We start from the raw sequence: 69123 nt of genomic DNA on the forward strand, positions 1-69123 counted from the left end.
CCGGCCGGGGGCTATATACGAGTCAGAAATAGGATGGGACTGCTGTGGTATGTGTCTCGAGCTGTTTATTTTTTAGCATCAGTCTCATTACATGGTTTTGACAATGGGAAGATGCCAGCAGCTCACATCCAGGCAACAGACCAAGAACTTAATGTTACAACTTAATTTATAAACTCTTTGACCAGTCACACAAAGCAAAAGCATATTGACAGTAGTTCTATCCAATCACTACAAGCACACGTACCTTTAGTTAAAACAATGCTTGCTTATTTTGAATACAATACTTGCTTGTAAACCTCAAGATACAAAGCACAGAGCTCCGTTATTAAGCTTAGACCTTCCTAACATCTCAACAGATATACTTTTCTGCAACTTAGGAAGTTATTCTATCCAAGCGTTAATACACAGACTATTATTCTCTTTGTCCTATCTTTCTACTTCTTGTATAATTTTTCTGCTGACAAATCTTATAGCTACTGCGTAGCTCTAATCAGCATCCTGGTGTCTCTGAGGCCTGCCTTTTGCAACGTGCCCAAAACCCTCTGATTCTAAGGAATCCCACAGACTTATCATTGTTATTTGCAAGCAAAAGATTGGTTCACAAGTCTTTTTCCATGCTTTTCTCAGTCGTTTATTAGAACTCATCTTTATAACTGTCCCATGGCTGTGTTCCACACATTTCTCAATTACAATTACACAGGTTACATTTATTTACCTGACACAAAACACAACTTTGCATTTCACACTGTCTTTCTTTGAGAGAAAGATTCAGATAAAGTCAAGAAAACAGGGCAGGCGAGATGGAAAGCTTCCCTTGAGATGCTTTTGGAAGGGCCTGCAAGGACCCTGCCTTCCTTCGGAACAGAGGTGGCCACGACACATGGTGTTGGCTGTCTTACCCTAGGTGCCCCCTCTGCTCCAGAAGGACTTTTGCCCACTTCATCACTTGTCTGTCCCTCCAGCTCCAGGGCCTCAAACCCGCTCTGTAAGGTACTAAACCTCTAAGTCAGCTGCAAGTTTTGAGAATAAGGCAGTGAGCATGGCTCGAACTAGGGTTTTTTAGTCAGGCTTACAATATATGTTGAGAAGAAGAAGAGAGAAGGGGTAGATACCAGACAAGAATCCAGCACAGCCTCACCAGATTTTTCATCTGGGTTCTTGAAGCACAATGCCCAGCACTTGCGCTGAGCCATCTTTTTGTGTGTTCTGGCGACCGGAACCATCCCACGGCCAGGCCCAGGGTAATTTGGGTGCCAAAGTCCTGTTGCCTGCAAACAGCACATTTTTTTACCCAGCTGGAGCTGATTTCAGCATGTTTGCTGAGTTGACTTTAGGAGTGTTTTCCTTATCTTGGCAGTTCTAAAAGATGTCCTTATGGCCCCTAAATTGTGCATCCTTTGCGTCCTCAATCAGTGGGCGTCCTTCTTCCCAAGCTTTGTCAGCTTCCCTCTGGGTCTGAGATCAGTGAAAGGTGCCCAGGCCTGAGTCTTCAAAGACCATTCTAGCAACAAGTACTTTGCTTTTCTAACACCTGACCATCACTCCGAGCTTGCAGGCTGCCATGTGCGGCACACGTTAAATGTCTCTTCTTGTTGATCGGGTTTGAAAGTGTGCAAAGCTCAAGCGTTACAAGACATCCTTTCTTCATCAGGAATGGGACCTGCGGGGTCCCGGCCCGCAGATCTTGCTGCTGGCCGAGGCTGCAGTGCCAGAGCTGCCGTGCGCCGTGGCACTGCCGGAGCGCCCCGGCAGAGCCGGGCTGGCAGTGCCGACACCTGAGGGAAGCCCTGCCATGGCACTGCCGGAGCGCCCCGGCAGAGCCGGGCTGGCAGTGCCGACACCTGAGGGAAGCCCTGCCATGGCACTGCCGGGGCCGCTCCTGCCCCGGGGCCGCCGGCAGGAGCGACGCCTGGGACCTGCCGACAGACCGGCATTGCTCGGCCCTCTTCAGTAGATCGAGGGAGTGGCACCACGAAATAGCAAAATATTACACCTGATTTAAAACACCAGAGGGAAGCCATAGAGTTGAAAGGAAAATGGTGTGCCAAAAGATAAAGGGCATAAAAGGGAAGACTAAAGAAAACATACTGAATCTTAATCTGCACATTAATCTCAACTATATCAGAGGAAACATGACAGTGACCTACTCAGTGTTTTGACATTAGAAGGGTTTGCCATCATTATTTTGCAAGTATGTTCAACTCTTAAAAAGCAGTCAGGTATTCCTTTGTCTAGTGCCATGAATTTAATAATGGGATTGGATTTGGTACAGCTATCCCTCAAATTCTCCACATAAAGGAAGCTGAGTACTTAGCCATAAGTCAGTAAAAGAAATCTTCCATTCTATCACTGTTCTGTAGTAAGCACTTAATAAAAGAAGTAATTCTGCAAATTCATGCTGATCCTTTAGCCATCTGTTAGACAAACATATTATAATATTGGCTTATTGGCTTTCCACAAATATTAAAGTGGAAGCTCTATGTATAGTGTAAAAGTAACCATGAAATAACGATATATATTTAATTTCTGCTATAAATTAAACTTAGAGAAGTGAAGTACCTGATATTACTCTTCCGGAAATTGAACTTACTCTTTGGTTCGGATCACATCCAATGAATGTATGATGAAGACCTCTGCTACTGACCGGAGGAGAAGGTGGACAGGAGCAGGGCTCAGCAGGGAGTAGTGCCCTTGTGGCTCTGGGCCTGTTCTGCAAACTCCCCACACTCTTCTGTCTCCCAGACAGAGAGAGAACCAGCACCTGGAGGAGACTGTGACCTTTCTGGACAGGGACCCACCGCTGACGGCTGCCATGTGCGACAGCAAGCAGGAGGGCCCTGGTGCCAGGGAGCCAGGTGAGGGCAAAGCCGCCCTCCCAGAGCCGGGCCCAGGGGCTCCTGTGGCAGGCGTTGTGTGGGGCCCAGAGCAGAGGCAGGGGGAGGCAGGAGCTGCTCAGCCATGCCGCGGCTGGGAGCCTCCTTCCTCCCCAAGTGGGGCCCAGCTGGGCCAGGGGGCAGCTCTTGGGACACCCGTGCCCGCAATGGCCCCTGCTCTCCAAGGCCTCCAGCCCTGCCCATCAGCCAGGCAGGCAGGCAGGGACAGAGCAGCCCTTGGGGCCGATGCTGCTGCAGCCAAAGAGCCCCGCAGAGGTGCTCATGCCCGCTGCCATTGGCTCTGTGCCCTGCAGTGTGCATGCTCTGTCGCCGTGCAGAGGCTGACCCCTGTGCTTCCCCAAGCGCTGCCACCAGCTCCTGTGCTGCTGCTGATTCTCTGCCCAGCCCACCCACGGACACTGCTGGAGCCCCACACCCACCACAGCCAGCTGGGGTGTGACAGCTCTGCTGCTATGGGCACGGCTCTGGGCAAAGCACCCGCGTGTCCCTGGGCTGGGGGCAGTGCCCAGGTTGGGCTTGGCAGAGCCCGTCTGCTCCTGGAGAGCCGGGGCCAGTGCCCAGGTGTGCCCTGGCCCGGCTCTGGGGCGCCTTTGACATTCCTGCTTGCCTTTAGAGCCGCCAGGGATGAGCCGGAGCTCAATGGCCCCGGCCTGGCTGGACAGTCAGGACTGGAGCCTTCCCGTGGCTCCCCAGCACCCAAGACCATCAGCCCCAGCTTTGAAACACTGCCGAACAGGATTTGCCAATTTTTTTTTCTTCTTAGATCTTTGAAAGGATTTTGGTAGTAACATTGTTTGACCACTTCTTCAAGGAACAAACGTGGCACGTTTCTATTCAGTAAAGAGTTTATTGGATTCCTTGCATTTCTATTTGCTATCCCTATGCTTCCTTCAGCATTCCGGGAAATAATGAAAATCTACCGAATTCTTCAGAGAATTTTCTGAATCCACTATTAGGCGAAGTCTCTAAATTCACTCCTTCTCTTAAATACATCCTTTACGTACAGTTAATTAGCTGCTCCTGTAACCTGCAAAGATGTAGTGGTTTACCTGCCTGGACAACACAACATGATGTTATACACACCGGTACAGTAAATCACTTTTGTTCCTGGGGAGTTGCAAAGTTGCAGGCTCTTCTCCAGGTCCTGAATTAATTCTGCACGCCCATTCATACCTACATTCCCTCCCCTTGCTCAGCTTTCACCTACAGTTCCCAGGGAACAGATGTTACATACTCACCTCAAGCAATAATCTACATTGGTCTTCCCAACCCTTTTTCTTCACTGAACTCTACTGATCTACAAAATAACTTTGGGCCCTCTGTGCAAAAAAAAGAACCAATTAATAGGCTTAAACATTTTCGATTGTGCTGCTGCTTCTAACAATCATGGGCAACTCAGCAATAAAGTCAGGAGTCAATTCTTCTCATCCTTCCTGTTCTCTTGTCCCCCACCAGACGTTGTCTCCCAACAGAAATGTTCCCTCCTGCAGCCTGGTGTCTGCGGGACAATGAAAGGCAGCAGCAGTTTTCCTCAGCATGCTGCAGTCTAAATTGCAGTGAAATAGCCACTGTTACATTAGAAGCTCAGCACCAGGATCACACATCTTCCCCCAGAACTGGGGCCTGCTTAGGACTGAGCTCTCCACTTTAACACCCCCTGCAAATCAGACAGGCTGGAAGAGTGCTGGGCACGAACTGTATGAACACAGCAATACATTTCTGCAGCGTTATCGAATCAGTCTTGAGAAATGCACACCATTTAAGCGTGTCTTAAGTCTATTTTACAAAACATATAACAAGCAATTTTTTGCTGGCCTCTGCAATTTTTGGGGACGGGACTCCATATGTTTCCTTTGGTTGTTGTTTTCTTTGTTTCTAAATAGAAAATCCCCAGGATTCAGAAGAGAAACCCCCAGATTCATTAGGACAAAGCACCACAGGGACCTATGTGGGTGACAAGAACACAGAATTCCTAATGGTAACTCCAGAAAGACAGGAAAAAGTTAAAGGTGATAAAAATACCTGAAAGGATCCAAAATGTCTAGGTAAACTGTCAAGGGGCTAATGTTTTGGTAAGCTCTGAAAGTCCAGATTCCTATTAGGCAATTACCTGAAAGAGAAGAAAGCCAGAAATCTGCTTGGCCTTTATTTTACCAGGACTTTCTCACGGGATTCTGCCATAATTTTGAGCACAAGTAAGGATGCCAAAATTTGACTAGGAAACATTCCTAGGCAGGCAGCATTTTTTCCTCCTCACAGAATTCCATGAAGAGTTTAAAAAAATACAAAAGGGGGTGAAGAAATTCTGTCGTACCTCTTAGGCATTCATCATCTTCAAAGAAGAAGACAACTCTAGCACTTTCTGTGCGTGGTAAAGAAACAAACCTAAACAAGTACAAAGGGATTTTAGCATCCAAAATTGTACTATCAAATTCCATGAACACAAGTTAAAACTGCAGTGCTTCAGAGAAATGGTATACATTGAAAAGCTTTATTCCCTAGTAACCAAATAGAGCCTTCTAGAAAAAAAAATAAACTTCTTAACAGCAAACTGACTGTGTCTTTGGTTTCTGACCAAACTCAGTTTGGAGTTGGTCAAACCAAAATGAGCCCGTTAATTTCTTGTGCTCAATGTCTCTCTTTTCATATTCAACTTCACATCACATGGGCTGCTGGGAGTTTTGACTCTGGGCAGCACAAATGGTTTTCCAAGATGACTTTCACTGCTCAGAGGTGTGCAATCTCAGTTTCCCATTCCCTGAGTGCTGCTATTAATATTCCCACAGCATCCAACTACTACAGCCAAGTAGACAGCAAATAGAAACGGAACTTGCATTTCTTGGTCCGTTTCAGTGTCTCACGTCTCAGGCTCATCATCACCCTCAGAGCTGCCGTCTTGGAAACGTGAATCCTCTTGCCATGCGACTTTTACCGGCTTTATTGTTCTGAGTCTGCAAGACTCTGCTATAACAGCACCGAAAAAGAAACAAAGCCACATCCAGATTATTCCTCCACTTGTCAGGAAGAATTCCTCCTTTCAAGACAAATACTTACAGTGGAGAAGACAGATGTAGGAAGGACAGAATCTGCTTCTGCCAGATTTTCTGAGCTACATCTCTGCTCCAGGATTTTCCACTCTGTTCTCGGGATCTCTGCTGTATTCTTAAACATTTTATCGTTGCAATCAGAAGACACCGGATACCTTCTGAATTCAGCACAATTGTGTGGGGCTTGTTGCTTTGTGTTGTTGCTTTGTTTTTTTTTTAATATTTTGGATAACTTCACACGGTTTATTTTCTCTCCTACAGGACTGTGACTTGATTTAATGTTGTTTCATCCTCTTTTATAAGGCCTCATTTTATCTACGGTTGGAACATACCAACCATCATGTGTAGTTCATTTTCCTTCTTCTATAGGTCCAAGAAGAGAATTCAGTAGCAAAGAGAATGTTCGTGGATCTTGCGGTCAACTCCAGGATCTTGCTCCTCCCTCTCCATTAACACACATTTCCTTTAAAATCTTGTTGGGTTCTCTGAAACTTGATATGACTGGTGTGCCATCTTTCTCCCTGTTTGCGAGATTCAGGGCATGACAACAAGGTTTTTCACCACTCAGCAAAATCCCCAATGCCTTCTCAAAGCATGCCTTTCAGAATTCCTCAGATGCAAGCATGAGTTACCTCTCATTCATGTACCACAGCCTTGGCAAGCAGAAATGAAGATCAAAATGCTTCTGCCTACTTACTGTCTTCTGCTGTGGAAAATCTCCTGCGTCCTGACCTTCTTTACACCACAATGCTCTACAGTGCCTGCCAGAAGCTCTTCCTTAGAAATGGCACTGTGAGAAGGGTCCTGCTGTTACCTTCTTTGATGCCCAGCTCCTCTGTGTCTCCAAAGAAGGAAAACTTGAACGCGCTTGACTCCTGAGATGTGTTGTTCTCGGACAAAGGTCCCAAATGGTCATCTGAGGGCAGGGTCCTGTACATCCTCTTTGTCCCAGGGTATTTCCACAATCTTTTCTGTTTTGTTCTTTGAAGCTCCAAACAAGTCTTTTAAATTGAAATGAGATTGTTCAAGGATAGCAAAACAGCGCACATCTTTTCCAAAGACAGCTTCCCAAGGAGCCACCTTGCTCTGAATATCTCGCTAACTCTATGCAAGGCCCATAAAGGAGAGGTTCACTTTACAAGAGTGAGCAGTGGGGAAACATCTCAGCTTGGAGTCAAAAGGCCGGAACAAAAGTCCTTTTTCATTAGCTACATCATTTAAGTGACTTTTCACTTAATACATGGTAAGACAGAAATCAAGGGATTTAGCACAAGACTACTTTCCTGCCAGTAGAAATGTCAAGAGCTAATACGGTTTTCTCACAGACCTGCAAGTCTCAAGGTCTCTGTATTGACTGTTCTCACCTTCACTTTTGGCAGCAAACAGATGGACTAGAAAGAAAAGATGAGGCTACGTGCTGCTGTTGGAGGTCCCAGTTGAGGCCCGACGCCTCTGGTGGGAGCGGTTGCTCCTATGGGAACTCTCTGACAGTGTTCCCGTGCGCCTGGGCCTCTCAGCGCTTGCTGCTCTCCTCCTGCTCCTGTCCTGGCGACTCCTGGACCGGAGAGGTTGATCCGAGGCCCGGCGCTGCAGGCGGGAGCGGCTGCGTCTGGGGGATGTCCCTGATGGAGTATCCCTTTGCCTTGGCCACTCAGTCCTTGGTGCTGTCCTGTGGCTGCTGTCACGGCGACTCCTGGACCGGACAGATGGACTTAGGGCCTGACCTTGCTGGTGGGAGGGGCTGTGTCTGCGGGACGTCCCTGGCGATGTCTCCCTTTGCCTGGGCGTCTCAGTCCTTGATGCTGTCCTGTGGCTGCTGTCACGGCGACTCCTGGACCGGACAGATGGACTTAGGGCCTGACCTTGCTGGTGGGAGCGGCTGTGTCTGCGGGACGTCCCTGGCGATGTCTCCCTTTGCCTGGGCGTCTCAGTCCTTGCTCTTGTCCTCTGGCTGCTGTCACGGCGACTCCTGGACCGGACAGGTGGACTTAGGGCCCAATCTTGCTGGTGGGAGCGGGTGCCTCTGAGGGATGCCTGTGAAGGTGTCTCTCTTTGCCTGGGACTCTCAGTCCTTGGTGTTGTCCTTCTGCTGCCATCACAGCGACTCCTCGATCGGACTGGTCCATCTGGGGCCCGATTTTGCTGGCGGGAGCGGGTGCGCCCGCGGCTGGGCCCAGCATGTCTGGAATGGCCCCTGTCTTCAAGCTCAGGGGTGCTGCTGTACATTGACATTGGTCTGCTGGGGCTGCTGGTGTCCAGCGAGGGAGATGGCAGAGACTGCTGCCGTGCTGTGCGTTGGTGGCTGCTGCGGCTGCTGGTCTCGTCAGATGAAGCCTGGGGATCCTGCCCCGATGGCACCGGGCCATGGGAGCTGGGGCTGATGGCCTCAGATTCTGTGGAGTCGTGAGCAGGCTCCAGTCCTGACTGACTGGTCGGGCTGGGGCCACTGAGCTCTGGCTCATCCTTGGAGGCTGTAAGGACAAGCAGGAATGTCAAAGACCACCCAGGCCCAAGGCAAGCCTGGCCAGAGCAGAACCCCAGCCCTTCAGGAGCAGACGGGCTCTGCCAGGTCCAGCCTAGGCACTGCCCCCAGCCCAGGGACACCGGGTGCTTTGCCTCATACTCGTTTCAAGACCAGCACAGCTGTCACACTCCCAGCTCTGTATGCTGTTTCTCAGGCCCGAGCAGCGCCTGTGGGTGCCCTCAGCAGCGCAGGAGGAGCACAGGAGCAGTTCCCAGGGCCTGGGGAAGCAAATGGGTTTATGGCACTGAGGACAAATTAATTGTCTGGCCAAGCTCTTCTAGTTCTTTTCTCTTTGAGCCCTTGAAGTGACACGGGTACACTGCAGAGCCTCAGGTGCAGCTCCCCAACTTACCCCTCTTCCTCTGCCTCCTCCCTGCCTCCCGGGTAAAGGCAATCCCTGGCATTGCACCTGCTGTGCCTCTCTCTTAGATCCGCGTAGGCATCGTTATCCTCCCATGTTGGCAGTCTGATGGAGAAAGGAAAAGCTGATGAGTTTCTGCTGCCCTCCCCTCACAGAGGTACAGGCTGTCCCTGCTCTTCGTCCCGTACTTTTCCAAGGCGTGCGTGAAGTTGAAGCCCAGACTCACAGGACAGGGCAGGGACAGGACTGCTGGGGCAGGTCCTGGCAGTCCACAGTCCTTGCAGCTCCTGTCCTGTGAGGCAGGCAGAAGGACACCAACCTGAAGGGGATTCGGATCCCTAGGATGATCATTTCAACAGGGAATGCCTCCTGGTCTCTGCACAGGGGGCACCGAAAATATAAAGCACCAGCACGCAAGGCTTGTCCCTGCAGGGCAAACAGAAGCAGGGTGAGCAAGGCCCTGGTGCTGCTGAGCACCTGCTGTGCCCTGGGGCTGAGGGGAGGGCTCCTACCTGGATGCAGTCCCTGTGGAACCAGGCCCTTTTGCATGCTGGGCACACCAGGGTTCTGAAAGTCTTTCTATCCTCCACTAGCTCCATGCAGATGAGACAATTGGTGCCCGGCTCTGGAGTCGCCTCCACGTTCTGCTTGGGACAGTGCTCAGGGCAGAAGGAGCTGGAGGAAAATGGATGGGCAAAGTGAGAAATGTTGGATCTTCCGCCAGGGGTGACCAGGAGTGGGGAGGAGGTACCTGTAATCTGGAATATACTGTGTGACGCAGCCGCCCTCCTTGGCACAGGGCAGGTGGAACCATCTGTCACAGCCCTCCATGCAGCACATGATGGTTGCCCCGCTCTGGCCACAGACGCAGCAGCGCTGGGAAGAGCCAAGCAGCCCCATCAGCAGCAGCCTCGGGGCCTCCCCAGGCAGCCCCAGCGCTCCGGGCAGGGCGCAGGATGTGGCCGCTGCTGGGTCTCAGCCCACAGAGCCGTCTGGTGGAGGAGGGGGGCTCCTGTGCCAGAGCCTCTGTGCAGCTGCTGGCAGCCAGACTTTGTCCCACAACCGGCCGGAAGGGCAGGCCTTTCCTTCCAAGTGTCTGGGCTAAGCTCTGGCAAACCTCACCAGGCACAAATCTCCCTGCTTGCGTCGGACTCTCACCTTTTGTGCTGCCCGCCGCACTGCAATTTGGATATCTCTAGGAAGAAATCCCATGAGTCCAACATGTTTGTTCTCTTGACGAAAAAGTAGAGTGGCAAAAAACTGCAGCAGAGGGGAGGAACAGATGAGAAGAGAGGGGCAGGAACTGCCCATTGCAATGGTGGATGGAGCTCCCGGAGCCACTCACCAGGCAGAACACGTGGGCACAGAGTCCGCCCTTCTCCAGTTTGTCACCGCAGATGTCCGGATCAGCCTCTGCACGGCGACACAGCATGCACACTGCAGGGCACAGAGCCAATGGCAGTGGGCATGAGCACCTCTGCGGGGCTCTTTGGCTGCAGCAGCATCGGCCCCAAGGGCTGCTCTGTCCCTGCCTGCCTGCCTGGCTGATGGGCAGGGCTGGAGGCCTTGGAGAGCAGGGGCCATTGTGGGCACGGGTGTCCCAAGAGCTGCCCCCTGACCCAGCTGGGCCCCACTTGGGGAGGAAGGAGGCTCCCAGCCGCGGCATGGCTGAGCAGCTCCTGCCTCCCCCTGCCTCTGCTCTGGGCCCCACACAACGCCTGCCACAGGAGCCCCTGGCCCCGGCTCTGGGAGGGCGGCTTTGCCCTCACCTGGCTCCCTGGCACCAGGGCCCTCCTGCTTGCTGTCGCACATGGCAGCCATCAGCGGTGAGTCCCTTTCCAGAAAGGTCACAGTCTCCTCCAGGTGCTGGTTCTCTCTCTGTCTGGGAGACAGAAGAGTGTGGGGAGTTTGCAGAACAGGCCCAGAGCCACGAGGGCACTACTCCCTGCTGAGCCCTGCGTGAGCCGGGCTCCTGTCCGCCTTCTCCTCCCGTCGTCGCCTCGAGGAACACCGCAGTCCACTCTGGCTGTTCCTCCGCTGATTCTGGGCAGGGAGAGGCAGGGGAGCCTGCAGCACAGGCCAGAGCCCCGAGCTGTGGGGCTCCGCTGGTCCCTGAGCAGCAGCGTCCCTGCCCTGCCTTCTCCTCCTGTTGTCAGGTCGCACTGACACGCGGCCTGAGCCCAGCCTTCCCTTTTGTGACCTTGCTTGCACGGGTCACAATGGCCACTCTGACATCAGCATTGTGCAGCCAAAATTGGGGCAGCCATGGCCTCAGGTCCCTGGCAACCACTTGAGGCGGCCCCCTTGGTAACTGCCCAGGTTCTGAGATGGGTGTGAAGGTTTGGCCAGGAGGGAACCCAGGCAGGGACTCCTGCAGCAAGTGCAGGGCCAAATGCCACGCCCTGGGGCAGCCATCGAGGCTGGTACTTTTGGCAGTAAGGTGCTGTTCAGGCACTGCCACTCCAGGGCTCCAGCCCCGGCCAAGGGAAATCTCTGCTCCTGCCCCTGGCAGGGGTCAGTCACACAGAGATTGTGCATTGAGTCAGGAGTGGAACTGAGGCCACACATGGACTCTAGGTCTCTTCAGAAGGTTAATCCGAGTTTATTAGAAACCCATTATTTTATACACCGTTCTATTACAGGTGGACCTGATTAGTCATTTAATCAGCAACCCTTCGCACCATTGGCTAATTCACAAGACACTCTTTGCTAAACATCTGATGAGAAAACAGCCGTTCAAAACACCAGCTGCAAGGTTGTTTTTAGTCTTTGTCTCAGGCATCTCAAAACTGTAGTACTTCGCTTGCCCAGTCACGGGGATCTTTTGTGCCGGCTAGCTTGTCCCCTTCAAGTGACTGGAGGGAACTACAAGTGTGGCTGCCCCCGGCTCGTCACTTAGAGCACCGGGTGGCAGTGATTGCCTCAGCGTGGGTGACGAAGGCACAGCAAAGCTACGAAGATCCAAAGCAAAGGAATAGGGAGCGGACACCTGTATGAGGTCTGCAGAGCTTTTATTCTCCCAAACTGGGACAGTGACAGATGCCTCTCTACCTTGGGTCTGACAGGGGATTATAAAGGGTGTGGGCGTGAGGGGGGTGAACACAGTGCAACCAATAGGAAGGGATTACATCAGTGCAGGGGCCAATGAGGAGAACCTAGGGAGGGGAAAGGTTTCCAGGGACCAATACTAACAAGAACAGGGATGACTGACATCAAACATTCTAGAAGAAAATGGGGACGGTTTCAGGGATTGACAGGGAGAGGGGGCTGTACAACTTGGACTGACAGGGGTATTTTTAGGTACAGAGGGAGATTGACAACCCTGTGGCAGGAAAACTTTGTGGCAAGGAGGTGGGGAAAAACCTTCCTAGGGAGGAATAGGGGACACATGGAACATACCAACAAGACCTGTCTAACAACTAATTTCTAACTTAATTACCAAAACCTTATAAATCCTTGTAAAACTGTCACACCACCACACAGCAACCCTTCACACCATTGGCTAATTCACAAGACACCCTTTGCTAAACATCTGATGAGAAAACAGCCGTTGAAAACACCAGCTGCAAGGTTGCTTTTATTCTTTCTCTCAGGCATCTCAAAACTCCCCAGAACAACACCTGGGGAAGTTTATCTGGCTTCTCTTTCTCTGACTAAAGTGTTGCATCCACATGGATTCTCTTGCACTGGAGAAATTCAAAACCTGCTTCAGGTGAACTGACATTTTCCTCAAGACCTCTCTGGAGAAAACCAGGATGAAAGTGAAGGCACTGCTTTGTTACAGGGGCATTGCCATGCCCGAATCCTCAGTGAAGGAAGAAAATTAGCAATGGTGACACCGCTGTATAAACACAAAGCACATTTCAATGGTCAGCTGAAGTGCCTGGAGGAGACAGACATTAACCACCCTCACACTCATCCTCAGGACAGTTTTGTCTCCACATTTGACAGTTCTTCCTTTGAATGTTGTTTGTTTAATTACAACTCAGAGGCTTAAAATAACAGTGCCCAGTGTAGTTATTAGACCCCAAAACAGCCCTCTAACAATTGCCTTATGTATTTCTCACTGTCATGTCCCAAGACTTTTTATCTGAGGTCAGAACAAAAGAATTCCAGCCTCCTGCCCATGATAGAGAGGCGGAGATTTTGAAAGGATATAAGGACAACCATTATCTGTTGGGAGGTTACTGATGAAGAACAGGAAGTTCAGGGGAGATGGAAAGAAGTCCAATTGCTTTCCAAGAATAGGAAGAAAAGCTTTTTAAAGCCAGTATACTCAGTATACTTTGCCACTTTATCTTTGCTGCTCTCCCAAGACAAAAGATTTTTCAGTGTGAATTTATCACAATTGGTTTTGTATCTAGAAAATTAAATGTCATTGTTCTGTAAAATGATAAAGCTGCAAAATCTAAAATTAAAAAAATAAACAACCAAAACCAAACACCAAACCAAAGAAAACTGAAGTATTTGTCAATTGAAGTGCAAGGTAGATCAAGTGCTACCTGCCAGCATCAGTTGGCAGGTTCTGCCAAGGTGCAAAGGCTGCCACACCAGCATGGCAAGCTTGAAAGAGTCCTGTGTAGATTCATCACAGTGGAGAAGATCAGCAGGACCTGAGCAAATACAGAGACTTGTACAGTTTCAGAAATCAGATACAGGAAGCAATTCCTTCAGAGCTCTCTGCTACAGTTTAAATTCATTATCTACCAGAAGGAAAAAAGTAAAACAGACCTTTAAAACAGACTATCAAAGCAATAGTGGAGTTTTCAAGAATGAATCATTTTCTCTACTCTATGGGACTGGACTTAAGCAGATCCCACCTTTGAAGGGAGCCTGGGAGTGCAAATACAGAAGGGGCAATCCCACCCTGAATTTGTCAGGAAGAGGAGCTGCTCTTTCCACTCTCTGTGGTCATACAGTTTGTCTTTTCCTGACTGGGAGGTTGGAAATTTATTGTTAAATTACATTTCGAACAAATTTAGGAGCTTTAGATATTGCTTCAATACAAGCTGTTTTTACTGTATTTCCTTTACTATATAAAAACTATTGTTTTTAAAATTAAGTTTAAAGCACTACTGCAATATAAAAGAAATGTTAAGTAAAAAGTACTTTATACCCCAGAACTCAAATAAGGTTTTATAAACAGACATGCACTTGTTACCATAGAGAATCCTAGAAGCCTTTTGTTTCAGTTATTGTCTATCTTTTTTCTTTGTGTAAAATGCTGACACCTTTGGTAGGTGCCAACAGATTGAGTAATCCAACAGGCAGTTCTTTTCACTACCCACCATTACCTTCACACCATGAAGACTGAAAGACTGTTTTTTGTCAAAATAAATGAAGCTATTCCATATGACAACACATTTCCCCCCACTAACTCCAACAGCTGTAGCCTGAAATCAGGAAAATTAGAAGTTAACTGCCAAGTTAACCCCAAGACTTACTATTCTTTTAGAATTTAAAACAGTGACCGCACCACTTGTTTTTATGCTTTTCTCTCCCTCATCTTCTTGTTAGTACAAAACACATACCATGCATACTCAGAACCTGGTATGTTCCCAGTTAATTAAAAGAACATGGCAGCATCCAAGCATCCACAATAACCTCCACTGAGACATAAATGGATCATCATTTATCAGTCACTCTGCCTATGCAAAGTAAGTATTGCAAATCACATGGATGATAAGAGGAGTGTAAGCAGAAGGAGATAAAATAAAAATCTATGTGGCTCTAAGGCAGAAAATATGCTTTTAACCTAAAAAAAAAAAAAAAATCAAACCTCACAGCTGCCTTCGAGAAACTACAGCATGTCAAATTCAGCTTTGCTTTCGCTTAGATCATCTCTCTTGGAAAGGCTGTAGATGTGGGGTTTTTTTCCTTCCAGTTGAAGCTTTTTCTAGGAAAAACATGAGACTGCACATGTACATCTTTGACTAGAATTTCCTAGAGGAAACAACTTCATGTGAGAAGCTTGTAAAGAAGATGTTGAAATCAATGGCTTCCCTGCTTCCTATGCCCTTTCCCCCCACCGTGACTGCACTTCATTTACCTGCATTAACAGCACGGATGAGAGCCAAACTAAGAGAAGGAATTTAAAAAGCTGTGATGTTTTCTCTGCCATTACTTAAAGTGCCACATGCAAACCCAAGCGAACAGTCTCTACTAGACACAGAGGAACTAAAAGAGGATCTTGCAGCCTGGATGTCAGGTAGAAGTGAACATTATTTGTCAAAATTACTGTAGAACAGGTACTGCATCAGGAGTGGCAAAAATTAAAAATGCCTTCCTGGGGAGATTCCAGCAGGGAGAAGGTTGCAGACACTTGAATTAGGTTTTCAGGTACTGTGCAGTTTGTTGGCATCTGACCCAAGGGCACAGCTCCCACACACATAAACCTTGGAACATCTAAGCATGGGTATGAGTGCTCTGGCTTGCTAAAGAACTCCGTGTTCAGCAGCTTGGCGTGGGGAGTGTCCTTAGGGTGCACTCAGAAATAAACCAAAATTAGGCCCCTTATGGCTTTGGGGGTTAGAGTTTCTTGGGGTTTGTTTTGTTCTTTTGGGGGTGGATTTTTAAAGATGTGTAGAGAACTTCTAGTTGCGAGCACTTTACATTATTAGACCACGCTAGCTGTCTTACCACTGAGCACAATGAAATATTAATTATTTTTATCTAGAATTATTGGTGATTCAAGACATGACAACACAGGTATTGTAGCCTTCCAAAAATGATGTGTGTTTTATTCTCTTGATACAAATATTCTATTCCTAGGAATGAATGGTAAATACAAGATTTGCACAACCCATTTTTACAAAATCAAAGGAGCAAAGGACTGACTTTCAACTGATACTCCCCATTCTTAAAGAGAAAAAGGTTACCAAAGGACAAATGGAATGCTGACCACTAAACAAAGTGATGGTTCTACCTTTCTTCAGTTACACATTGGAAACGCCACAACTAATCAATCTCTCAGTGAGCTTATTCTTTGGAAAGGAGACTCCTCATTCCCCTAGGGGGCCATGGTCTGTGGTGTGCCCACAGGTCAATGTCCTCACCTGCCTCCTAGCCTGGCGGCTGAGCAACAGGGCTTCCTGTTGCAGGATTTCTGAGAGAGAGAGGACACGATTTATATTTCGAGTGAAGGTTGAGCTACCCCCAGTCTAGGCCTCAAATAATGGGCCTTGGTAAGGCCTTTGAAGCCTTTGACACAGTAAGAAATTAGTCAATGCGCAGTTCGAAATTATGTTAAGGTAACCACAGTATTAACGAGTTTTCTGGGTGTGAATTGGTGAAGGGCTGCAGTGTGGAACTCTAGCCACCTTAAGACAAAGACAAACAATGTTTGCTGACCAATGATAGTGTGCTCACAATTTGTAAACGATATTGAAGCGTATATAAACTGCCATCTTATAAAGAATAAACAGAGAATGTAGCATTAGCTATATTGGCTTGATCTGCGTTTGTCCTGTCCAGCATTCCCTATTGTATAAGAAGTCCCTTGCTTCTGCTTCTGGCTTTGGGTAAGGCAGTGTTTGAAATACAGACGCAAAGAAGACTGTTGGGTAGGAAATACCATAAAGCTAAATTCAGGCATTTGTCAGACACAGCAGCTCAAGGTACTGAGCAGCACAAAGGGTTCTGAATTTAAGAACCTCTCTTGAAAGACACACTACGTGTGTCTTACCTGGAACTCAGCTGCTGGTACTGGATATTGGGCTCTGTCATCACAGCAGACACTGCCTGCACACTGTCAAATGAACTTGAGAGTTCGGCCGGAGATGGAAGGAGGGGTGAACAATTAACAGTTTCCTTAGAAAATGAGAATTGAATTTAAACAATTTTTTTTTTGCCTTTTCGTCTGTTCCAAAACATACAGTAATAGAGAGGAAATTTAGAGATCCCTTTGTTCCATCATGGCATTATCCAGTGCCTCCAGCTCTTTTAGATACCTGGAAGGTGGGACCAGTGTTCTGGTCCTCAGTTTTTGTGATTTGCATTCACTCCTCAACCTCTTCCCAATTCTTTAGGGTGCCAGGCTGCCTTGCAGGATCCTCACTCCAAGCCCAGCATCCTCACTGACACCAGCATTAGCCGCTTCTGATTGTGCAGCCGCAGCTCGGTGCCATTTGATGCAGCTCTCCAGCTCTCCGCTCCCCCTCTACTCCAGCCTCATTAATCAAAATGGATGTTGGCAAACTGCAGTAAATGCCAATGAGATTTCTTCAGTGTCTCCTAAGTCCTCTTGAAAATAGTGTGCATGGAAATTCAGACGTTTTGCTCAGCTGCGCTGCACAGCTGACACTGCGGCACGGTATTTCAGAAAGGCAAAGGAAACAAAATACAGAACCTGCTCCTGGCACATACAGGTCACAACTAAATGACTGAACAGAACGAGTTTGGTTTAACCAAGTTCTACTGCACAAACCAGAGCGAAAGCTTCAGGACATCACCTGATGCGGGACGGAGGGAAGAGCATATTAAAAATAAAAGCAGGGGAAGCGCCACAAATGCTTCCACTGCACCGAGCATCTCTGCAATTGGCCGGGAGAGCTGTTGCTGCACAAACTCTGCCTGCTCCCGCCCCACGGAGTAAGCCCTGCTCCCTCTTACAACAGGCTGAAGCACAGCATGGCAAGCTGTCCCCAGTTACTATCCCTGATGGCCATCCCCCCTCAAGCTCACAACAGTAACAAGTTTGCCGGAGATCCTAAAAATCTCTCAAATTGAGCTGTGTGCGGGAGGAAAATTGTAGTCCACAAATGTTTCATGCTAAGCCTAGCAAACTTGGCCTCTATAACTTCTGGCTTCTAAAGCAACAGATCATGGTTCAAACCCTGCTGGGGTATTGTCCAATAAAAATCCCTTTCAGGTGCGTCATCACTGTAAGAAGGAAAGCAGGGAAACAAAGGTGAGGCAATTTCAAAAGGTACTAAACTGAAGGCAGAAAGGAAATTAAACCCCCTCCTCAAAGAAAACAAGCCTTGGGTTTACAACTAAAATACCATTACAATGAATTATTTTTGCTTTTTAAATAAGGAAAATTTTCCCTTTGTGTGGTGCCCATGTATTAAAATCAACACAGACAAAAGTGTACCTGAGTGTCTAAAAGTCTCACCTGTCCCAGGGGTAACTCTTTGTATTGGAAAGGTGTGCCCGAGCCTAGGGGAAAAGTGCTGCAAAAATACCTGCTGCTTTAAGTTATGAAATGGAAAAGCTAACATCCTACCTCTTCAGCTCCTACTCTAATGCAAAGCAGTGATGAATTTGGAACAAACCCCAGACACTTAATAAAATTATCAACTTTAATGTCCTGACAACTGATATGCTGGAGCAAATCCTGAAGGACCCGTGGGATTCAGGAATACACTTTGGTCATAAAAAGGGGAAGTACAGTGAATGATCCCAAATAGCAGGCCAAGCTACGGAGAAAATTCCCAACGTATAATTAAAAAGACTGAGTTAATAAGGATGTTGCGTTAATTCAGGTCCATCAATAAAACAACCCTAACAGCTTTAGGTATCATCTTCAAAACCAGCATTAATATGGAAGTGTTCAGCAGAAAGTCGGGCTTAAATAGCAGTAAAACTCTATTTAATTGGGGTGAATAGGAGATTTCTTCTGCAATTACAAACAGTAACTGTCCAAGAAGTCACAAGTCCTTCATCACAGGAGTCACTTACACATGGAAATTACAGGATGTGCTTTTTTGGGGAATTGCAACAATACTTGAGAAGTATATAATAAATAAGAGCATGTAAAAACAGGTTAGAAATAAAAGGGAATTCTGTAGCTCTGGTTTGAAGAGTATTCTCACTCCTCGGTCACATCACAAAGGCAAAGGCAAAGTGAACTGAATATAGCATCCAGGCTAGAGCCAGATTTGACTGCTTCATGATTTAGAAACCTCTTGGGAAGCTGGGACACTTGCTCAGTTTGTGAACCCACTCTAAACTCTGTTTCTACTGGGGTATAGTTGTACTCAGTCCAGCTGGATTAAAACTAAGCAGAGAGATGCTTTCTAAACATAGCAAAGCCATAACCTCAGGCTTCCTGGACCTGTAAGCAGCATGTCCTCACTCCCTAGCTGAACAAGCTATTTTTAGATTACACAAAATGGATGTCAACAGACCTGTTGTAATCAAATGCTGGTTAAAAACAGCACCTATCTTCAGCAAGGAGATGGCTCATGATGGCTCCCAAGGATGTTCCTAAAATGCTGTGATGCCCTAGCCAGTTTTCAAAAGGTTCTTTATCGCCGGCTGGGGGATACATCCAAATCATGAACGGGACTGGGCTGCTGTGGTATATGTTTATTTTTTAGCATCAGTCTCATTACATGGTTATGACAATGGGAAGATGCCAGCAGCTCACATCCAGGCAACAGACCAAGAACTTAATGTTACAACTTACTTTATAAACATTTTGACCAGTCACACAAAGCAAAAGCATATTGACAGTAGTTCTATCCAATCACTACAAGCACACGTACCTTTAGTTAAAACAATGCTTGCTTATTTTGAATACAATACTTGCTTGTAAGCCTCAAGATACAATGCACAGAGCTCCGTTATTAAGCTTAGACCTTCCTAACATCTCAACAGATATACTTTTCTGCAACTTAGGAAGTTATTCTATCCAAGTGTTAATACACAGACTATTGTTCTATTTGTTCTTTCTTTCTACTTCTTGTATAATTTTTCTGCTGACAAATCTTATAGCTACTGCGTAGCTCTAATCACCATCCTGGTGTCTCTGAGGCCTGCCTTTTGCAATGTGCCCAAAACCTTCTGATTTTAAGGAATCCCACAGACTTATCATTGTTATTTGCAAGCAAAAGATTGGTTCACAAGTCTTTTTCCATGCTTTTCTCAGTCGTTTACTAGAACTCATCTTTATAACTGTCCCATGGCTGTGTTCCACACATTTCACAATTACAATTACACAGGTTACATTTATTTACCTGACACAAAACACAACTTTGCATTTCACACTGTCTTTCTTTGAGAGAAAGATTCAGATAAAGTCAAGGAAACAGGGCAGGCGAGACGGAAAGCTTCCCTTGAGATGCTTTTGGGAGGGTCTGCAAGGACCCTGCCTTCCTTCGGAACAGAGGTGGCCACGACACATGGTGTTGGCTGTCTTACCCTAGGTGCCCCCTCTGTTCCAGAAGAACTCTTGCCCACTTCATCACTTGTCTGTCCCTCCAGCTGAAGGGCCTCAAACCCGCTCTGTAAGGTACTAAACCTCTAAGTCAGCTGCAAGTTTTGAGAATAAGGCAGTGAGCATGGCTCGAACTAGGGTGTTTTAGTCAGGCTTACAATATGTGTTGAGAAGAAGAAGAGAGAAGGGGTAGATACCACACGAGAATCCAGCACAGCCTCACCAGATTTTTCATCTGGGTTCTTGAAGCACAATGCCCAGCACTTGCACTGAGACATCTTTTTGTGTGTTCTGGCGACCAGAACCATCCCACGGCCAGGCCCAGGGTAATTTGGATGCGAAAGTCCTGTTGCCTGCAAACAGCACATTTTTTTACCCAGCTGGAGCTGATTTCAGCATGTTTGCTGAGTTGACTTTAGGAGTGTTTTCCTTATCTTGGCAGTTCTAACAGACGTCCTTATGGCCCCTGAATTGTGCATCCTTTGCGTCGACAAACAGTGGGCGTCCTTCTTCCCAAGCTTTGTCAGCTTCCTTCTGGGTCTGAGATCAGTGAAACGTGCCCAGCCCTGAGTCTTCAAAGACCATTCTAGCAACAAGTACTTTGCTTTTCTAACACCTGACCATCACTCCGAGCTTGCAGGCTGCCATGTGCGGCACACGTTAAATGTCTCTTCTTGTTGATCAGGTTTGAAAGTGTGCAAAGCTCAAGCGTTACAGGACATCCTTTCTTCATCAGGAATGGGACCTGCGGGGTCCCGGCCCACAGATCTTGCTGCTGGCCGAGGCTGCAGGGCCAGAGCTGCCGTGCGCCGTGGCACTGCCGGAGCGCCCCGGCAGAGCCGGGCTGGCAGTGCCGACACCTGAGGGAAGCCCTGCCATGGCACTGCCGGAGCGCCCCGGCAGAGCCGGGCTGGCAGTGCCGACACCTGAGGGAAGCCCTGCCATGGCACTGCCGGAGCGCCCCGGCAGAGCCGGGCTGGCAGTGCCGACACCTGAGGGAAGCCCTGCCATGGCACTGCCGGGGCCGCTCCTGCCCCGGGGCCGCCGGCAGGAGCGACGCCTGGGACCTGCCGACAGACCGGCATTGCTCGGCCCTCTTCAGTAGATCGAAGCAGTGGCACCACGAAATAGCAAAATATTACACCTGATTTAAAACACCAGAGGGAAGCCATAGAGTTGAAAGGAAAATGGTGTGCCAAAAGATAAAGGGCATAAAAGGGAAGACTAAAGAAAACATACTGAATCTTAATCTTCACATTAATCTCAACTATATCAGAGGAAACATGACAGTGAAAAAACCTACTCAGTGTTTTGACATTAGAAAGGGTTGGCCATCATTATTTTGCAAGTATGTTCAACTCTTAAAAAGCAGTCAGGTATTCCTTTGTCTAGTGCCATGAATTTAATAATGGGATTGGATTTGGTACAGCTATCCCTCAAATTCTCCACATAAAGGAAGCTGAGTACTTAGCCATGAGTCAGTAAAAGAAATCTTCCATTCTATCACTGTTCTGTAGTAAGCACTTAATAAAAGAAGTAATTCTGCAAATTCATGCTGATCCTTTAGCCATCTGTTAGACAAACATATTATAATATTGGCTTATTGGCTTTCCACAAATATTAAAGTGGAAGCTCTATGTATAGTGTAAAAGTAACCATGAAATAACGATATATATTTAATTTCTGCTATAAATTAAACTTAGAGAAGTGAAGTACCTGATATTACTCTTCCGGAAATTGAACTTACTCTTTGGTTCGGATCACATCCAATGAATGTATGATGAAGACCTCTGCTACTGACCGGAGGAGAAGGCGGACAGGAGCAGGGCTCAGCAGGGCTCAGCAGGGAGTAGTGCCCTTGTGGCTCTGGGCCTGTTCTGCAAACTCCCCACACTCTTCTGTCTCCCAGACAGAGAGAGAACCAGCACCTGGAGGAGACTGTGACCTTTCTGGACAGGGACTCACCGCTGACGGCTGCCATGTGCGACAGCAAGCAGGAGGGCCCTGGTGCCAGGGAGCCAGGTGAGGGCAAAGCCGCCCTCCCAGAGCCGGGCCCAGGGGCTCCTGTGGCAGGCGTTGTGTGGGGCCCAGAGCAGAGGCAGGGGGAGGCAGGAGCTGCTCAGCCATGCCGCGGCTGGGAGCCTCCTTCCTCCCCAAGTGGGGCCCAGCTGGGCCAGGGGACAGCTCTTGGGACACCCGTGCCCACAATGGCCCCTGCTCTCCAAGGCCTCCAGCCCTGCCCATCAGCCAGGCAGGCAGGCAGGGACAGAGCAGCCCTTGGGGCCGATGCTGCTGCAGCCAAAGAGCCCCGCAGAGGTGCTCATGCCCGCTGCCACTGGCTCTGTGCCCTGCAGTGTGCATGCTCTGTCGCCGTGCAGAGGCTGACCCCTGTGCTTCCCCAAGCGCTGCCACCAGCTCCTGTGCTGCTGCTGATGCGCTGCCCAGCCCACCCACGGGCACTGCTGGAGCCTCACACCCACCACAGCCAGCTGGGGTGTGACAGCTCTGCTGCTATGGGCACGGCTCTGGGCAAAGCACCCGCGTGTCCCTGGGCTGGGGGCAGTGCCCAGGTTGGGCTTGGCAGAGCCCGTCTGCTCCTGGAGAGCCGGGGCCAGTGCCCAGGTGTGCCCTGGCCCGGCTCTGGGGCACCTTTGACATTCCTGCTTGCCTTTAGAGCCGCCAGGGATGAGCCGGAGCTCAATGGCCCCGGCCTGGCTGGACAGTCAGGACTGGAGCCTTCCCGTGGCTCCCCAGCACCCAAGACCATCAGCCCCAGCTTTGAAACACTGCCGAACAGGATTTGCCAATTTTTTTTTCTTCTTAGATCTTTGAAAGGATTTTGGTAGTAACATTGTTTGACCACTTCTTCAAGGAACAAACGTGGCACGTTTCTATTCAGTAAAGAGTTTATTGGATTCCTTGCATTTCTATTTGCTATCCCTATGCTTCCTTCAGCATTCCGGGAAATAATGAAAATCTACCGAATTCTTCAGAGAATTTTCTGAATCCACTATTAGGCGAAGTCTCTAAATTCACTCCTTCTCTTAAATACATCCTTTACGTACAGTTAATTAGCTGCTCCTGTAACCTGCAAAGATGTAGTGGTTTACCTGCCTGGACAACACAACATGATGTTATACACACCGGTACAGTAAATCACTTTTGTTCCTGGGGAGTTGCAAAGTTGCAGGCTCTTCTCCAGGTCCTGAATTAATTCTGCACGCCCATTCATACCTACATTCCCTCCCCTTGCTCAGCTTTCACCTACAGTTCCCAGGGAACAGATGTTACATACTCACCTCAAGCAATAATCTACATTGGTCTTCCCAACCCTTTTTCTTCACTGAACTCTACTGATCTACAAAATAACTTTGGGACCTCTGTGCAAAAAAAAGAACAAATTAATAGGCTTAAACATTTTCGATTGTGCTGCTGCTTCTAACAATCATGGGCAACTCAGCAATAAAGTCAGGAGTCAATTCTTCACATCCTTCCTGTTCTCATGCCCCCCAACAGACGTTGTCTCCCAACAGAAATGTTCCCTCCTGCAGCCTGGTGTCTGCGGGACAATGAAAGGCAGCAGCAGTTTTCCTCAGCATGCTGCAGTCTAAATTGCAGTGAAATAGCCGCTGTTTCATTAGAAGCTCAGCACCAGCATCACACATCTTCCCCCAGAACTGGGGCCTGCTTAGGACTGAGCTCTCCACTTTAACACCCCCTGCAAATCAGACAGGCTGGAAGAGTGCTGGGCACGAACTGTATGAACACAGCAATACATTTCTGCTGCGTTATTGAATCAGTCTTGAGAAATGCACACCATTTAAGCCTGTCTTAAGACTATTCTACAAAACATATAACAAGCAATTGTTTTGCTGGCCTCTGCAATTTTTGGGGACGGGACTCCATATGTTTCCTTTGGTTGTTGTTTTCTTTGTTTCTAAATAGAAAATCCCCAGGATTCAGAAGAGAAACCCCCAGATTCATTAGGACAAAGCACCACAGGGACCTATGTGGGTGACAAGAACACAGAATTCCTAATGGTAACTCCAGAAAGACAGGAAAAAGTTAAAGGTGATAAAAATACCTGAAAGGATCCAAAATGTCTAGGTAAACTGTCAAGGGGCTAATGTTTTGGTAAGCTCTGAAAGTCCAGATTCCTATTAGGCAATTACCTGAAAGAGAAGAAAGCCAGAAATCTGCTTGGCCTTTATTTTACCAGGACTTTCTCACGGGATTCTGCCATAATTTTGAGCACAAGTAAGGATGCCAAAATTTGACTAGGAAACATTCCTAGGCAGGCAGCATTTTTTCCTCCTCACAGAATTCCATGAAGAGTTTAAAAAAATACAAGAGGGGGTGAAGAAATTCTGTCGTACCTCTTAGGCATTCATCATCTTCAAAGAAGAAGACAACTCTAGCACTTTCTGTGCGTGGTAAAGAAACAAACCTAGACAAGTACAAAGGGATTTTAGCATTCTAAATTGTACTATCAAATTCCATGAACACAAGTTAAAACTGCAGTGCTTCAGAGAAATGGTGTATAGTGAAAAGCTTTATTCCCTAGTAACCAAATAGAGCCTTCTAGAAAAAAAAATAAACTTCTTAACAGCAAACTGACTGTGTCTTTGGTTTCTGACCAAACTCAGTTTGGAGTTGGTCAAACCAAAATGAGCCCGTTAATTTCTTGTGCTCAATGTCTCTCTTTTCATATTCAACTTCACATCACATGGGCTGCTGGGAGTTTTGACTCTGGGCAGCACAAATGGTTTTCCAAGATGACTTTCATTGCTCAGAGGTGTGCAATCTCAGTTTCCCATTCCCTGAGTGCTGCTATTAATATTCCCACAGCATCCAACTACTACAGCAAGTAGACAGCAAATAGATACGGAACTTGCATTTCTTGGTCCGTTTCAGTGTCTCACGTCTCAGGCTCATCATCACCCTCAGAGCTGCCGTCTTGGAAACGTGAATCCTCTTGCCATGCGACTTTTACCGGCTTTATTGTTCTGAGTCTGCAAGACTCTGCTATAACAGCACCGAAAAAGAAACAAAGCCACATCCAGATTATTCCTCCACTTGTCAGGAAGAATTCCTCCTTTCAAGACAAATACTTACAGTGGAGAAGACAGATGTAGGAAGGACAGAATCTGCTTCTGCCAGATTTTCTGAGCTACATCTCTGCTCCAGGATTTTCCACTCTGTTCTCGGGATCTCTGCTGTATTCTTAAACATTTTATCGTTGCAATCAGAAGACACCGGATACCTTCTGAATTCAGCACAATTGTGTGGGGCTTGTTGCTTTGTGTTGTTGCTTTGTTTTTTTTTAAATATTTTGGATAACTTCACACGGTTTATTTTCTCTCCTACAGGACTGTGACTTGATTTAATGTTGTTTCATCCTCTTTTATAAGGCCTCATTTTATCTACGGTTGGAACATACCAACCATCATGTGTAGTTCATTTTCCTTCTTCTATAGGTCCAAGAAGAGAATTCAGTAGCAAAGAGAATGTTCGTGGATCTTGCGGTCAACTCCAGGATCTTGCTCCTCCCTCTCCATTAACACACATTTCCTTTAAAATCTTGTTGGGTTCTCTGAAACTTGATATGACCGGTGTGCCATCTTTCTCCCTGTTTGCGAGATTCAGGGCATGACAACAAGGTTTTTCACCACTCAGCAAAATCCCCAATGCCTTCTCAAAGCATGCCTTTCAGAATTCCTGAGATGCAAGCATGAGTTACCTCTCATTCATGTACCACAGCCTTGGCAAGCAGAAATGAAGATCAAAATGCTTCTGCCTACTTACTGTCTTCTGCTGTGGAAAATCTCCTGCGTCCTGACCTTCTTTACACCACAATGCTCTACAGTGCCTGCCAGAAGCTCTTCATTAGAAATGGCACTGTGAGAAGGGTCCTGCTGTTACCTTCTTTGATGCCCAGCTCCTCTGTGTCTCCAAAGAAGGAAAACTTGAACGCACTTGACTCCTGAGATGTGTTGTTCTCGGACAAAGGTCCCAAATGGTCATCTGAGGGCAGGGTCCTGTACATCCTCTTTGTCCCAGGGTATTTCCACAATCTTTTCTGTTTTGTTCTTTGAAGCTCCAAACAAGTCTTTTAAATTGAAATGAGATTGTTCAAGGATAGCAAAACAGCGCACATCTTTTCCAAAGACAGCTTCCCAAGGAGCCACCTTGCTCTGAATATCTCGCTAACTCTATGCAAGGCCCATAAAGGAGAGGTTCACTTTACAAGAGTGAGCAGTGGGGAAACATCTCAGCTTGGAGTCAAAAGGCCGGAACAAAAGTCCTTTTTCATTAGCTACATCATTTAAGTGACTTTTCACTTAATACATGATAAGGCAGAAATCAAGGGATTTAGCACAAGACTACTTTCCTGCCAGTAGAAATGTCAAGAGCTAATATGGTTTTCTCACAGACCTGCAAGTCTCAAGGTCTCTGTATTGACTGTTCTCACCTTCACTTTTGGCAGCAAACAGATGGACTAGAAAGAAAAGACGAGGCTACGTGCTGCTGTTGGAGGTCCCAGTTGAGGCCCGACGCCTCTGGTGGGAGCGGTTGCTCCTATGGGAACTCTCTGACGGTGTTCCCGTGCGCCTGGGCCTCTCAGCGCTTGCTGCTCTCCTCCTGCTCCTGTCCTGGCGACTCCTGGACCGGAGAGGTTGATCCGAGGCCCGGCGCTGCAGGCGGGAGCGGCTGCGTCTGGGGGATGTCCCTGATGGAGTATCCCTTTGCCTTGGCCACTCAGTCCTTGGTGCTGTCCTGTGGCTGCTGTCACGGCGACTCCTGGACCGGACAGATGGACTTAGGGCCTGACCTTGCTGGTGGGAGCGGCTGTGTCTGCGGGACGTCCCTGGCGATGTCTCCCTTTGCCTGGGCGTCTCAGTCCTTGATGCTGTCCTGTGGCTGCTGTCACGGCGACTCCTGGACCAGACAGATGGACTTAGGGCCTGACCTTGCTGGTGGGAGCGGCTGTGTCTGCGGGACGTCCCTGGCGATGTCTCCCTTTGCCTGGGCGTCTCAGTCCTTGCTCTTGTCCTCTGGCTGCTGTCACGGCGACTCCTGGACCGGACAGGTGGACTTAGGGCCCAATCTTGCTGGTGGGAGCGGGTGCATCTGAGGGATGCCTGTGAAGGTGTCTCTCTTTGCCTGGGACTCTCAGTCCTTGGTGTTGTCCTTCTGCTGCCATCACAGCGACTCCTCGATCGGACTGGTCCATCTGGGGCCCGATTTTGCTGGCGGGAGCGGGTGCGCCCGCGGCTGGGCCCAGCATGTCTGGAATGGCCCCTGTCTTCAAGCTCAGGGGTGCTGCTGTACATTGACATTGGTCTGCTGGGGCTGCTGGTGTCCAGCGAGGGAGATGGCAGAGACTGCTGCCGTGCTGTGCGTTGGTGGCTGCTGCGGCTGCTGGTCTCGTCAGATGAAGCCTGGGGATCCAGCCCCGATGGCACCGGGCCATGGGAGCTGGGGCTGATGGCCTCAGATTCTGTGGAGTCGTGAGCAGGCTCCAGTCCTGACTGACTGGTCGGGCTGGGGCCACTGAGCTCTGGCTCATCCTTGGAGGCTGTAAGGACAAGCAGGAATGTCAAAGACCACCCAGGCCCAAGGCAAGCCTGGCCAGAGCAGAACCCCAGCCCTTCAGGAGCAGACGGGCTCTGCCAGGTCCAGCCTAGGCACTGCCCCCAGCCCAGGGACACCGGGTGCTTTGCCTCATACTCGTTTCAAGACCAGCACAGCTGTCACACTCCCAGCTCTGTACGCTGTTTCTCAGGCCGGAGCAGCGCCTGTGGGTGCCCTCAGCAGCGCAGGAGGAGCACAGGAGCAGTTCCCAGGGCCTGGGGAAGCAAATGGGTTTATGGCACTGAGGACAAATTAATTGTCTGGCCAAGCTCTTCTAGTTCTTTTCTCTTTGAGCCCTTGAAGTGACACGGGTACCCTGCAGAGCCTCAGGTGCAGCTCCCCAACTTACCCCTCTTCCTCTGCCTCCTCCCTGCCTCCCGGGTAAAGGCAATCCCTGGCATTGCACCTGCTGTGCCTCTCTCTTAGATCCGCGTAGGCATCGTTATCCTCCCATGTTGGCAGTCTGATGGAGAAAGGAAAAGCTGATGAGTTTCTGCTGCCCTCCCCTCACAGAGGTACAGGTTGTCCCTGCTCTTCGTCCCGTACTTTTCCAAGGCGTGCGTGAAGTTGAAGCCCAGACTCACAGGACAGGGCAGGGACAGGACTGCTGGGGCAGGTCCTGGCAGTCCACAGTCCTTGCAGCTCCTGTCCTGTGAGGCAGGCAGAAGGACACCAACCTGAAGGGGATTCGGATCCCCAGGATGATCATTTCAACAGGGAATGCCTCCTGGTCTCTGCACAGGGGGCACCGAAAATATAAAGCACCAGCACGCAAGGCTTGTCCCTGCAGGGCAAACAGAAGCAGGGTGAGCAAGGCCCTGGTGCTGCTGAGCACCTGCTGTGCCCTGGGGCTGAGGGGAGGGCTCCTACCTGGATGCAGTCCCTGTGGAACCAGGCCCTTTTGCACGCTGGGCACACCAGGGTTCTGAAAGTCTTTCTATCCTCCACTAGCTCCATGCAGATGAGACAATTGGTGCCCGGCTCTGGAGTCGCCTCCACGTTCTGCTTGGGACAGTGCTCAGGGCAGAAGGAGCTGGAGGAAAATGGATGGGCAAAGTGAGAAATGTTGGATCTTCCGCCAGGGGTGACCAGGAGTGGGGAGGAGGTACCTGTAATCTGGAATATACTGTGTGACGCAGCCGCCCTCCTTGGCACAGGGCAGGTGGAACCATCTGTCACAGCCCTCCATGCAGCACATGATGGTTGCCCCGCTCTGGCCACAGACGCAGCAGCGCTGGAAAGAGCCAAGCAGCCCCATCAGCAGCAGCCTCGGGGCCTCCCCAGGCAGCCCCAGCGCTCCGGGCAGGGCGCAGGATGTGGCCGCTGCTGGGTCTCAGCCCACAGAGCCATCTGGTGGAGGAGGGGGGCTCCTGTGCCAGAGCCTCTGTGCAGCTGCTGGGAGCCAGACTTTGTCCCACAACCGGCCGGAAGGGCAGGCCTTTCCTTCCAAGTGTCTGGGCTAAGCTCTGGCAAACCTCACCAGGCACAAATCTCCCTGCTTGCGTCGGACTCTCACCTTTTGTGCTGCCCGCCGCACTGCAATTTGGATATCTCTAGGAAGAAATCCCATGAGTCCAACATGTTTGTTCTCTTGACGAAAAAGTAGAGTGGCAAAAAACTGCAGCAGAGGGGAGGAACAGATGAGAAGAGAGGGGCAGGAACTGCCCATTGCAATGGTGGATGGAGCTCCCGGAGCCACTCACCAGGCAGAACACGTGGGCACAGAGTCCGCCCTTCTCCAGTTTGTCACCGCAGATGTCCGGATCAGCCTCTGCTCGGCGACACAGCATGCACACTGCAGGGCACAGAGCCAATGGCAGCGGGCATGAGCACCTCTGCGGGGCTCTTTGGCTGCAGCAGCATCGGCCCCAAGGGCTGCTCTGTCCCTGCCTGCCTGCCTGGCTGATGGGCAGGGCTGGAGGCCTTGGAGAGCAGGGGCCATTGTGGGCACGGGTGTCCCAAGAGCTGCCCCCTGGCCCAGCTGGGCCCCACTTGGGGAGGAAGGAGGCTCCCAGCCGCGGCATGGCTGAGCAGCTCCTGCAGCCCCCTGCCTCTGCTCTGGGCCCCACACAACGCCTGCCACAGGAGCCCCTGGCCCCGGCTCTGGGAGGGCGGCTTTGCCCTCACCTGGCTCCCTGGCACCAGGGCCCTCCCGCTTGCTGTCGCACATGGCAGCCGTCAGCGGTGATTCCCTTTCCAGAAATGCCAAAGTCTCCTCCAGGTGCTGGTTCTCTCTCTGTCTGGGAGACAGAAGAGTGTGGGGAGTTTGCAGAACAGGCCCAGAGCCACGAGGGCACTAGTCCCTGCTGAGCCCTGCGTGAGCCCTGCTCCTGTCCGCCTTCTCCTCCCGTCGTCGCCTCGAGGAACACCGCAGTCTGCTCTGGCTGTTCCTCCGCTGATTCTGGGCAGGGAGAGGCAGGGGAGCCTGCAGCACAGGCCCAGAGCCCCGAGCTGTGGGGCTCCGCTGGTCCCTGAGCAGCAGCGTCCCTGCCCTGCCTTCTCCTCCCGTTGTCAGGTCGCACTGACACGCGGCCTGAGCCCAGCCTTCCCTTTTGTGACCTTGCTTGCACGGGTCACAATGGCCACTCTGACATCAGCATCGTGCAGCCAAAATTGTGGCAGCCATGGCCTCAGGTCCCTGGCAACCACTTGAGGCGGCCCCCTTGGTAACTGCCCAGGTTCTGAGATGGGTGTGAAGGTTTGGCCAGGAGGGAACCCAGGCAGGGACTCCTGCAGCAAGTGCAGGGCCGAATGCCACGCCCTGGGGCAGCCATCGAGGCTGGTACTTTTGGCAGTAAGGTGCTGTTCAGGCACTGCCACTCCAGGGCTCCAGCCCCGGCCAAGGGAAATCTCTGCTCCTGCCCCTGGCAGGGGGCAGTCGCCCAGAGATTGTGCATTGAGTCAGGAGTGGAACTGAGGCCACACATGGACTCTAGGTCTCTTCAGAAGGTTAATCCGAGTTTATTATAAACCCATTCTTTTATACACCGTTCTATTACAGGTGGACCTGATTAGTCATTTAATCAGCAACCCCTGACACCATTGGCTAATTCACAAGACACTCTTTGCTAAACATCTGATGAGAAAACAGCCGTTCAAAACACCAGCTGCAAGGTTGTTTTTATTCTTTCTCTCAGGCATCTCAAAACTGTAGTACTTCGCTTGCCCAGTCACGGGGATCTTTTGTGGCGGCTAGCTTGTCCCCTTCAAGTGACTGGAGGGAACTACAAGTGTGGCTGCCCCCAGCTCGTCACTTAGAGCACCGGGTGGCAGTGATTGCCTCAGCGTGGGTGACGAAGGCACAGCAAAGCTACGAAGATCCAAAGCAAAGGAATAGGGAGCGGACACCTGTATGAGGTCTGCAGAGCTTTTATTCTCCCAAACCGGGACAGTGACAGATGCCTCTCTACCTTGGGTCTGACAGGGGATTATAAAGGGTGTGGGCGTGAGGGGAGTGAACACAGTGCAACCAATAGGAAGGGATTACATCAGTGCAGGGGCCAATGAGGAGAACCTAGGGAGGGGAAAGGTTTCCAGGGACCAATACTAACAAGAACAGGGATGACTGACATCGAACATTCTAGAAGAAAATGGGGACGGTTTCAGGGATTGACAGGGAGAGGGGGCTGTACAACTTGGACTGACAGGGGTATTTTTAGGTACAGAGGGAGATTGACAACCCTGTGGCAGGAAAACTTTGTGGCAAGGAGGTGGGGAAAAACCTTCCTAGGGAGGAATAGGGGACACATGGAACATACCAACAAGACCTGTCTAACAACTAATTTCTAACTTAATTACCAAAACCTTATAAATCCTTGTAAAACTGTCACACCACCACACAGCAACCCTTCACACCATTGGCTAATTCACAAGACACCCTTTGCTAAACATCTGATGAGAAAACAGCCGTTGAAAACACCAGCTGCAAGGTTGCTTTTATTCTTTCTATCAGGCATCTCAAAACTCCCCAGAACAACACCTGGGGAAGTTTATCTGGCTTCTCTTTCTCTGACTAAAGTGTTGCATCCACATGGATTCTCTTGCATTGGAGAAATTCAAAACCTGCTTCAGGTGAACTGACATTTTCCTCAAGACCTCTCTGGAGAAAACCAGGAAGAAAGTGAAGGCACTGCTTTGTTACAGGGGCATTGCCATGCCCGAATCCTCAGTGAAGGAAGAAAATTAGCAATGGTGACACCGCTGTATAAACACAAAGCACATTTCAATGGTCAGCTGAAGTGCCCGGAGGAGACAGACATTAACCACCCTCACACTCATCCTCAGGACAGTTTTGTCTCCACATTTGACAGTTCTTCCTTTGAATGTTGTTTGGTTTATTACAACTCAGAAGCTTAAAATAACAGTGCCCAGTGTAGTTATTAGACCCCAAATCATCCCTCTAACAATTGCCTTATGTATTTCTCACTGTCATGTCCCAAGACTTTTTATCTGAGGTCAGAACAAAAGAATTCCAGCCTCCTGCCCATGATAGAGATGGGGAGATTTTGAAAGGATATAAGGACAACCATTATCTGTTGGGAGGTTACTGATGAAGAACAGGAAGTTCAGGGGAGATGGAAAGAAGTCCAATTGCTTTCCAAGAATAGGAAGAAAAGCTTTTTAAAGCCAGTATACTCAGTATACTTTGCCACTTTATCTTTGCTGCTCTCCCAAGACAAAAGATTTTTCAGTGTGAATTTATCACAATTGGTTTTGTATCTAGAAAATTAAATGTCATTGTTCTGTAAAATGATAAAGCTGCAAAATCTAAAATTAAAAAAATAAACAACCAAAACCAAACACCAAACCAAAGAAAACTGAAGTATTTGTCAATTGAAGTGCAAGGTAGATCAAGTGCTACCTGCCAGCATCAGTTGGCAGGTTCTGCCAAGGTGCAAAGGCTGCCACACCAGCATGGCAAGCTTGAAAGAGTCCTGTGTAGATTCATCACAGTGGAGAAGATCAGCAGGACCTGAGCAAATACAGAGACTTGTACAGTTTCAGAAATCAGATACAGGAAGCAATTCCTTCAGAGCTCTCTGCTACAGTTTAAATTCATTATCTACCAGAAGGAAAAAAGTAAAACAGACCTTTAAAACAGACTATCAAAGCAATAGTGGAGTTTTCAAGAATGAATCATTTTCTCTACTCTATGGGACTGGACTTAAGCAGATCCCACCTTTGAAGGGAGCCTGGGAGTGCAAATACAGAAGGGGCAATCCCACCCTGAATTTGTCAGGAAGAGGAGCTGCTCTTTCCACTCTCTGTGGTCATACAGTTTGTCTTTTCCTGACTGGGAGGTTGGAAATTTATTGTTAAATTACATTTCGAACAAATTTAGGAGCTTTAGATATTGCTTCAATACAAGCTGTTTTTACTGTATTTCCTTTACTATATAAAAACTATTGTTTTTAAAATTAAGTTTAAAGCACTACTGCAATATAAAAGAAATGTTAAGTAAAAAGTACTTTATACCCCAGAACTCAAATAAGGTTTTATAAACAGACATGCACTTGTTACCATAGAGAATCCTAGAAGCCTTTTGTTTCAGTTATTGTCTATCTTTTTTCTTTGTGTAAAATGCTGACACCTTTGGTAGGTGCCAACAGATTGAGTAATCCAACAGGCAGTTCTTTTCACTACCCACCATTACCTTCACACCATGAAGACTGAAAGACTGTTTTTTGTCAAAATAAATGAAGCTATTCCATATGACAACACATTTCCCCCCACTAACTCCAACAGCTGTAGCCTGAAATCAGGAAAATTAGAAGTTAACTGCCAAGTTAACCCCAAGACTTACTATTCTTTTAGAATTTAAAACAGTGACCGCACCACTTGTTTTTATGCTTTTCTCTCTCTCATCTTCTTGTTAGTACAAAACACATACCATGCATACTCAGAACCTGGTATGTTCCCAGTTAATTAAAAGAACATGGCAGCATCCAAGCATCCACAATAACCTCCACTGAGACATAAATGGATCATCATTTATCAGTCACTCTGCCTATGCAAAGTAAGTATTGCAAATCACATGGATGATAAGAGGAGTGTTAGCAGAAGGAGATAAAATAAAAATCTATGTGGCTCTAAGGCAGAAAATATGCTTTTAACCTAAAAAAAAAAAAAAATCAAACCTCACAGCTGCCTTCGAGAAACTACAGCATGTCAAATTCAGCTTTGCTTTCGCTTAGATCATCTCTCTTGGAAAGGCTGTAGATGTGGGGTTTTTTTCCTTCCAATTGAAGCTTTTTCTAGGAAAAACATGAGACTGCACATGTACATCTTTGACTAGAATTTCCTAGAGGAAACAACTTCATGTGAGAAGCTTGTAAAGAAGATGTTGAAATCAATGGCTTCCCTGCTTCCTATGCCCTTTCCCCCCACCGTGACTGCACTTCATTTACCTGCATTAACAGCACGGATGAGAGCCAAACTAAGAGAAGGAATTTAAAAAGCTGTGATGTTTTCTCTGCCATTACTTAAAGTGCCACATGCAAACCCAAGCGAACAGTCTACTAGACACAGAGGAACTAAAAGAGGATCTTGCAGCCTGGATGTCAGGTAGAAGTGAACATATTTGTCAAAATTACTGTAGAACAGGTACTGCATCAGGAGTGGCAAAAATTAAAAATGCCTTCCTGGGGAGATTCCAGCAGGGAGAAGGTTGCAGACACTTGAATTAGGTTTTCAGGTACTGTGCAGTTTGTTGGCATCTGACCCAAGGGCACAGCTCCCACACACATAAACCTTGGAACATCTAAGCATGGGTATGAGTGCTCTGGCTTGCTAAAGAACTCTGTGTTCAGCAGCTTGCAGTGGGGAGTGTCCTTAGGGTGCACTCAGAAATAAACCAAAATTAGGCCCCTTATGGCTTCGGGGGTTAGAGTTTCTTGGGGTTTGTTTTGTTCTTTCGGGGGTGGATTTTTAAAGATGTGTAGAGAACTTCTAGTTGCGAGCACTTTACATTATTAGACAACGCTAGCTGTCTTACCACTGAGCACAATGAAATATTAATTATTTTTATCTAGAATTATTGGTGATTCAAGACATGACAACACAAGTATTGTAGCCTTCCAAAAATGATGTGTGTTTTATTCTCTTGATACAAATATTCTATTCCTAGGAATGAATGGTAAATACAACATTTGCACAACCCATTTTTACAAAATCAAAGGAGCAAAGGACTGACTTTCAACTGATACTCCCCATTCTTAAAGAGAAAAAGGTTACCAAAGGACAAATGGAATGCTGACCACTAAACAAAGTGATGGTTCTACCTTTCTTCAGTTACACATTGGAAACGCCACAACTAATCAATCTCTCAGTGAGCTTATTCTTTGGAAAGGAGACTCCTCATTCCCCTAGGGGGCCATGGTCTGTGGTGTGCCCACAGGTCAATGTCCTCACCTGCCTCCTAGCCTGGCGGCTGAGCAACAGGGCTTCCTGTTGCAGGATTTCTGAGAGAGAGAGGACACGCTTTATATTTCGAGTGAAGGTTGAGCTACCCCCAGTCTAGGCCTCAAATAATGGGCCTTGGTAAGGCCTTTGAAGCCTTTGACACAGTAAGAAATTAGTCACTGCGCAGTTCGAAATTATGTTAAGGTAACCACAGTATTAACGAGTTTTCTGGGTGTGAATTGGTGAAGGGCTGCAGTGTGGAACTCTAGCCACCTTAAGACAAAGACAAACAATGTTTGCTGACCAATGATAGTGTGCTCACAATTTGTAAACGATATTGAAGCGTATATAAACTGCCATCTTATAAAGAATAAACAGAGAATGTAGCATTAGCTATATTGGCTTGATCTGCGTTTGTCCTGTCCAGCATTCCCTATTGTATAAGAAGTCCCTTGCTTCTGCTTCTGGCTTTGGGTAAGGCAGTGTTTGAAATACAGACGCAAAGAAGACTGTAGGGTATGAAATACCATAAAGCTAAATTCAGGCATTTGTCAGACACAGCAGCTCAAGTTACTGAGCAGCACAAAGGGTTCTGAATTTAAGAACCTCTCTTGAAAGAGACACTACGTGTGTCTTACCTGGAACTCAGCTGCTGGTACTGGATATTGGGCTCTGTCATCACAGCAGACACTGCCTGCACACTGTCAAATGAACTTGAGAGTTCGGCCGGAGATGGAAGGAGGGGTGAACAATTAACAGTTTCCTTAGAAAATGAGAATTGAATTTAAACAATTTTTTTTTTGCCTTTTCCTCTGTTCCAAAACATACAGTAATAGAGAGGAAATTTAGAGATCCCTTTGTTCCATCATGGCATTATCCAGTGCCTCCAGCTCTTTTAGATACCTGGAAGGTGGGACCAGTGTTCTGGTCCTCAGTTTTTGTGATTTGCATTCACTCCTCAACCTCTTCCCAATTCTTTAGGGTGCCAGGCTGCCTTGCAGGATCCTCACTCCAAGCCCAGCATCCTCACTGACACCAGCATTAGCCGCTTCTGATTGTGCAGCCGCAGCTCAGTACCATTTGATGCAGCTCTCCAGCTCTCCGCTCCCCCTCTACTCCAGCCTCATTAATCAAAATGGATGTTGGCAAACTGCAGTAAATGCCAATGAGATTTCTTCAGTGTCTCCTAAGTCCTCTTGAAAATAGTGTGCATGGAAATTCAGACATTTCGCTCAGCTGCACTGCAGAGCTGACACTGCGGCACGGTATTTCAGAAAGGCAAAGGAAACAAAATACAGAACCTGCTCCTGGCACATACAGGTCACAACTAAATGACTGAACAGAACGAGTTTGGTTTAACCAAGTTCTACTGCACAAACCAGAGCGAAAGCTTCAGGACATCACCTGATGCGGGACGGAGGGAAGAGCATATTAAAAATAAAAGCAGGGGAAGCGCCACAAATGCTTCCACTGCACCGAGCATCTCTGCAATTGGCCGGGAGAGCTGTTGCTGCACAAACTCTGCCTGCTCCCGCCCCACGGAGTAAGCCCTGCTCCCTCTTACAACAGGCTGAAGCACAGCATGGCAAGCTGTCCCCAGTTACTATCCCTGATGGCCATCCCCCCTCAAGCTCACAACAGTAACAAGTTTGCCCGAGATCCTAAAAATCTCTCAAATTGAGCTGTGTGCGGGAGGAAAATTGTAGTCCACAAATGTTTCATGCTAAGCCTAGCAAACTTGGCCTCTATAACTTCTGGCTTCTAAAGCAACAGATCATGGTTCAAACCCTGCTGGGGTATTGTCCAATAAAAATCCCTTTCAGGTGCGTCATCACTGTAAGAAGGAAAGCAGGGAAACAAAGGTGAGGCAATTTCAAAAGGTACTAAACTGAAGGCAGAAAGGAAATTAAACCCCCTCCTCAAAGAAAACAAGCCTTGGGTTTACAACTAAAATACCATTACAATGAATTATTTTTGCTTTTTAAATAAGGAAAATTTTCCCTTTGTGTGGTGCCCATGTATTAAAATCAACACAGACAAAAGTGTACCTGAGTGTCTAAAAGTCTCACCTGTCCCAGGGGTAACTCTTTGTATTGGAAAGGTGTGCCCTAGCCTAGGGGAAAAGTGCTGCAAAAATACCTGCTGCTTTAAGTTATGAAATGGAAAAGCTAACATCCTACCTCTTCAGCTCCTACTCTAATGCAAAGCAGTGATGAATTTGGAACAAACCCCAGACACTTAATAAAATTATCAACTTTAATGTCCTGACAACTGATTTGCTGGAGCAAATCCTGAAGGACCCGTGGGATTCAGGAATACACTTTGGTCATAAAAAGGGGAAGTAAAGTGAATGATCCCAAATAGCAGGCCAAGCTACGGAGAAAATTCCCAATGTATAATTAAAAAGACTGAGTTAATAAGGATGTTGCGTTAATTCAGGTCCATCAATAAAACAACCCTAACAGCTTTAGGTATCATCTTCAAAACCAGCATTAATATGGAAGTGTTCAGCAGAAAGTCGGGCTTAAATAGCAGTAAAACTCTATTTATTTGGGGTGAATAGGAGATTTCTTCTGCAATTACAAACAGTAACTGTCCAACAAGTCACAAGTCCTTCATCACAGGAGTCACTTACACATGGAAATTACAGGATGTGCTTTTTTGGGGAATTGCAACAATACTTGAGAGGTATATAATAAATAAGAGCATGTAAAAACAGGTTAGAAATAAAAGGGAATTCTGTAGCTCTGGTTTGAAGAGTATTCTCACTCCTCGGTCACATCACAAAGGCAAAGGCAAAGTGAACTGAATATAGCATCCAGGCTAGGGCCAGATTTGACTGCTTCATGATTTAGAAACCTCTTGGGAAGCTGGGACACTTGCTCAGTTTGTGAACCCACTCTAAACTCTGTTTCTACTGGGGTATAGTTGTACTCAGTCCAGCTGGATTAAAACTAAGCAGAGAGATGCTTTCTGAACATAGCAAAGCCATAGCCTGTGGCTCCCTGGACCTGTAAGCAGCATGTCCTCACTCCCTAGCTGAACAAGCTATTTTTAGATTACACAAAATGGATGTCAACAGACCTGCTGTAATCAAATGCTGGTTAAAAACAGCACCTATCTTCAGCAAGGAGATGGCTCATGATGGGTCTCAAGGATGTTCCTAAAATGCTGTGATGCCCTAGCCAGTTTTCAAAAGGTTCTTTATCGCCGGCTGGGGGATACATCCAAATCATGAACGGGACTGGGCTGCTGTGGTATATGTTTATTTTTTAGCATCAGTCTCATTACATGGTTATGACAATGGGAAGATGCCAGCATCACATCCAGGCAACAGACCAAGAACTTAATGTTACAACTTACTTTATAAACATTTTGACCAGTCACACAAAGCAAAAGCATATTGACAATAGTTCTATCCAATCACTACAAGCACACGTACCTTTAGTTAAAACAATGCTTGCTTATTTTGAATACAATACTTGCTTGTAAGCCTCAAGATACAATGCACAGAGCTCCGTTATTAAGCTTAGACCTTCCTAATATCTCACCAGATATACTTTTCTGCAACTTAGGAAGTTATTCTATCCAAGTGTTAATACACAGACTATTGTTCTATTTGTTCTTTCTTTCTACTTCTTGTATAATTTTTCTGCTGACAAATCTTATAGCTACTGCGTAGCTCTAATCACCATCCTGGTGTCTCTGAGGCCTGCCTTTTGCAATGTGCCCAAAACCTTCTGATTTTAAGGAATCCCACAGACTTATCATTGTTATTTGCAAGCAAAAGATTGGTTCACAAGTCTTTTTCCATGCTTTTCTCAGTCGTTTATTAGAACTCATCTTTATAACTGTCCCATGGCTGTGTTCCACACATTTCACAATTACAATTACACAGGTTACATTTATTTACCTGACACAAAACACAACTTTGCATTTCACACTGTCTTTCTTTGAGAGAAAGATTCAGATAAAGTCAAGGAAACAGGGCAGGCGAGACGGAAAGCTTCCCTTGAGACGCTTTTGGAAGGGCCTGCAAGGACCCTGCCTTCCTTCGGAACAGAGGTGGCCACGACACATGGTGTTGGCTGTCTTACCCTAGGTGCCCCCTCTGTTCCAGAAGGACTCTTGCCCACTTCATCACTTGTCTGTCCCTCCAGCTGCAGGGCCTCAAACCCGCTCTGTAAGGTACTAAACCTCTAAGTCAGCTGCAAGTTTTGAGAATAAGGCAGTGAGCATGGCTCGAACTAGGGTTTTTTAGTCAGGCTTACAATATGTGTTGAGAAGAAGAAGAGAGAAGGGGTAGATACCACACGAGAATCCAGCACAGCCTCACCAGATTTTTCATCTGGGTTCTTGAAGCACAATGCCCAGCACTTGCACTGAGACATCTTTTTGTGTGTTCTGGCGACCAGAACCATCCCACGGCCAGGCCCAGGGTAATTTGGGTGCCAAAGTCCTGTTGCCTGCAAACAGCACACTTTTTTACCCAGCTGGAGCTGATTTCAGCATGTTTGCTGAGTTGACTTTAGGAGTGTTTTCCTTATCTTGGCAGTTCTAACAGATGTCCTTATGGCCCCTGAATTGTGCATCCTTTGCGTCCACAATCAGTGGGCGTCCTTCTTCCCAAGCTTTGTCAGCTTCCCTCTGGGTCTGAGATCAGTGAAACGTGCCCAGGCCTGAGTCTTCAAAGACCATTCTAGCAACAAGTACTTTGCTTTTCTAACACCTGACCGTCACTCCGAGCTTGCAGGCTGCCATGTGCGGCACACGTTAAATGTCTCTTCTTGTTGATCGGGTTTGAAAGTGTGCAAAGCTCAAGTTACAGGACATCCTTTCTTCGTCAGGAAATGGGACCTCTCGCACAGTTTCCTGCAGCTCCGCGCCCGCGCCTTGCAGAGAGCCAGAACGGTCCCGGCGCCATTCCCGGGCTCAGGGCGCCGCCTGGTGGGCGAGAGCCGCCATGACAGCGCCGGGGGCCGGAGGGCGGGAAGGGGCGGGCGGGTGTGAGGGGCGAGGCGGCTTCCGCACAGAGCCGAGCTGGCGCTGCTCCCTCAGCGCGTTGCGGCCGCGCTGCGGGGAGCGTGCGGGCGTTCCTCGGGCTCTGGGAGAAGCGTGTGGCCGCTGCGGGGTCCCGGCCCGCAGATCTTGCTGCTGGCCGAGGCTGCAGGGCCAGAGCTGCCATGCGCCGTGGCACTGCCGGAGCGCCCCGGCAGAGCCGGGCTGGCAGTGCCGACACCTGAGGGAAGCCCTGCCATGGCACTGCCGGAGCGCCCCGGCAGAGCCGGGCTGGCAGTGCCGACACCTGAGGGAAGCCCTGCCATGGCACTGCCGGAGCGCCCCGGCAGAGCCGGGCTGGCAGTGCCGACACCTGAGGGAAGCCCTGCCGTGGCACTGCCGGAGCGCCCCGGCAGAGCCGGGCTGGCAGTGCCGACACCTGAGGGAAGCCCTGCCATGGCACTGCCGGGGCCGCTCCTGCCCCGGGGCCGCCGGCAGGAGCGACGCCTGGGACCTGCCGACAGACCGGCATTGCTTGGCCCTCTTCAGTAGATCGAGGGAGTGGCACCACGAAATAGCAAAATATTACACCTGATTTAAAACACCAGAGGGAAGCCATAGAGTTGAAAGGAAAATGGTGTGCCAAAAGATAAAGGGCATAAAAGGGAAGACTAAAGAAAACATACTGAATCTTAATCTGCACATTAATCTCAACTATATCAGAGGAAACATGACAGTGAAAAAACCTACTCAGTGTTTTGACATTAGAAGGGTTTGCCATCATTATTTTGCAAGTATGTTCAACTCTTAAAAAGCAGTCAGGTATTCCTTTGTCTAGTGCCATGAATTTAATAATGGGATTGGATTTGGTACAGCTATCCCTCAAATTCTCCACATAAAGGAAGCTGAGTACTTAGCCATGAGTCAGTAAAAGAAATCTTCCATTCTATCACTGTTCTGTAGTAAGCACTTAATAAAAGAAGTAATTCTGCAAATTCATGCTGATCCTTTAGCCATCTGTTAGACAAACATATTATAATACTGGCTTATTGGCTTTCCACAAATATTAAAGTGAAAGCTCTATGTATAGTGTAAAAGTAACCATGAAATAACGATATATATTTAATTTCTGCTATAAATTAAACTTAGAGAAGTGAAGTACCTGATATTACTCTTCCGGAAATGGAACTTACTCTTTGGTTCGGATCACATCCAATGAATGTATGATGAAGACCTCTGCTACTGACCGGAGGAGAAGGCGGACAGGAGCAGGGCTCAGCAGGGACTAGTGCCCTTGTGGCTCTGGGCCTGTTCTGCAAACTCCCCACACTCTTCTGTCTCCCAGACAGAGAGAGAACCAGCACCTGGAGGAGACTGTGACCTTTCTGGACAGGGACTCACCGCTGACGGCTGCCATGAGTGACAGCAAGCAGGAGGGCCCTGGTGCCAGGGAGGCAGGTGAGGGCAAAGCCGCCCTCCCAGAGCCGGGCCCAGGGGCTCCTGTGGCAGGCGTTGTGTGGGGCCCAGAGCAGAGGCAGGGGGAGGCAGGAGCTGCTCAGCCATGCCGCGGCTGGGAGCCTCCTTCCTCCCCAAGTGGGGCCCAGCTGGGCCAGGGGGCAGCTCTTGGGACACCCGTGCCCACAATGGCCCCTGCTCTCCAAGGCCTCCAGCCCTGCCCATCAGCCAGGCAGGCAGGCAGGGACAGAGCAGCCCTTGGGGCCGATGCTGCTGCAGCCAAAGAGCCCCGCAGAGGTGCTCATGCCCGCTGCCATTGGCTCTGTGCCCTGCAGTGTGCATGCTCTGTTGCCGTGCAGAGGCTGACCCCTGTGCTTCCCCAAGCGCTGCCACCAGCTCCTGTGCTGCTGCTGATTCTCTGCCCAGCCCACCCACGGACACTGCTGGAGCCTCACACCCACCACAGCCAGCTGGGGTGTGACAGCTCTGCTGCTATGGGCACGGCTCTGGGAAAAGCACCCGCGTGTCCCTGGGCTGGGGCCATTGCCCAGGTCGGGCTTGGCAGAGCCCGTCTGCTCCTGGAGAGCCGGGGCCAGTGCCCAGGTGTACCCTGGCCCGGCTCTGGGGCGCCTTTGACATTCCTGCTTGCCTTTAGAGCCGCCAGGGATGAGCCGGAGCTCAATGGCCCCGGCCTGGCTGGACAGTCAGGACTGGAGCCTTCCCGTGGCTCCCCAGCACCCAAGACCATCATCTCCAGCTTGGAAACACTGCCGAACAGGATTTGCCAATTTTTTTTCCTCTTAGATCTTTGAAAGGATTTTGGTAGTAACATTGTTTGACCACTTCTTCAAGGAACAAACGTGGCACGTTTCTATTCAGTAAAGAGTTTATTGGATTCCTTGCATTTCTATTTGCTATCCCTATGCTTCCTTCAGCATTCCGGGAAATAATGAAAATCTACCGAATTCTTCAGAGAATTTTCTGAATCCACTATTAGGCGAAGTCTCTAAATTCACTCCTTCTCTTAAATACATCCTTTACGTACAGTTAATTAGCTGCTCCTGTAACCTGCAAAGATGTAGTGGTTTACCTGCCTGGACAACACAACATGATGTTATACACACCGGTACAGTAAACCACTTTTGTTCCTGGGGAGTTGCAAAGTTGCAGGCTCTTCTCCAGGTCCTGAATTAATTCTGCACGCCCATTCATACCTACATTCCCTCCCCTTGCTCAGCTTTCACCTACAGTTCCCAGGGAACAGATGTTACATACTCACCTCAAGCAATAATCTACATTGGTCTTCCCAACCCTTTTTCTTCACTGAACTCTACTGATCTACAAAATAACTTTGGGCCCTCTGTGCAAAAAAAAGAACCAATTAATAGGCTTAAACATTTTCGATTGTGCTGCTGCTTCTAACAATCATGGGCAACTCAGCAATAAAGTCAGGAGTCAATTCTTCTCATCCTTCCTGTTCTCTTGTCCCCCACCAGACGTTGTCTCCCAACAGAAATGTTCCCTCCTGCAGCCTGGTGTCTGCGGGACAATGAAAGGCAGCAGCAGTTTTCCTCAGCATGCTGCAGTCTAAATTGCAGTGAAATAGCCGCTGTTTCATTAGAAGCTCAGCACCAGGATCACACATCTTCCCCAAGAACTGAGGCCTGCTTAGGACTGAGCTCTCCACTTTAACACCCCCTGCAAATCAGACAGGCTGGAAGAGTGCTGGGCACGAACTGTATGAACACAGCAATACATTTCTGCTGCGTTATTGAATCAGTCTTGAGAAATGCACACCATTTAAGCCTGTCTTAAGACTATTCTACAAAACATATAACAAGCAATTGTTTTGCTGGCCTCTGCAATTTTTGGGGACGGGACTCCATATGTTTCCTTTGGTTGTTGTTTTCTTTGTTTCTAAATAGAAAATCCCCAGGATTCAGAAGAGAAACCCCCAGATTCATTAGGACAAAGCACCACAGGGACCTATGTGGGTGACAGGAACATCAACATCCCTAGTGGTACCTCCAGAAAGACAGGAAAAAGTTAAACATTATATAAATACCTGAAATTATTAAAAATGTCTAATTAACTTTTCATATGGCTAATGTTTTGGTAAGGTCTAAAAGTCTACATTCCTATTAGGCAATTACCTGAAAGAGAAGAAAGCCAGAAATCTGCTTGGCCTTTATTTTACCAAGATTCTCTCATGGGATTCTACAACACTTTTGAGCACAAGTAAGGATGACAAAATTTGACTAGAAAACATTCATAACCAGGCAGCATTTTTATCCTCCTCATGGAATTCCAGGACGAATTTAAAAAAATACAACAGGGGGTGAAGAAATGCTGTCATACCTCTTAGGTGTTCATCATCTTTGGAGAAGAAGACAACTCTAGCACTTTGTGTGCGTGGTAAAGAAACGAACCTAGACAAGTACAAAGGGATTTTAGCATCCAAAATTGTACTATCAAATTCCATGAACGCAGGTAAAAACTGTAGTGCTTCAGAGAAATGGTATACATTGAAAAGCTTTATTCCCTAGTAACCAAATAGAGCCTTCTAGGAAAAAAACAACTTCTTAAAAGAAAACTGACTGTGTATTTGGCTTCTGGCCAAACTCAGTTTGGAGTTGGTCAAACCAAAATGAGCCCGTTAATTTCTTGCGCTCAACGTCTCTCTTTTCATATTCAGCTTCACATCACATGGGCTGCTGGGAGTTTTGACTCTGGGCAGCACAAATGGTTTTCCAAGATAACTTTCATTGCTCAGAGGTGTGCAATCTCAGTTTCCCATTCCCTGAGTGCTGCTATTAATATTCCCACACCATCCAACTACTACAGCCAAGTAGACAGCAAATAGAAACGGAACTTGCATTTCTTGGTCTGTTTCAGTGTCTCACGTCTCAGGCTCATCATCACCCTCAGAGCTGCCGTCTTGGAAACGTGAATCCTCTTGCCATGCGACTTTTACCGGCTTTATTGTTCCGAGTCTGCAAGACTCGGCAATAACAGCACCGAAAAAGAAACAAAGCCACATCCAGATTATTCCTCCACTTGTCAGGAAGAATTCCTCCTTTCAAGACAAATACTTACAGTGGAGAAGACAGATGTAGGAAGGACAAAATCTACTTCTGCCAGATTTTCTGAGCAACATCTCTGCTCCAGGATTTTCCACTCTGTTCTCGGGATCTCTGCTGTATTCTTAAACATTTGATCGTTGCATTCAGAAGACCCTGAATACTTTCTGAATTCAGCACAAGTGTGGGGGGCTCATTGCTTTGCGTTTTTGCATTGTTTTTTTTAAATATTTTGGATAACTTCAAATGGTTTCTTTTCTCTCCTACAGGACTGTGACTCGATTTAATGTTGTTTCATTTTCTTTTCATAAGGCCTCATTTTATCTACAGCTTGAACATTCCAACCATCATGTGTCATTCAGTTTCCTTCTTCTATAGGTTCTAGAATAGAATTCAGTAACAAAGAGAATGTTTGTGGATCTTGCGGTCAACTCCAGGATCTTGCTCCTCCCTCTCCATTAACACACATTTCCTTTAAAATCTTGTTGGATTCTCTGAAACTTGATATGATTGGTGTGCCATCTTTCTCCCTGTTTGAGAGATTCAGGACATGACAACAAGCTTTTTCACCGCTTAGCAAAAACCCCAATGCCTTCTCAAAGCATGACTTTCAGAATTCCTGAGATGCAAGCATGAGTTACCTCTCATTCATGTACCATAGCCTTGGCAAGCAGAAATGAAGATCAAAATGCTTCTGCCTACTTACTGTCTTCTGCTATGGAAAATCCCCTGCGTCCTGACCTTCTTTACACCACAATGCTCTACAGTGCCTGCCAGAAGCTCTTCCTTAGAAATGGCACTGTGAGAAGGGTCCTGCTGTTACCTTCTTTGATGCCCAGCTCCTCTGTGTCTCCAAAGAAGGAAAACGTGAACGCGCTCGACTCCTGAGATGCGTTGTTCTCGGGCAAAGGTCCTAAATGGTCGTCTGGGGGCAGGGTCCTGTGCATCCTCTTTGTCCCAGGGTATTTCCACAATCTTTTCTGGTTTGTTCTTTGAAGCTCCAAACAAGTCTTTTAAATCAGCATCAATACAGTAATGGATTTCTTCAGACACTTGAGGCAGTGTCTCACTCTCTTCTTTCTTCTTCCTTTTGGCTTTACTGAAATGAGATTGTTCAAGGATAGCAAAACAGCGCACATTCTTTCCAAGACAGCTTCCCAAGGAGCCACCTTGCTGTGAACATCTCCCTAACCGTATCCAAGCCCATAAAGGAGAGGTTCACTTTCAAGAGTGAGCAGTGGAGAAACATCTCAGCTTGGAATCGAACGGCCGGAACAAGGATCCCTCTTAATTAGCCTGATCATTTAAGTGACTTTTCCCTTAATACACGGTAAGACCGAAATCAAGGGATTTAGCACAAGACTACTTTCCTGCCAGTAGAAATGTCAAGAGCTAATACAGTTTTCTCACAGACCTGCAAATCGTAAGGTCCCTGTACTGACCGTTCTCACCTTCACTTCCAGCAGCAAACAGGTACACTAGAAAGAAAAGATGAGGCTACTTGCTGCTGTTGGAGGTCCCAGTTGAGGCCCGATGCCTCTGGTGGGAGTGGTTGCTCCTACGGGAACTCTCTGACGGTGTTCCCGTGTGCCTGGGCCTCTCAGAGCTTGCTGCTCTCCTCCTGCTCCTGTCCTGGCGACTCCTGGGCCGGAGAGGTTGATCCGAGGCTCTGCACTGCAGGTGGGAGCGGCTGCGTCTGGGGGACGTCCCTGACGGAGTATCCCTTTGCCTGGGCCTCTCAGTCCTTGGTCTTGTCATGCTGCACATGTCACAGCGACTCCTCGATCGGACTGGTCCATCTGGGGCCCGACCTTGCTGGCGGGAGCGGGTGTGCCCGCGGCCAGGCCCAGCATGTCTGGAATGGCCCCTGTCCTCAAGCTCAGGGGTGCTGCTGTACATTGACCTTGTTCTGCTGGGGCTGCTGGTGTCCAGCGAGGGAGATGGCAGAGACTGCTGCCGTGCTGTGCGTTGCTGCCTGCTGCGGCTGCTGGTCTCTGCGGATGAAGCCTGGGGATCCTGCCCCGATGGCACCGGGCCATGGGAGCTGGGGCTGATGGCCTCAGATTCTGTGGAGCCGTGAGCAGGCTCCAGTCCTGACTGACTGGTCGGGCTGGGGCCATTGAGCTCTGGCTCATCCCTGGAGGCTGTAAGGACAAGCAGGAATGTCAAAGACCACCCAGGCCCAAGGCAAGCCTGGCCAGAGCAGAACCCCAGCCCTTCAGGAGCAGACGGGCTCTGCCAGACCCAGCCTGGGCACTGCGCCCAGCCCAGGGACACCGGGTGCTTTGCCTCATACCCGTTTCAAGACCAGCACAGCTGTCACACTCCCAGCTCTGTACGCTGTTTTTCAGGCCGGAGCAGCGTCTGTGGGTGCCCTCAGCAGCGCAGGAGGAGCACAGGAGCAGTTCCCAGGGCCTGGGGAAGCAAATGGGTTTATGGCACTGAGGACAAAGTGATTGTCCGGCCAAGCTCTTCTAGTTCTTTTCTCTTTGAGCCCTTGAAGTGACACGGCTACCCTGCAGAGCCTCAGGTGCAGCTCCCCAACTTACCCCTCTTCCTCTGCCTCCTCCCTGCCTCCCGGGTAAAGGCAATCCCTGGCATTGCACCTCCTGTGCCTCTCTCCTAGGTACGCATAGGCATGGTTGTCCTCCCATGTTGGCTGTCTGATGGAGAAAGGAAAAGCTGATGAGTTTCTGCTGCCCTCCCCTCATGGAGGTACAGGTTGTCCCTGCTCTTTGTCCCGTACTTTTCCAAGGCGTGCGTGAAGCTAAAGCCCAGACTCACGGGACAGGGCAGGGACAGGACTGGTATGGCAGGGCCTGGCAGAGCACAGACCTTGCAGCTCCTGTCCTGTGCGGCAGGCAGAAGGACACCAACCTGAAGGGGATTCGGATCCCCAGGATGAACATTTCGACAGGGAATGCCTCCTGGTCTCTGCACAGGGGGCACTGGAAGTATAAAGCACCAGAACGCATGGCCTGTCCCTGCAGGGCAAACAGAAGCAGGGTGAGCAAGGCCCTGGTGCTGCTGAGCACCTGCTTTGCCCTGGGGCTGAGGGGAGGGTTCCTACCTGGATGCAGTCCCTGTGGAACCAGGCCCTTTTGCACACTGGGCACACCAGGGTTCTGAAAGTCTTTCTATCCTCCACTGGCTCCATGCAGATGAGACAATCGGTGCCTGGCTCTGGAGTTGCCTCAACGTTCTGCTTTGGACGGTGCACAGGGCAGAAGGAGCTGGAGGAAAATGGATGGGCAAAGTGAGAAATGTTGGATCTTCTGCCAGGGGTGACCAGAAATGGGGAGGAGGTACCTGTAATATGGAATATACTGTGTGACGCAGCCGCCCTCCTTGGCACAAGGCAGGTGGAACCATCTGTCACAGTCCTCCATGCAGCACATGATGGTTGCCCCGCTCTGGCCACAGACACAGCAGCGCTGGAAAGAGCCAAGCAGCCCCATCAGCAGCAGCCTCGGGGCCTCCCCAGGCAGCCCCAGCGCTCCGGGCAGGGCGCAGGATGTGGCCGCTGCTGGGTCTCAGCCCACAGAGCCGTCTGGTCGAGGAGGGGGGCTCCTGTGCCAGAGCCTCTGTGCAGCTGCTGGGAGCCAGACTTTGTCCCACAGCCGGCCGGAAGGGCAGGCCTTTCCTTCCAAGTGTCTGGGCTAAGCTCTGGCAAACCTCACCTGGCACAAATCTCCCTGCTTGAGTCAGGCCCTCACCTTTTGTGCCGACCTCCACACTGCAATTTGGATATCTCTAGGAAGAAATCCCATGGGTCCAACATGGTCGTTGTCTTGAGGAAAAAGTAGAGTGGCAAAGAACTGCAGCAGAGAGGAGGAGCAGATGAGGAGAGAGGGGCAGGAACTGCCCATTGCAGTGGTGGAGGGAGCTTCCAGAGCCACTCACCAGGCAGAACACGTGGGCACAGAGTCCGCCCTTCTCCAGTTTGTCACCGCAGATGTCCGGATCAGCCTCTGCACGGCGACACAGCATGCACACTGCAGGGCACAGAGCCAATGGCAGCGGGCATGAGCACCTCTGCGGGGCTCTTTGGCTGCAGCAGCATCGGCCCCAAGGGCTGCTCTGTCCCTGCCTGCCTGCCTGGCTGATGGGCAGGGCTGGAGGCCTTGGAGAGCAGGGGCCATTGTGGGCACGGGTGTCCCAAGAGCTGCCCCCTGGCCCAGCTGGGCCCCACTTGGGGAGGAAGGAGGCTCCCAGCCGCGGCATGGCTGAGCAGCTCCTGCCTCCCCCTGCCTCTGCTCTGGGCCCCACACAACGCCTGCCACAGGAGCTCCTGGGCCCGGCTCTGGGAGGGCGGCTTTGCCCTCACCTGGCTCCCTGGCACCAGGGCCCTCCTGCTTGCTGTCACTCATGGCAGCTTTCAGTGTTGAGTCCCTTTCCAGAAAGGTCACAGTCTCCTCCAGGTGCTGGTTCTCTCCCTGTCTGGGAGACAGAAGAGTGTGGGGAGTTTGCAGAACAGGCCCAGAGCCACAAGGGCACTACTCCCTGCTGAGCCCTGCTCCTGTCCGCCTTCTCCTCCGGTCAGTAGCAGAGGTCTTCATCATACATTCATTGGATGTGATCCGAACCAAAGAGTGAGTTCAATTTCCGGAAGAGTAATATCAGGTACTTCACTTCTCTAAGTTTAATTTATAGCAGAAATTAAATATATATAGTTATTTCATGGTTACTTTTACACTAAACATAGAGCTTCCACTTTAATATTTGTGGAAAGTCAATAAGCCAATATTATAATATGTTTATACATCTAACATATGGCTAAAGGATCAGCATCAATTTGCAGAATTACTTCTTTTATTAAGTGCTTACTACAGAACAGTGATAGAATGGAAGATTTCTTTTACTGACTCATGGCTAAGTACTCAGCTTCCTTTATGTGGAGAATTTGAGGGATAGCTGTACCAAATCCAATCCCATTATTAAATTCATGGCACTAGACAAAGGAATACCTGACTGCTTTTTAAGAGTTGAACATACTTGCAAAATAATGATGGCAAACACTTCTAATGTCAAAACACTGAGTAGGTCACTGTCATGTTTCCTCTGATATAGTTGAGATTAATGTGAAGATTAAGATTCAGTATGTTTTCTTTAGTCTTCCCTTTCGTGCTCTTTATCTTTTGGCACACCATTTTCCTTTCAACTCCATGGCTTCCGTCTGGTGTTTTAAATCAGGTGTAATATTTTGCTATTTCGTGGTGCCACTCCCTCGATCTACTGAAGAGGGCCAAGCAATGCCGGTCTGTCGGCAGGTCCCAGGCGTCGCTCCTGCCGGCGGCCCCGGGGCAGGAGCGGCCCCGGCAGTGCCATGGCAGGGCTTCCCTCAGGTGTCGGCACTGCCAGCCCGGCTCTGCCGGGGCGCTCCGGCAGTGCCATGGCAGGGCTTCCCTCAGGTGTCGGCACTGCCAGCACGGTTCTGCCGGGGCGCTCCGGCAGTGCCACGGCGCACGGCAGCTCAGGCCCTGTAGCCTCGGCCAGCAGCAAGATCGGCGGGCCGGGACCCCGCAGGTCCCATTCCTGATGAAGAAAGGATGTCCTGTAATGCTTGAGCTTTGCACACTTTCATACCCGATCAACAAGAAGAGACATTTAACGTGTGCCGCACATGGCAGCCTGCAAGCTCGGGGTGATGGTCAGGTGTTAGAAAAGCAAAGTACTTGTTGCTAGAATGGTCTTTGAAGACTCAGGCCTGGGCACGTTTCACTGATCTCAGACCTAGAGGGAAGCTGACAAAGCTGGGGAAGAAGGACGCCCACTGATTGTGGACAGAAAGGATGCACAATTTAGGGGCCATAAGGACATCTGTTAGAACTGCCAAGATAAGGAAAACACTCCTAAAGTCAACTCAGCAAACATGCTGAAATCAGCTCCAGCTGGGTAAAAAAGTGTGCTGTTTGCAGGCAACAGGACTTTGGCACCCAAATTACCCTGGGCCTGGCCGTGGGATGGTTCCGGTCGCCAGAACACACAAAAAGATGGCTCAGCGCAAGTGCTGGGCATTGTGCTTCAAGAACCCAGATGAAAAATCTGGCGAGGCTGTGCTGGATTCTCGTGTGGTATCTACCCCTTCTCTCTTCTTCTTCTCAACATATATTGTAAGCCTGACTAAAAAACCCTAGTTCGAGCCATGCTCACTGCCTTATTCTCAAAACTTGCAGCTGACTTAGAGGTTTAGTACCTTACAGAGCGGGTTTGAGGCCCTGCAGCTGGAGGGACAGACAAGTGATGAAGTGGGCAAGAGTCCTTCTGGAACAGAGGGGGCACCTAGGGTAAGACAGCCAACACCATGTGTTGTGGCCACCTCTGTTCCGAAGGAAGGCAGGGTCCTTGCAGGCCCTTCCAAAAGCGTCTCAAGGGAAGCTTTCCATCTCACCTGCCCTGTTTCCTTGACTTTATCTGAATCTTTCTCTCAAAGAAAGACAGTGTGAAATGCAAAGTTGTGTTTTGTGTCAGGTAAATAAATGTAACCTCTGTAATTGTAATTGAGAAATGTGTGGAACACAGCCATGGGACAGTTATAAAGATGAGTTCTAATAAACAATTGAGAAAAGCATGGAAAAAGACTTGTGAACCAATCTTTTGCTTGCAAATAACAATGATAAGTCTGTGGGATTCCTTAGAATCAGAGGGTTTTGGGCACGTTGCAAAAGGCAGGCCTCAGAGACACCAGGATGGTGATTAGAGCTACGCAGTAGCTATAAGATTTGTCAGCAGAAAAATTATACAAGAAGTAGAAAGAAAGAACAAATAGAACAATAGTCTGTGTATTAACGCTTGGGTAGAATAACTTCCTAAGTTGCAGAAAATTATATCTGGTGAGATATTAGGAAAGTCTAGGCTTGATAATGGAGCTCTGTGCATTGTATCTTGAGGCTTACAAGCAAGTATTGTATTCAAAATAAGCAAGCATTGTTTTAACTAAAGGTACGTGTGCTTGTAGTGATTGGATAGAACTACTGTCAATATGCTTTTGCTTTGTGTGACTGGTCAAAATGTTTATAAAGTAAGTTGTAACATTAAGTTCTTGGTCTGTTGCCTGGATGTGAGCTGCTGGCATCTTCCCATTGTCATAACCATGTAATGAGACTGGTGCTAAAAAATAAACAGCTCGAGACACATACCACAGCAGCCCCGTCCCGTTCGTGACTTGTATATAGCCCCTAGCTGGTGACATAAGTCTTAAGCTGTTTTGCAATATGAACCTTTGTATTATAACTTTAGAATGTTGCTTAGTATATAAGGATTTTAGACTGTATCTTTAAAATGTGTAAGGGATTTAAACAGAAGAGGGAAGTGAACCTTTCCCAAGCTCCTGGAAAAGGAAGATGGACATCAATGTTCTTGATTAATGATTTTGAAAAGGGGAAGCTGGACATCACTATCATAGATTATTGGTCTAGAAAATAGAAGCTGGATCCCACTGTCCATCCTGGGATGTACATCCTAGGATATTGAAACCTGGACTAGGTCACAATAGAGTATAGAAATTGGAAAGGAACCAGACATCACCATCATAGTTTTATGATTCTAAAGGATAGAATTGTGACGTCAAAAGGTAGAAATAGAAACTCCTGGAAGCACACGTAAAAAATGGGAAATAGAAACTGCTGGAAAAAGCTTATGATTATGTATGAATATGATCAATAAATACCAGCAAGCCCAACAATCAGTGTGCAGGTGGAGGGGAAAACCCCCAACACTGTACCCAGCACTGTCTTTGCTCATACATTACCATATTAATTAATAAATTGAATTGCTACTTGATATATTGGCTGAGTCAAGCTTCTCATTTCTAACAACAGGCAGCTCAGGTGTGTTAGGAGATTACCATGAGCATTGGCAGAGGTGAATAGTCAGGAATCCCAAGGCTTGTGCAACTCTCTTCCACGGAGAATCCCTTGTTATGGATTTCCAATGAACCAGAGCTAAAATGGCAAGTCAGCAATTGGGGAGATTCACCACTGAGACAACAAAGCTGGAACATGCCTTGTTTTGAGAGGGACAATTAAGACAACAAAAGTTCAAACAGCAACTACTGGGAAGATGACGAAAAACTATTTTTTCTAAGGTATTCTAGTGTTTGTTTTCTTCTCTGTACCTTGTGAAAATTGCCTATCTCCTATTTTCTTTGTTTTCTTTTTTCCCGCCTTCAGAATGAATCTTGCATTATGGATATTTGAAGTCAGATATAAGAAAAGGTCTCTATTGTTTTCATATATTGTTTGGCAGTCATGAAAATGCAACTTTAGAGGTGAGAGGCTTTATCTTTGATACTTAGATCAGACTCAATTTTAAGCGCCCTTGCATGTCATGCTTGTTTGCAAAGATGCTAGATTGATCTTTGATGTGCATTCAACCAAGAAATAAGTGCATCAAAGCCTCTGGAGGTGGCTTCCATGGCCAGTTTCCCTGAGGTGTCGCAGCCCCAGCCCCGCTCCATGGCCAGTTTCCCTGAGGTGTTGTAGACCCAGCCCCACTCCATGGCCAGTTTCCCTGAGGTGTTGTAGACCCCGCCCCGCTCCATGGCCAGTTTCCCTGAGGTGTTGTAGACCCAGCCCCGCTCCATGGCCAGTTTCCCTGAGGTGTTGTAGACCCTGCCCCACTCCATGGCCAGTTTCCCTGAGGTGTCGCAGCCCCAGCCCCGCTCCATGGCCAGTTTCCCTGAGGTGTTGTAGATCCCGCCCCGCTCCATGGCCAGTTTCCCTGAGGTGTTGTAGACCCAGCCCCGCTCCATGGCCAGTTTCCCTGAGGTGTTGTAGACCCAGCCCCGCTCCATGGCCAGTTTCCCTGAGGTGCCGTAGACCCAGCCCCGCTCCATGGCCAGTTTCCCTGAGGTGTTGTAGACCCAGCCTCGCTCCATGGCCATTTTCCCTGAGGTGTTGTAGACCCTGCCCCGCTCCATGGCCATTTTCCCTGAGGTGTTGTAGACCCAGCCCCGCTCCATGGCCAGTTTCCCTGAGGTGTTGTCGACCCAGCCTCGCTCCATGGCCAGTTTCCCTGAGGTGTTGTAGACCCCGCCCCGCTCCATGGCCATTTTCCCTGAGGTGTTGTAGACCCAGCCCCGCTCCATGGCCAGTTTTCCTCAGGGCGGTCCCACCTCCCGCGTGAGCCGGTTTGTGTTGCGCAGCCCGGGCTGGATGCGGGGAGCCGGGCAGCCATTTCGAACACGGCCTTTAATACCGTCCCACTCGTTCTGCCCTTTCCTGGCACCTTTTGACAGAGCTGTGCTTATCGAGGTTTGACTCTGTGCCCAAGCTCTGCATTCCCATTAGCCAGTCCTACACGTCTGCACTGTGCCCACCCTATTTTGGGGGTAAAGCAATGTGCCTGCCTTTCAGCCATCTGTGGGGGTCCAAGGTCTGCGTGCGCACGGGATGAAGATCTGACTTGTTTGCACGGTCAGCTGTGGTTTTCTGCACCTCAGCTGGCATGTGTCAGCTGCACACCCTGCCCTCTGTCCCAGCTCTGTCACACTGGCAGTGTTTTGCGTGTCACACTAGTGCTGCACGCAGTGCCACACTGGTGGTGTGTGCCACGCTGCCGCTGTGTTGTGTGTCACGCTGGCAACGTGTGCTTAAAGACCTTGGAGTGTAAGCGGGAGCGTGTGAAGGATGGTGACAAAAGAAGGATGCCAGCCAAGAGACCGGCTGCTTCCAGACTCAAAAGCCAGCTCTCTGTTATGTAATAGTGTTTTCTTCTCCTTCTTCACCTGATGTCACTCTGCCATGTGCAATCCCCAGAGAGCTTGATGCATGAAGAACTGTGGGATTCCTTAGAATCAGAGCGTTTTGGGCACATTGCAAAAGGCAGGCCTCAGAGACACCAGGATGGTGATAAGAGCTAAGCACTAACTATAAGATTTGTCAGCAGAAAAAGTATACAAGTATAATGAAAGGACAAAGAGAATAATAGTCTGTGTATTAACGCTTGGGTAGAATAACTTCCTAAGTTGCAGAAAAGTATATCTGTTGAGATATTAGGAAGGTCTAAGCTTAATAACGAAGCTCTGTGCATTGCATCTTGAGGCTTACAAGCACGTATTGTATGCAAAATAAGCAAGCATTGTTTTAACTAAAGGTACGTGTGCTTGTAGTGATTGGATAGAACTACTGTCAATATGCTTTTGCTTTGTGTGACTGGTCAAAGAGTTTATAAAGTAAGTTGTAACATTAAGTTCTTGGTCTGTTGCCTGGATGTGAGCTGCTGGCATCTTCCCATTGTCACAACCCTGTAATGAGACTGATGCTAAAAAATAAACATATACCACAGCAACCCAGTCCCGTTCGTGATTTGGATGTACCCCCGGGCTGGTGATAAAGAACCTTCTGAAAACTGGCTAGGGCATCACAGCATTTTAGGAACATCCTTGAGACCCATCATGAGCCATCTCCTTGCTGAAGATAGGTGCTGTTTTTAACCAGCATTTGATTACAGCAGGTCTGTTGACATCCATTGTGTGTAATCTAAAAATAACTTGTTCAGCTAGGGAGTGAGGACATGCTCCCTACAGGTCCAGGGAGCCTGAGGTTATGGCTTTGCTATGTTCAGAAGGCATCTCTCTGCTTAGTTTTAATCCAGCTGGACTGAGTTCAACAATACCCCAGTAGAAACAGAGTTTAGAGGGGGTTCACAAACTGAGCAAGTGTCCCAGCTTCCCAAGAGGTTTCTAAATCATGAAGCAGTCAAATCTGGCCCTAGCCTGGATGCTATATTCAGTTCACTTTGCCTTTGCCTTTGTGATGTGACTGAGGAGTGAGAATACTCTTCAAACCAGAGCTACAGAATTCCGTTCTATTGGTAACCTGTTTGTACATGCTCTTATTTATTATATACTTCGCAAGTATTCTTGCAATTCCCCAAAAAAGCACATCCTGTAATTTCCTTGTGTAAGTGACTCCTGTGATGAAGGACTTGTGACTTGTTGGAAAGTTACTGTTTGTAATTGCAGAAGAAATCTCCTATTCACCCCAAATAAATAGAGTTTTACTGCTATTTAAGCCTGACTTTCTGCTGAACACTTCCATATTAGTGCTGGTTTTGAAGATGATACCTAAAGCTGTTAGGGTTGTTTTATTGATGGACCTGAATTAACGCAACATCCTTATTAACTCAGTCTTTTTAATTATACGTTTGGGAATTTTCTCCGTAGACATCCTTATTAACTCAGTCTTTCTAATTATACGTTGGGAATTTTCTCCGTAGCTTGGCCTGCTATTTGGGATCATTCACTTTACTTCCCCTTTATATGACCAAAGTGTATTACTGAATCCCAGGGATCCTTCAGGATTTGCTCCAGCATATCAGTTGTCAGGATATTAAAGTTGATAATTTTATTAAGTGTCTGGGGTTTGTTCCAAATTCATCACTGCTTTGCATTAGAGTAGGAGCTGAAGAGGTAGGATGTTAGCTTTTCCATTTCATAACTTAAAGCAGCAGGTATTTTTGCAGCACTTTTCCCCTAGGCTAGGGCACACCTTTCCAATACAAAGAGTTACCCCTGGGACAGGTGAGACTTTTAGACACTCAGGTACACTTTTGTCTGTGTTGATTTTAATACATGGGCACCACACAAAGGGAAAATTTTCCTTATTTAAAAAGCAAAAATAATTCATTGTAATGGTATTTTAGTTGTTAACCCAAGGCTTGTTTTCTTTGAGGAGGAACTTTAATTTCCTTTCTGCCTTCAGTTTAGTACCTTTTGAAATTGCCTCACCTTTGTTTCCCTGCTTTCCTTCTTACAGTGATGACGCACCTGAAAGGGATTTTTATTGGACAATACCCCAGCAGGGTTTGAACCATGATCTCTTGCTTTGGAAGACAGAAGTTATAGAGGACAAGTTTGCTAGGCTTAGCATGAAACATTTGTGGACTACAATTTTCCTCCCGCACACAGCTCAATTTGAGAGATTTTTAGGATCTAGGGCAAACTTGTTGCTGTTGTGAGCTTGAGGGGGGATGGCCATCAGGGATAGTAATTGGGGACAGCTTGCCATGCTGTGCTTCAGCCTGTTGTAAGAGGGAGCAGGGCTTACTCCGTGGGGCGGGAGCAGGCAGAGTTTGTGCAGCAACAGCTCTCCCAGCCAATTGCAGAGATGCTCGGTGCAGTGGAAGCATTTGTGGCGCTTCCCCTGCTTTTATTTTTAATATGCTCTTCCCTCCGTCCCGCATCAGGTGATGTCCTGAAGCTTTCGCTCTGGTTTGTGCAGTAGAACTTGGTTAAACCAAACTCGTTCTGTTCAGTCATTTAGTTGTGACCTGTATGTGCCAGGAGCAGGTTCTGTATTTTGTTTCCTTTGCCTTTCTGAAATACCGTGCTGCAGTGTCAGCTCTGCAGTGCAGCTGAGCGAAACGTCTGAATTTCCATGCACACTATTTTCAAGAGGACTTAGGAGACACTGAAGAAATCTCATTGGCATTTACTGCAGTTTGCCAACATCCATTTTGATTAATGAGGCTGGAGTAGAGGGGGAGCGGAGAGCTGGAGAGCTGCATCAAATGGCACCGAGCTGCGGCTGCACAATCAGAAGCGGCTAATGCTGGTGTCAGTGAGGATGCTGGGCTTGGAGTGAGGATCCTGCAAGGCAGCCTGGCACCCTAAAGAATTGGGAAGAGGTTGAGGAGTGAATGCAAATCACAAAAACTGAGGACCAGAACACTGGTCCCACCTTCCAGGTATCTAAAAGAGCTGGAGGCACTGGATAATGCCATGATGGAACAAAGGGATCTCTAAATTTCCTCTCTATTACTGTATGTTTTGGAACAGAGGAAAAGGCAAAAAAAAAATTGTTTAAATTCAATTCTCATTTTCTAAGGAAACTGTTAATTGTTCACCCCTCCTTCCATCTCCGGCCGAACTCTCAAGTTCATTTGACAGTGTGCAGGCAGTGTCTGCTGTGATGACAGAGCCCAATATCCAGTACCAGCAGCTGAGTTCCAGGTAAGACACACGTAGTGTCTCTTCCAAGAGAGGTTCTTAAATTCAGAACCCTTTGTGCTGCTCAGTACCTTGAGCTGCTGTGTCTGACAAATGCCTGAATTTAGCTTTATGGTATTTCATACCCTACAGTCTTCTTTGCGTCTGTATTTCAAACACTGCCTTACCCAAAGCCAGAAGCAGAAGGAAGGGACTTCTTATACAATAGGGAATGCTGGACAGGACAAACGCAGATCAAGCCAATATAGCTAATGCTACATTCTCTGTTTATTCTTTATAAGATGGCAGTTTATATACACTTCAATATCGTTTACAAATTGTGAGCACACTATCATTGGTCAGCAAACATTGTTTGTCTTTGTCTTAAGGTGGCTAGAGTTCCACACTGCAGCCCTTCACCAATTCACACCCAGAAAACTCGTTAATACTGTGGTTACCTTAACATAATTTCGAACTGCGCATTGACTAATTTCTTACTGTGTCAAAGGCTTCAAAGGCCTTACCAAGGCCCATTATTTGAGGCCTAGACTGGGGGTAGCTCAACCTTCACTCGAAATATAAAGCGTGTCCTCTCTCTCTCAGAAATCCTGCGACAGGAAGCCCTGTTGCTCAGCCGCCAGGCTAGGAGGCAGGTGAGGACATTGACCTGTGGGCACACCACAGACCATGGCCCCCTAGGGGAATGAGGAGTCTCCTTTCCAAAGAATAAGCTCACTGAGAGATTGATTAGTTGTGGCGTTTCCAATGTGTAACTGAAGAAAGGTAGAACCATCACTTTGTTTAGTGGTCAGCATTCCATTTGTCCTTTGGTAACCCTTTTCTCTTTAAGAATGGGGAGTATCAGTTGAAAGTCAGTCCTTTGCTCCTTTGATTTTGTAAAAATGGGTTGTGCAAATGTTGTATTTACCATTCATTCCTAGGAATAGAATATTTGTATCAAGAGAATAAAACACACATCATTTTTGGAAGGCTACAATACTTGTGTTGTCATGTCTTGAATCACCAATAATTCTAGATAAAAATAATTAATATTTCATTGTGCTCAGTGGTAAGACAGCTAGCGTTGTCTAATAATGTAAAGTGCTCGCAACTAGAAGTTCTCTACACATCTTTAAAAATCCACCCCCGAAAGAACAAAACAAACCCCAAGAAACTCTAACCCCCGAAGCCATAAGGGGCCTAATTTTGGTTTATTTCTGAGTGCACCCTAAGGACACTCCCCACGCCAAGCTGCTGAACACGGAGTTCTTTAGCAAGCCAGAGCACTCATACCCATGCTTAGATGTTCCAAGGTTTATGTGTGTGGGAGCTGTGCCCTTGGGTCAGATGCCAACAAACTGCACAGTACCTGAAAACCTAATTCAAGTGTCTGCAACCTTCGCCCTACTGGAATCTCCCCAGGAAGGCATTTTTAATTTTTGCCACTCCTGATGCAGTACCTGTTCTACAGTAATTTTGACAAATATGTTCACTTCTACCTGACATCCAGGCTGCAAGATCCTCTTTTAGTTCCTCTGTGTCTAGTAGAGACTGTTCGCTTGGGTTTGCATGTGGCACTTTAAGTAATGGCAGAGAAAACATCACAGCTTTTTAAATTCCTTCTCTTAGTTTGGCTCTCATCCGTGCTGTTAATGCAGGTAAATGAAGTGCAGTCACGGTGGGGGGAAAGGGCATAGGAAGCAGGGAAGCCATTGATTTCAACATCTTCTTCACAAGCTTCTCACATGAAGTTGTTTCCTCTAGGAAATTCTAGTCAAAGATGTACATGTGCAGTCTCATGTTTTTCCTAGAAAAAGCTTCAATTGGAAGGAAAAAAACCCCACATCTACAGCCTTTCCAAGAGAGATGATCTAAGCGAAAGCAAAGCTGAATTTGACATGCTGTAGTTTCTCGAAGGCAGCTGTGAGGTTTGATTTTTTTTTTTTTTTAGGTTAAAAGCATATTTTCTGCCTTAGAGCCACATAGATTTTTATTTTATCTCCTTCTGCTTACACTCCTCTTATCATCCATGTGATTTGCAATACTTACTTTGCATAGGCAGAGTGACTGATAAATGATGATCCATTTATGTCTCAGTGGAGGTTATTGTGGATGCTTGGATGCTGCCATGTTCTTTTAATTAACTGGGAACATACCAGGTTCTGAGTATGCATGGTATGTGTTTTGTACTAACAAGAAGATGAGGGAGAGAAAAGCATAAAAACAAGTGGTGCGGTCACTGTTTTAAATTCTAAAAGAATAGTAAGTCTTGGGGTTAACTTGGCAGTTAACTTCTAATTTTCCTGATTTCAGGCTACAGCTGTTGGAGTTAGTGGGGGGAAATGTGTTGTCATATGGAATAGCTTCATTTATTTTGACAAAAAACAGTCTTTCAGTCTTCATGGTGTGAAGGTAATGGTGGGTAGTGAAAAGAACTGCCTGTTGGATTACTCAATCTGTTGGCACCTACCAAAGGTGTCAGCATTTTACACAAAGAAAAAAGATAGACAATAACTGAAACAAAAGGCTTCTAGGATTCTCTATGGTAACAAGTGCATGTCCGTTTATAAAACCTTATTTGAGTTCTGGGGGATAAAGTACTTTTTACTTAACATTTCTTTTATATTGCAGTAGTGCTTTAAACTTAATTTTAAAAACAATAGTTTTTATATAGTAAAGGAAATACAGTAAAAACAGCTTGTATTGAAGCAATATCTAAAGCTCCTAAATTTGTTCAAAATGTAATTTAACAATAAATTTCCAACCTCCCAGTCAGGAAAAGACAAACTGTATGACCACAGAGAGTGGAAAGAGCAGCTCCTCTTCCTGACAAATTCAGGGTGGGATTGCCCCTTCTGTATTTGCACTCCCAGGCTCCCTTCAAAGGTGGGATCTGCTTAAGTCCAGTCCCGTAGAGTAGAGAAAATGATTCATTCTTGAAAACTCCACTATTGCTTTGATAGTCTGTTTTAAAGGTCTGTTTTATTTTTTTCCTTCTGGTAGATAATGAATTTAAACTGTAGCAGAGAGCTCTGAAGGAATTGCTTCCTGTATCTGATTTCTGAAACTGTACAAGTCTCTGTATTTGCTCAGGTCCTGATGATCTTCTCCACTGTGATGAATCTACACAGGACTCTTTCAAGCTTGCCATGCTGGTGTGGCGGCCTTTGCACCTTGGCAGAACCTGCCAACTGATGCTGGCAGGTAGCACTTGATCTACCTTGCACTTGAATTGACAAATACTTCAGTTTTCTTTGGTTTGGTGTTTGGTTTTGGTTGTTTATTTTTTTAATTTTAGATTTTGCAGCTTTATCATTTTACAGAACAATGACATTTAATTTTCTAGATACAAAACCAATTGTGATAAATTCACACTGAAAAATCTTTTGTCTTGGGAGAGCAGCAAAGATAAAGTGGCAAAGTATACTGAGTATACTGGCTTTAAAAAGCTTTTCTTCCTATTCTTGGAAAGCAATTGGACTTCTTTCCATCTCCCCTGAACTTCCTGTTCTTCATCAGTAACCTCCCAACAGATAATGGTTGTCCTTATATCCTTTCAAAATCTCCGCCTCTCTATCATGGGCAGGAGGCTGGAATTCTTTTGTTCTGACCTCAGATAAAAAGTCTTGGGACATGACAGTGAGAAATACATAAGGCAATTGTTAGAGGGATGATTTGGGGTCTAATAACTACACTGGGCACTGTTATTTTAAGCTTCTGAGTTGTAATTAAACAAACAACATTCAAAGGAAGAACTGTCAAATGTGGAGACAAAACTGTCCTGAGGATGAGTGTGAGGGTGGTTAATGTCTGTCTCCTCCGGGCACTTCAGCTGACCATTGAAATGTGCTTTGTGTTTATACAGCGGTGTCACCATTGCTAATTTTCTTCCTTCACTGAGGATTCGGGCATGGCAATGCCCCTGTAACAAAGCAGTGCCTTCACTTTCATCCTGGTTTTCTACAGAGAGGTCTTGAGGAAAATGTCAGTTCACCTGAAGGAGGTTTTGAATTTCTCCAGTGCAAGAGAATCCATGTGGATGCGACACTTTAGTCAGAGAAAGAGAAGCCAGATAAACTTCCCCAGGTGTTGTTCTGGGGAGTTTTGAGATGCCTGAGAGAAAGAATAAAAGCAACCTTGCAGCTGGTGTTTTCAACGGCTGTTTTCTCATCAGATGTTTAGCAAAGGGTGTCTTGTGAATTAGCCAATGGTGTGAAGGGTTGCTGTGTGGTGGTGTGACAGTTTTACAAGGATTTATAAGGTTTTGGTAATTAAGTTAGAAATTAGTTGTTAGACAGGTCTTGTTGGTATGTTCCATGTGTCCCCTATTCCTCCCTAGGAAGGTTTTTCCCCACCTCCTTGCCACAAAGTTTTCCTGCCACAGGGTTGTGAATCTCCCTCTGTACCTAAAAATACCCCTGTCAGTCCAAGTTGTACACCCCCTCTCCCTGTCAATCCCTGAAACCGTCCCCATTTTCTTCTAGAATGTTCGATGTCAGTCATCCCTGTTCTTGTTAGTATTGGTCCCTGGAAACCTTTCTCCTCCCTAGGTTCTCCTCATTGGCCCCTGCACTGATGTAATCCCTTCCTATTGGTTGCACTGTGTTCACCCCCCTCACGCCCACACCCTTTATAATCCCCTGTCAGACCCAAGGTAGAGCGGCATCTGTCACTGTCCCGGTTTGGGAGAATAAAAGCTCTGCAGACCTCATACAGGTGTCCGCTCCCTATTCCTTTGCTTTGGATCTTCCTAGTTTTGCTGTGCCTTTGTCACCCACGCTGAGGCAATCACTGCCACCCGGTGCTCTAAGTGACGAGCTGGGGGCAGCCACACTTGTAGTTCCCTCCAGTCACTTGAAGGGGACAAGCTAGCCGGCACAAAAGATCCCCGTGACTGGGCAAGCGAAGTACTACAGTTTTGAGATGCCTGAGACAAAGACTAAAAACAACCTTGCAGCTGGTGTTTTGAACGGCTGTTTTCTCATCAGATGTTTAGCAAAGAGTGTCTTGTGAATTAGCCAATGGTGCGAAGGGTTGCTGATTAAATGACTAATCAGGTCCACCTGTAATAGAACGGTGTATAAAATAATGGGTTTCTAATAAACTCGGATTAACCTTCTGAAGAGACCTAGAGTCCATGTGTGGCCTCAGTTCCACTCCTAACTCAATGCACAATCTCTGTGTGACTGCCCCCTGCCAGGGGCAGGAGCAGAGATTTCCCTTGGCCGGGGCTGGAGCCCTGGAGTGGCAGTGCCTGAACAGAACCTTACTGCCAAAAGTACCAGCCTCGATGGCTGCCCCAGGGCGTGGCATTCGGCCCTGCACTTGCTGCAGGAGTCCCTGCCTGGGTTCCCTCCTGGCCAAACCTTCGCACCCATCTCAGAACCTGGGCAGTTACCAAGGGGGCCGCCTCAAGTGGTTGCCAGGGACCTGAGGCCATGGCTGCCCCAATTTTGGCTGCACGATGCTGATGTCAGAGTGGCCATTGTGACCCATGCAAGCAAGGTCACAAAAGGGAAGGCTGGGCTCAGGCCGTGTGTCAGTGCGACCTGACCACGGGAGGAGAAGGCAGGGCAGGGACGCTGCTGCTCAGGAACCAGCGGAGCCCCACAGCTCGGGGCTCTGGGCCTGTGCTGCAGGCTCCCCTGCCTCTCCCTGCCCAGAATCAGCAGAGGAACAGCCAGAGCGGACTGCGGTGTTCCTCGAGGCGACGACGGGAGGAGAAGGCGGACAGGAGCAGGGCTCACGCAGGGCTCAGCAGGGACTAGTGCCCTCGTGGCTCTGGGCCTGTTCTGCAAACTCCCCACACTCTTCTGTCTCCCAGACAGAGAGAGAACCAGCACCTGGAGGAGACTGTGACCTTTCTGGACAGGGACTCACCGCTGACGGCTGCCATGAGTGACAGCAAGCAGGAGGGCCCTGGTGCCAGGGAGCCAGGTGAGGGCAAAGCCGCCCTCCCAGAGCCGGGCCCAGGGGCTCCTGTGGCAGGCGTTGTGTGGGGCCCAGAGCAGAGGCAGGGGGAGGCAGGAGCTGCTCAGCCATGCCGCGGCTGGGAGCCTCCTTCCTGCCCAAGTGGGGCCCAGCTGGGCCAGGGGGCAGCTCTTGGGACACCCGTGCCCACAATGGCCCCTGCTCTCCAAGGCCTCCAGCCCTGCCCATCAGCCAGGCAGGCAGGCAGGGACAGAGCAGCCCTTGGGGCCGATGCTGCTGCAACCAAAGAGCCCCGCAGAGGTGCTCATGCCCGCTGCCATTGGCTCTGTGCCCTGCAGTGTGCATGCTGTGTCGCCGAGCAGAGGCTGATCCGGACATCTGCGGTGACAAACTGGAGAAGGGCGGACTCTGTGCCCACGTGTTCTGCCTGGTGAGTGTCTCCGGGAGCTCCATCCACCATTGCAATGGGCAGTTCCTGCCCCTCTCTCCTCATCTGCTCCTCCTCTCTGCTGCAGTTCTTTGCCACTCTACTTTTTCCTCAAGACAACGACCATGTTGGACTCATGGGATTTCTTCCTAGAGATATCCAAATTGCAGTGTGGAGGGCGGCACAAAAGGTGAGTGTCCCATGCAAGCAGGGAGATTTGTGCCAGGTGAGGTTTTCCAGAGCTTAGCCCAGACACTTGGAAGGAAAGGCCTGCCCTTCTGGCCAGTTGTGGGACAAAGTCTGGCTCCCAGCAGCCGCACAGAGGCTCTGGCACAGGAGCCCCCCTCCTCCACCAGACGGCTCTGTGGGCTGAGACCCAGCAGCGGCCACATCCTGCGCCCTGCCCGGAGCGCTGGGGCTGCCTGGGGAGGCCCCGAGGCTGCTGCTGATGGGGCTGCTTGGCTCTTTCCAGCGCTGCTGCGTCTGTGGCCAGAGCGGGGCAACCATCATGTGCTGCATGGAGGGCTGTGACAGATGGTTCCACCTGCCGTGTGCCAAGGAGGGCGGCTGCGTCACACAGTATATTCCATATTACAGGTACCTCCTCCCCACTCCGGGTCACCCCTGGCAGAAGATCCAACATTTCTCACTTTGCCCATCCATTTTCCTCCAGCTCCTTCTGCCCTGTGCACCGTCCAAAGCAGAACGTTGAGGCAACTCCAGAGCCAGGCACCGATTGTCTCATCTGCATGGAGCCAGTGGAGGATAGAAAGACTTTCAGAACCCTGGTGTGCCCAGTGTGCAAAAGGGCCTGGTTCCACAGGGACTGCATCCAGGTAGGAGCCCTCCCCTCAGCCCCAGGGCACAGCAGGTGCTCAGCAGCACCAGGGCCTTGCTCACCCTGCTTCTGTTTGCCCTGCAGGGACAGGCCATGCGTTCTGGTGCTTTATACTTCCAGTGCCCCCTGTGCAGAGACCAGGAGGCATTCCCTGTCGAAATGTTCATCCTGGGGATCCGAATCCCCTTCAGGTTGGTGTCCTTCTGCCTGCCGTACAGGACAGGAGCTGCAAGGTCTCTGCTCTGCCAGGCCCTGCCATACCAGTCCTGTCCCTGCCCTGTCCTGTGAGTCTGGGCTTTAGCTTCACGCACGCCTTGGAAAAGTACGGGACAAAGAGCAGGGACAACCTGTACCTCCATGAGGGGAGGGCAGCAGAAACTCATCAGCTTTTCCTTTCTCCATCAGACAGCCAACATGGGAGGACAACCATGCCTATGCGTACCTAGGAGAGAGGCACAGGAGGTGCAATGCCAGGGATTGCCTTTACCTGGGAGGCAGGGAGGAGGCAGAGGAAGAGGGGTAAGTTGGGGAGCGGCACCTGAGGCTCTGCAGGGTAGCCGTGTCACTTCAAGGGCTCAAAGAGAAAAGAACTAGAAGAGCTTGGCCAGACGATCACTTTGTCCTCAGTGCCATAAACCCATTTGCTTCCCCAGGCCCTGGGAACTGCTCCTGTGCTCCTCCTGCGCTGCTGAGGGCACCCACAGGTGCTGCTCCGGCCTGAAAAACAGCGTACAGAGCTGGGAGTGTGACAGCTGTGCTGGTCTTGAAACGGGTATGAGGCAAAGCACCCGGTGTCCCTGGGCTGGGGACAGTGCCCAGGCTGGGCCTGGCAGAGCCCGTCTGCTCCTGAAGGGCTGGGGTTCTGCTCTGGCCAGGCTTGCCTTGGGCCTGGGTGCTCTTTGACATTCCTGCTTGTCCTTACAGCCTCCAGGAATGAGCCAGAGCTCAATGGCCCCAGCCCGACCAATCAGTCAGGACTGGAGCCTGCTCACGGCTCCACAGAATCTGAGGCCATCAGCCCCAGCTCCCATGGCCCGGTGCCATCGGGGCAGGATCCCCAGGCTTCATCCGCAGAGACCAGCAGCCGCAGCAGCCAGCAACGCACAGCACGGCAGCAGTCTCTGCCATCTCCCTCGCTGGACACCAGCAGCCCCAGCAGACCAATGTCAATGTACAGCAGCACCCCTGAGCTTGAGGACAGGGGCCATTCCAGACATGCTGGGCCTGGCCGCGGGCACACCCGCTCCCGCCAGCAAGGTCGGGCCCCAGATGGACCAGTCCGATCGAGGAGTCGCTGTGACATGTGCAGCATGACAAGACCAAGGACTGAGAGGCCCAGGCAAAGGGATACTCCGTCAGGGACGTCCCCCAGACGCAGCCGCTCCCACCTGCAGTGCAGAGCCTCAGATCAACCTCTCCAGTCCAGGAGTCGCCAGGACAGGAGCAGGAGGAGAGCAGCAAGCACTGAGAGGCCCAGGCGCACGGGAACACCGTCAGAGAGTTCCCGTAGGAGCAACCGCTCCCAGCAGAGGCGTCGGGCCTCAACTGGGACCTCCAACAGCAGCACGTAGCCTCATCTTTTCTTTCTAGTGTACCTGTTTGCTGCTGGAAGTGAAGGTGAGAACGGTCAGTACAGGGACCTTACGATTTGCAGGTCTGTGAGAAAACTGTATTAGCTCTTGACATTTCTACTGGCAGGAAAGTAGTCTTGTGCTAAATCCCTTGATTTCTGTCTTACCGTGTATTAAGGGAAAAGTCACTTAAATGATCAGGCTAATTAAGAGGGATCCTTGTTCCGGCCGTTCGATTCCAAGCTGAGATGTTTCTCCACTGCTCACTCTTGAAAGTGAACCTCTCCTTTATGGGCTTGGATACGGTTAGGGAGATGTTCAGAGCAAGGTGGCTCCTTGGGAAGCTGTCTTGGAAAGAACGTGCGCTGTTTTGCTATCCTTGAACAATCTCATTTCAGTAAAGCCAAAAGGAAAAAGAAAGAAGAGAGTGAGACACTGCCTCAAGTGTCTGAAGAAATCCATTACTGTATTGCTGCTGATTTAAAAGACTTGTTTGGAGCTTCAAAGAACAAACCAGAAAAGATTGTGGAAATACCCTGGGACAAAGAGGATGCACAGGACCCTGCCCCCAGATGACCATTTGGCACCTTTGCCCAAGAACAACGCATCTCAGGAGTCGAGCGCGTTCAAGTTTTCCTTCTTTGGAGACACAGAGGAGCTGGGCATCAAAGAAGGTAACAGCAGGACCCTTCTCACAGTGCCATTTCTAAGGAAGAGCTTCTGGCAGGCACTGTAGAGCATTGTGGTGTAAAGAAGGTCAGGACTCAGGGGATTTTCCATAGCAGAAGACAGTAAGTAGGCAGAAGCATTTGGATCTTCATTTCTGCTTGCCAAGGCTGTGGTACATGAATGAGAGGTAACTCATGCTTGCATCTGAGGAATTCTGAAAGGCATGCTTTGAGAAGGCATTGGGGTTTTTGCTGAGCGGTGAAAAAGCTTGTTGTCATGTCCTGAATCTCTCAAACAGGGAGAAAGATGGCACACCGGTCATATCAAGTTTCAGAGAATCCAACAAGATTTTAAAGGAAATGTGTGTTAATGGAGAGGGAGGAGCAAGATCCTGGAGTTGACCGCAAGATCCACAAACATTCTCTTTGTTACTGAATTCTATTCTAGAACCTATAGAAGAAGGAAACTGAATGACACATGATGGTTGGAATGTTCAAGCTGTAGATAAAATGAGGCCTTATGAAAAGAAAATGAAACAACATTAAATCGAGTCACAGTCCTGTAGGAGAGAAAAGAAACCATTTGAAGTTATCCAAAATATTTAAAAAAAACAATGCAAAAACGCAAAGCAATGAGCCCACCACACTTGTGCTGAATTCAGAAAGTATTCAGGGTCTTCTGAATGCAACGATCAAATGTTTAAGAATACAGCAGAGATCCCGAGAACAGAGTGGAAAATCCTGGAGCAGAGATGTTGCTCAGAAAATCTGGCAGAAGTAGATTTTGTCCTTCCTACATCTGTCTTCTCCACTGTAAGTATTTGTCTTGAAAGGAGGAATTCTTCCTGACAAGTGGAGGAATAATCTGGATGTGGCTTTGTTTCTTTTTCGGTGCTGTTATTGCAGAGTCTTGCAGACTCGGAACAATAAAGCCGGTAAAAGTCGCATGGCAAGAGGATTCACGTTTCCAAGACGGCAGCTCTGAGGGTGATGATGAGCCTGAGACGTGAGACACTGAAACAGACCAAGAAATGCAAGTTCCGTTTCTATTTGCTGTCTACTTGGCTGTAGTAGTTGGATGGTGTGGGAATATTAATAGCAGCACTCATGGAATGGGAAACTGAGATTGCACACCTCTGAGCAGTGAAAGTCATCTTGGACAAGCATTTGTGCTGCCCAGAGTCAAAACTCCCAGCAGCCCATGTGATGTGAAGCTGAATATGAAAAGAGAGACGTTGAGCGCAAGAAATTAACGGGCTCATTTTGGTTTGACCAACTCCAAACTGAGTTTGGCCAGAAGCCAAAGACACAGTCAGTTTGCTGTTAAGAAGTTGTTTTTTTCCTAGAAGGCTCTATTTGGTTACTAGGGAATAAAGCTTTTCAATGTATACCATTTCTCTGAAGCACTACAGTTTTTACCTGCGTTCATGGAATTTGATAGTACAATTTTGGATGCTAAAATCCCTTTGTACTTGTCTAGGTTCGTTTCTTTACCACGCACACAAAGTGCTAGAGTTGTCTTCTTCTCCAAAGATGATGAACACCTAAGAGGTATGACAGCATTTCTTCACCCCCTCTTGTATTTTTTAAATTCGTCCCGGAATTCCATGAGGAGGATAAAAATGCTGCCTGGTTATGAATGTTTTCTAGTCAAATTTTGTCATCCTTACTTGTGCTCAAAAGTGTTGTAGAATCCCATGAGAGAATCTTGGTAAAATAAAGACCAAGCAGATTTCTGGCTTTCTTCTCTTTCAGATAATTGCCTAATAGGAATGTAGACTTTGAGACCTTACCAAAACATTAGCCATGTGAAAAGTTAATTAGACATTTTTAATAATTTCAGGTATTTATATAATGTTTAACTTTTTCCTGTCTTTCTGGAGGTACCACTAGGGATGTTGATGTTCCTGTCAGCCACATAGGTCCCTGTGGTGCTTTGTCCTAATGAATCTGGGGGTTTCTCTTCTGAATCCAGGGGATTTTGTATTTAGAAACAAAGAAAACAACAACCAAAGGAAACACACAGAATCCCCAAAAATTGCAGAGGCCAGCAAAACAATTGCTTGTTATATGTTTTGTAGAATAGTCTTAAGACAGGCTTAAATGGTGTGCATTTCTCGAGACTGATTCGATAACGCTGCAGAAATGTATTGCTGTGTTCATACAGTTCGTGCCCAGCACTCTTCCAGCCTCTCTGATTT

General features: G+C 48.2%; 5 protein-coding genes across 5 annotated transcripts; all 5 read right to left on the reverse strand.

Annotated features, from left to right (window-relative positions):
• Positions 1-4718: 4718 nt before the first annotated feature.
• On the reverse strand, positions 4719-8267 carry LOC146766282 (uncharacterized). The gene is made up of 2 exons (XM_085590757.1): positions 7804-8267; positions 4719-7665 (listed from the first exon to the last, which is right to left on the reverse strand). Exons 1-2 carry the CDS (start codon positions 8171-8173, stop codon positions 7352-7354), a joined length of 684 nt encoding a protein of 227 aa, XP_085446883.1. The 5' UTR covers positions 8174-8267; the 3' UTR covers positions 4719-7351.
• Positions 8268-8517: 250 nt separating this feature from the next.
• Positions 8518-10390, reverse strand: LOC144247014 (E3 ubiquitin-protein ligase PHF7-like). Its single transcript, XM_085590756.1, has 7 exons — positions 10172-10390; positions 9985-10086; positions 9578-9702; positions 9339-9501; positions 9146-9252; positions 8818-8931; positions 8518-8683 (listed from the first exon to the last, which is right to left on the reverse strand). The coding sequence occupies exons 1-7, from the start codon at positions 10256-10258 to the stop codon at positions 8518-8520; spliced, it is 864 nt and encodes a 287-aa protein (XP_085446882.1). The 5' UTR covers positions 10259-10390.
• Positions 10391-26505: 16115 nt separating this feature from the next.
• Positions 26506-27628, reverse strand: LOC146766283 (uncharacterized). The gene is made up of 2 exons (XM_085590177.1): positions 26958-27628; positions 26506-26819 (listed from the first exon to the last, which is right to left on the reverse strand). The coding sequence occupies exons 1-2, from the start codon at positions 27325-27327 to the stop codon at positions 26506-26508; spliced, it is 684 nt and encodes a 227-aa protein (XP_085446303.1). The 5' UTR covers positions 27328-27628.
• LOC144247025 (E3 ubiquitin-protein ligase PHF7-like) lies at positions 27554-35702 on the reverse strand. The gene is made up of 9 exons (XM_085590189.1): positions 35662-35702; positions 29750-29862; positions 29326-29417; positions 29103-29240; positions 28732-28856; positions 28493-28655; positions 28300-28406; positions 27972-28085; positions 27554-27566 (listed from the first exon to the last, which is right to left on the reverse strand). Exons 1-9 carry the CDS (start codon positions 35700-35702, stop codon positions 27554-27556), a joined length of 906 nt encoding a protein of 301 aa, XP_085446315.1.
• Positions 35703-46053: 10351 nt separating this feature from the next.
• On the reverse strand, positions 46054-48631 carry LOC144247027 (E3 ubiquitin-protein ligase PHF7-like). The gene is made up of 8 exons (XM_085590190.1): positions 48460-48631; positions 48273-48374; positions 47866-47990; positions 47627-47789; positions 47430-47540; positions 47106-47215; positions 46853-46971; positions 46054-46700 (listed from the first exon to the last, which is right to left on the reverse strand). The coding sequence occupies exons 1-8, from the start codon at positions 48544-48546 to the stop codon at positions 46054-46056; spliced, it is 1464 nt and encodes a 487-aa protein (XP_085446316.1). The 5' UTR covers positions 48547-48631.
• Between the last annotated feature and the right edge of the window lie 20492 nt (positions 48632-69123).

The sequence above is a fragment of the Lonchura striata genome, chromosome 12 (assembly GCF_050655825.1).
Source record: "Lonchura striata isolate lonStrDom1 chromosome 12, ASM5065582v1, whole genome shotgun sequence".
Lineage (NCBI taxonomy): Eukaryota > Metazoa > Chordata > Aves > Passeriformes > Estrildidae > Lonchura > Lonchura striata.

Coding starts and splice junctions, on each gene's coding strand:
- LOC146766282 (XM_085590757.1), bottom strand. CDS start 8,173: ATGTCAATGTACAGCAGCACCCCTGAGCTTGAAGACAGGGGCCATTCC. Junction 7,666..7,803: donor CAGCCGCTCCCACCAGCAAG/GTCAGGCCCTAA, acceptor CCCACCAGCAAG/GTCAGGCCCTAAGTCCATCT.
- LOC144247014 (XM_085590756.1), bottom strand. CDS start 10,258: ATGCTGTGTCGCCGTGCAGAGGCTGATCCGGACATCTGCGGTGACAAA. Junction 9,703..9,984: donor TGCGGCGGGCAGCACAAAAG/GTGAGAGTCCGA, acceptor GGCTCTTCCCAG/CGCTGCTGCGTCTGTGGCCA. Junction 8,932..9,145: donor GGGATCCGAATCCCCTTCAG/GTTGGTGTCCTT, acceptor TTTCTCCATCAG/ACTGCCAACATGGGAGGATA.
- LOC146766283 (XM_085590177.1), bottom strand. CDS start 27,327: ATGTCAATGTACAGCAGCACCCCTGAGCTTGAAGACAGGGGCCATTCC. Junction 26,820..26,957: donor CAGCCGCTCCCACCAGCAAG/GTCAGGCCCTAA, acceptor CCCACCAGCAAG/GTCAGGCCCTAAGTCCATCT.
- LOC144247025 (XM_085590189.1), bottom strand. CDS start 35,702: ATGACAGAGCCCAATATCCAGTACCAGCAGCTGAGTTCCAG. Junction 29,418..29,749: donor CCCTGGTGCCAGGGAGCCAG/GTGAGGGCAAAG, acceptor TGTGCCCTGCAG/TGTGCATGCTGTGTCGCCGA. Junction 28,857..29,102: donor AGCAGGGAGATTTGTGCCTG/GTGAGGTTTGCC, acceptor GGCTCTTTCCAG/CGCTGCTGCGTCTGTGGCCA.
- LOC144247027 (XM_085590190.1), bottom strand. CDS start 48,546: ATGCTGTGTCGCCGTGCAGAGGCTGATCCGGACATCTGCGGTGACAAA. Junction 47,541..47,626: donor TCCACAGGGACTGCATCCAG/GTAGGAACCCTC, acceptor TTTGCCCTGCAG/GGACAGGCCATGCGTTCTGG. Junction 46,701..46,852: donor CTGTGCTGGTCTTGAAACGG/GTATGAGGCAAA, acceptor TTGTCCTTACAG/CCTCCAGGGATGAGCCAGAG.